The sequence below is a fragment of the Helianthus annuus genome, chromosome 2 (assembly GCF_002127325.2).
Source record: "Helianthus annuus cultivar XRQ/B chromosome 2, HanXRQr2.0-SUNRISE, whole genome shotgun sequence".
Taxonomy (NCBI): domain Eukaryota; kingdom Viridiplantae; phylum Streptophyta; class Magnoliopsida; order Asterales; family Asteraceae; genus Helianthus; species Helianthus annuus.
This window is the reverse complement of record NC_035434.2, coordinates 79458449-79530537: the sequence shown is the minus strand read 5'-3', so window position 1 is coordinate 79530537 and position 72089 is coordinate 79458449. Positions and strand designations below refer to the sequence as shown.

General features: G+C 38.9%; 1 protein-coding gene across 2 annotated transcripts; it reads left to right on the top strand.

The window, feature by feature from the left end:
* Positions 1-55266: 55266 nt before the first annotated feature.
* LOC110914394 (probable arabinosyltransferase ARAD1) lies at positions 55267-58255 on the top strand. 2 transcript variants are annotated; one of them, XM_022159195.2, is made up of 3 exons: positions 55267-55351; positions 56440-57443; positions 57563-58255. In XM_022159195.2, exons 2-3 carry the CDS (start codon positions 56517-56519, stop codon positions 58085-58087), a joined length of 1452 nt encoding a protein of 483 aa, XP_022014887.1. In that variant the 5' UTR covers positions 55267-55351; positions 56440-56516; the 3' UTR covers positions 58088-58255. The 2 variants fall into 2 exon arrangements, with proteins under 2 accessions (XP_022014887.1, XP_022014883.1); XM_022159191.2 differs by lacking the exon at positions 55267-55351 and adding an exon at positions 55358-55665.
* Positions 58256-72089: the final 13834 nt, after the last annotated feature.

The window sequence follows — 72089 nt, the reverse complement described above, 5'->3', positions numbered from 1 at the left end:
TTGGAACCGCTAAACACCCCAAATTTTTTCAAAAACTTTTTCATTTTTTTTTCATTTACTTGTCTTAGTTTAAGTTGGGAATAACAAGTTCTAAAAAAGTTATATTTTTACAAGTTTACAACCGATAGCGTCGTGATAACAAAGAACCAACATAAGAAAATTATGAAACGGCATAACAAGTCTAGTTAAAAATTCGATTATATATACTCGATCACATTAAAAACCCATTCCCACAAAAGTGAGTTTTGAGCCTTTATTGAGCACAAAAATATACATATTTATATTAAATGCTCATTGTTCGTTTCTTGTGTGAATAGCCGCCTGGTTCTTACAAATCTAGAACTTGCCACGACAATACATTCCCGGTCCTTACCAACTTAAACCCAAGTAAGTAAATGATGGAGGCATTAGGACTAACCATTTTTCTTTCAACACCATTATTTTTAATTTTTTTTTATCACCTACCCAAAATCCCCCTAGATAGCCCCTTTGAGCCTAAACCTTTCATTTCATTACCCCAATAACCCTTTTACCCACCAAAAACCTTTTTTTATTTTTCACCCTTTATTTTAGTAACAAGCTCGGTTTTTCGTAAAACTCGCCTTTTTATGTGATGAAAAAAAAAATTTGATGAAGTCAAAAACAAACAAAAGCTATATAAAAACTTGTTTGGAGAAATACTTCAAAATAAAAAGTCACTAAAAACGAGGTATTTCACAAAAACCGACGCTTTTTACGATTTTTCACCCTTTTTACTAACCACTAACCCAACCACCCACCTTTAACCCAAGCCTAACCCTTCACCCAAAAGTCCTCTTGATATTTACAAAGGTAAAAAGTTAAAAAGGAGGAGGATTGATTGCTTGGCAAGCCTATGGAAGGCGTAAGTTCCATGCCGCTCTCGAGTGATTCACTAAAAATATACACCTTCGGCCGAGTGTTGAGTGATCCCCTGTGAGGTATGTGAACTTGTATATAAATGGAATTTTAATAAGGCATGCTATGCCCAAATAAGTAATTTATCTTATGAAACGTTCAAAATAAATCATAACGAATAGGATTGTAAATAAATAAAAATAAAACTTACAAAGACCTTGGATTCCCGACACTCTAGGACAAGCTAAAAAACTTCTCTTCTACCTATTCCATTTGGGAGTGTAAGCCACATTTAAAGAGTTTTGCTTGAGGACAAGCAAAAGTTCATGTGTGGGGGTATTTGATGTGTGTAAAATGCAACATATAAATCACATCAATTAAGGCATAAAACTAACTCTTTTTAAGTACTAATGTTGGAAAAAGAGTGTTTTTGTCTTCCTTTTGTATTTTCAGGATGAAATGAGCTCAAAATCACAAAAGAAGCAAAAAGACAACTAATTCTACCATAAATACAAGAAAAGGAACAAAAGTAGACTGCCCGGACCCTCAACGGCACCTCCCAAGGCAAAGAAGAGAAAACAGAGTCTGAACACGCCCGTGTCCAGCGAACATGTGGGCGTGCCCAGGAAGCAGCAGAAAAGACAAACCAGTAGAAGCTTCCATTGCCCACCACGGGGCCGTGTCCAGCGGGCACGGGGGCGTGGTGAAAGTACAGCAGGCGCATTAATTGTAATTGCGAATTACAATTAATGAAGAGAGAGAATGTCAGACGGGCACGGGGGCGTGTCCAGCGGACACGGGGCCGTGCCCAGCCTTCTGTTCAGCCTATAAATAGGGGAGCTTGGTTTCATTCTCTTTCATCCCTTGGCACACCACCTCTCTCACACTTCATCCACCACCCACCACCACCATAATACCATCATCCACCACCATCATCCATTGTCCATCGTAGAGTGTGTGAGTCGTCTCGGGATCCAAGATTGATCGTAAGAGTTCTTGACAATCAAGGCCATGTTTGCCTAAGTCTCTTACATCACTTGGTGAAGACAAGTGTTTAGTATAATACTTTTTATTTTTAATCTTTTGCACTTTTTATTTGGTTTTGTATTAATGACTTTAATAACTAGTTACTTATGTTGAAGGTGATCTTTCCTTATCGTTTGTCCGTGGTGTCTTGGCGTTATTTTACTGTCTATATAAAATAAAAGATTTTCACCATTCATATCTCCACGGTCTATATGGAGGTATGTTGGCTACCTGGTCGGGGGTTAAGGGAACGGTTTGGTAAGGGTCTTGCCCTTGTTCAGCGTTTAGAGGTCCTGCTTGGGACCTGGGTCAAATTTAGTAGGATCTCCTTCAATGCCCATATGTATTGGATGGCGGGGATCCAAACTCTTTGACCCCCTCATAAGTTAACTACTATTAATACTATAACCCGGTTATTTAGGACTGTATCCCTGCTGACTCAGACTACTTAGCCGAGGGTAACGTCACCGCCAAAAGCGGGGCCTACCACAATTTGCATTAATAACTTAATTCATTATCTTTCAATAATCCGACCCTTTAGGATTGTATCCTTGCTGACTCAAACTACTGGGTTGAGGGTAACGTCGCCTTCAAAAGAGGGGCCTACTACAATAACTAAGATAATCTCTTAAACAAGTGCAAAAGTGCGAAAATAATCAAAGGTTATACTAACACATGTGTCGGATCCAAGTGATTCATCTTGTCTATCTGTTTTTATTTTATTTTATTTTTCAGCATTTAGTTAGTTTTTATTTTTCTTAGTTTAAAACATTTTTTCTCACTTTTTGATTTGGTTAGACGTTGAGGATAAACCGGTATTAAAAGCTCTTGTGTCCTTGGATGACCTCGGTATCTTACCAACACTATACTACGTCCACGATGGGTGCACTTGCCCATATGTGTGTTTAGTGTTAGTAAATATCGTGTTTTATAAATTTAAAACTTGGCTAAAAGTGTAAAAGGGGCTTAAATACTCATCAAAAATATAACACACTTCACGCACATCAGGGATAGAGTTTAGTCTACTGATAAGCCTAATAATCTAATGCACACGAATTAGGTAAATAATCAATACAGCAGTTAAGAAATTCACGAGATTAAACCCTCACAACGATTAACAAAGTGCAATACTTAACAATTCAGCGGATTCACAACGAATAATAGAGCATAGTCCGAATTCGAACAGCACTCAAATATTCAAGTCGAAATCACGACGAATCAATAAAGTATCAGCTCAATTTGAGCAGCACTTAATCATACGTTGGATAGTTTCAATCGATCGGACGTTGAATCGTAATAGCGATCGAATTAATACCCTGAATCGTAGCAGCACTTCGTGAATCGTGTGTGTTAATTGTACTGCTATTGCTCTAATTCGACATACACAGTGAGTTTGGACGTCGTTCTAAAGACATAATTCAAGTGCCAATGTCTGCTATTTATACTGATTTTTGGACATGCTTACGGACCGTATGCCTTATCCCTTACGGTCCGTAAGGGACACCTATTTACTATAGGGTAGCCACGTTTGGGACTAGGCCTGCTGAGTTGACAGAATTGGCAAATGAAATTTAAACAACGATTTATTTAGATAATCGTTAGCTAGGGTTTACCCCCCTTGAGTTTTAGGGGCCCTGATCCTGATTCTGATTGTTCTGAAACTTTCAGGGTTTGTGTAGAATCACCTGGGGATCTTAATTAGGGTTTCCTTAATAGCTAATTAACATCCTAAGTGTTGATTTTAGTGAGAGTTGTTACAATTAGCACATCCATTGTGGGTTGGCTTTTATGCTTTGTTTCCTCACGATGTGCCCTAGAAACGAGCACTTAACTAGATTAAGCTTCATGTTGAACTTTCTCGAGTTTTGGAAGGTTTCTTGTATATCATCGAGCATTTAGTATTCCGTTTTGCTCTTGATCACCAAATCGTCAACATAAGCTTTAATGTTCTTGCCGATTTGTCCGGCAAATGCTCAGACGTTGATAAGTGGCACCTGCATTTCTTAAACCAAAAGGCATTTTTTGATAGCAAGTTATAACTTTATCAGTGTGGAATGTGGTTTTTTCTTAATCTTCTTTTTTCATTAGGATCTGATGGTAACCCTTTTAGGCGTCAAGAAAACACTTGAACGGAAAGCCTGTGAGCGAGTTATTCTTGAGGTCTATCTGGGGCAGCGGGTAGCAATCCTTTGGGCATGCTTTGTTCAAGTCTTTAAAATCGATATACATTCTCCAATACTTGTCGGGTTTTCGAACCATTACGGGATCGGCCACCCATGATTGATACTTGACCTCTCGAAGGATTCCGGCTAGAACAAGTTTTTCCATCTCTTGGCACTCTACAAGGCTTCTTTCAGGGGCTTGACTCCGTTTCTTTGTATAATGGGCTTAACATCAGGTGGGATCCATAACTCATATTCAACAATGCTACGAGGGATGCCGGTCATATATTCCGGGCATCAAGCAAAGACATAGTGCAAGAGCAGCTTTTCAAGGTATAAGAGGGTTTCCTTGGAAAGGTTAGTGTTTACCCTTATCCCATGTTGAGGATATTTTGGGTTTATGTCCAACCCTTGTTCATCGTCTTCGTCCTTTCTTAAGCTTTCCCCTTCAACCACAAAAGCTTCTTGGGTAGGTTGAAGGGTTGCTATCCCTTTTTCAGTGGGAAACTTCACAGTGCCTTGACCAACTGAAACTGCCATTCCGAACACACTTTTCCCTGGCCTTCCTATGATGATATCATAGTTGGAAGGGATACTGATCACCGCAAAAGTGAGTTGTTCGGTTCGTCCCTTTGTTCTCTCGTTGAACAAACATTATGGGTTATTTGGCCTAAAGGTTTGATAGGTATGTCTGCGATACCTTCGATGGAGGATTCAGACTGTTGAAGCTTTGAACGTTTATCGTCGCTGAGAGGGTTAAAGCATTTCTCAAACATGATTTTGGTGGTTGCACCAGTGTCAATGTAAGCCTTTTGTGTCTTGATGGTTCCTACGTTGGATTCCATCACCAGAGGGTTTGAAAGCAACTCTCCTTTCGGTGGTGAGAAGCAAACATATTGACGTTCCTATGCGTTGGAATGATGGCGTTTGTGGGAAGCTTTTTTTTCAAGGTCGACCATGTTCACTTCCTACTTTTTTTTCAACCATCTTGTCCTTGACCCCTTTAACCAAGTGAGCTAAGTTCGGACTTGACGGCTTCTTCCATCCTCTTTTTGGGTTGGAAGCAATCATTGGTATGGTGACCTTTCTGTTCGTGAAACTCACAATACTAGCTTAATTTTTCCAATCTTTTGTTTTTTTGCAAAGGTTGAGGAGGGCGGTAGCTGTGTTTACCTATTCGGTTGCCAAGATCTCTGGCGGAGTCTTGGTTAAGGCTGTAAAGTTTACGGTTTTTTCTTGGCTTGGAGGGTTCCGGCCTTTAGGCCTTCTGGAATCCAAACCTTTGAACCGTTTGTCATAAGAGCCATACTGGAAGCTGTAGTTAAGATATATACAACTTATTCTCCTCGAATGTGGGCTTCAACCCTTTTGAGTGCTTCTTCAAGGGTTTTGGGCAGGCATTTATTGAAGTCTCTTGTGAGATATTTGGAATTTAGCGTTCAAGAACCCTGCAACCCTAATCTTTTCATCGGCGTAAGTTAAATCTTCCTTCTTGTACCTTTCAATGGAGTCCCTGAGACTTTCATCATCACGTTGTTTGATCTGAAAGATTATCGTGGCGTCCTTGACATACTTCCGTTGTTATGGGAAACCTTTGCTAAGATCGTCAAAGGTCTGAATGCTTCGTTCAGGAAGGTCATTGAACCACATACGTGAAGACCCTTCAAGGGTTTACATGAACATGAGATAACATTCGGGGCTGGGCAATTTTTCAATTCTTGTTGCCTCGACTAAGATTTGGAGGTGGTTTTCAGCACCATGATAGCATCTTTATCTGGGTTTGAAACTCGTAATCAACGATTTGTTGGGAGAAGCAAGACAAGTTATTGGGCTTATAGGGTTTTGAGAGGTCTTCTACTACCCTTGAAGCTGGGTTACCGCTTGAGGTACCCTGGTGAGTGGTTGGTACTTGGTTGATGAAGTTAAGGTTAAAGCCTTGTAGGCTTTCTGTGTTATCATCCAGCTTTCACGTGCTGCAAATGAAATTGTGTCATCATCTGTGTCATCAGCTGGGGCTTAAGGTTAAAGACTTAAAGGCTTTCTGATGGTACTTATAAAAGATGCCATAATCTGTGTCATCAGCTGGGGCATAAGGTTAAAGCCTTGAAGGCTTTCTGATGGTACTGTATAAGGCATTCCCATGGATGTGCTCATGACCGTACCTCGAGCCAAAGGCAGGGTGGCCATGGCTTGTTACCACGAAGTAGCAATGGGAGGAGGAACACTTGAAGCTGGTGACTGCCATAATTGATTAAAAGTGGTTTCATGCCCAATAGGTGCACCGTTTGTAATGGGTTGGGAGGTAAATAAGGGAAAAGCGGTTGGACTTGGCCTCCCAAAAAGCTCAAGGGCTTGAGTGGTTGGTCTGTCACACTAGGACCAGCTTCAATGTAAGATGTGGCTGAACGTGAGCTGCTAAAAGGAAGAGTTGGAGGGCAAGGTGATAATGAGGGTTCAGACTCCTTATATTTTAGTCTTATTCTCATCTCTTTTTCCCTTTCTAGGCTCACATGTTAGTTGAAAAAAGATCTCAGTTGTAAGAAATTTCTAGCTACTCCCTCGGATGTTAGAACTATGCGTTCCGGTATACGCATTGCACTGTGAGGAGATACAACCACTGATCGAGATGGGGTTGGGGTTTGAAAAGAAGTGAACTCTGAGAACATAGTTCCCGTTGGAGTATTTCCGAGAGTAGAAAGAGGTGTAGATCTGACCGGTGAGATCCGACCAGAATTTGGTGTTAAATCGGTGTTGTTAGGCACCTGATTTACCTCGCCAGGAGACTCATTTTCAGACATGATGTAAAGAGAAAATGGAGCTACACAACTGGTCTTTAAGATAAAGTAAGCAACGTAGCCCCACGGCAGGCGCCAACTTGTTGTTACAACAAATACAAGACCAAGGCCTGTAGCGACATCTCTGGGGTAAAAGGGTTCAAGGTTTCAGTTAGCCTAACGCAGGTCGTGGGGTCCCCCCATGTTTGCAAGACATGGAGAGAGGTTCACTAGTATTGTTGTTATTCTCCTTAGATGCTGAACTGATTAGAAATCAGCCCAGAAAGCGTTCGTTGGAGAAGATGAATTATTTAGTGTGAAGAAAAGAAGCAAGCATGAAGCTAGTTCTCATGGGAGAAGAAGAAGAGAAGCAAACATGAAGCTAGTTCTCAAGATGGAGAGGAAGAATCAGAGAGTTAGGATGATTCCTACTGATTCTGGAGTGGTCTGCATGTCTATCATGGCCTGCATTTTATAGTGGAAGAGATTTCTCAAAGGAGAAACCTTTGACTAGTGAACCTGGCTTGCAGTGAGGGACTTACCCTTTTAGGGGTTGAAGGGTTTAGACCTGCGGACAAAAGGGTGTGCTCTCCCACATGTTCTTGTTGCGGCTGGGCAGGAGGTTTCACACGCAAAGGGTGATGTGACAAGGCCTTGACTTGTCCTTTTTACTGTTCACGACAACTGACGATTTCTGAACCTTTTAACGTTTTAACCTTTTAAGCTGTTGTGTCTCTAATCAGTTTATTAAGGTTTGAGCTACCCCCGTCATAAATACCTCTAAGGAAATCATGTATAGATATCTGTAGGTCCCTCGGAGGTTGAGGATAAACCTATTCCTTGTTATGTTCAACACTCTAGCAAGTGCGGAATCCAAGCTAGAGTGCAAACCGTAGTTTAGATGAAAGCAAAGATTACAAAGAGAAAGAGTAGACAAGCAAAGTATCAAAGTTTTCTCTTGTATTTCAGTGGACACGGTTACAGACCTTGACCAAACTGAAATGCTCTCTTACAAGACTTGGGTTCACACACAAAAGCTCTCAACACTTTGAACAAAACTTACAGGAACTGTGTGAAGTGAAACCCTCATGGGATATATATACCCATTACAGATAACCATGCACGAAGGATCATGCATTCTGGTCGAAGGATCATCTATCGACCAGAAATGCCATCGAAAGATCTCGAAGGATCCTAACATACCTCGAAGGATGGTATATCCTTCGAGGTCCATCAGTATCATCGAAACATCATCTTTCGAGGTCATCGAAGGATACAATCCATCCTTCGATGACATCCTTCGAAGCATATTAACTTTCAAACACTAAGTGTTGATGTTTGGCCAAGTCAAACCAGGAGGATGGTTGACTTGGTCAAACACACATACCAACACATAAACAACACAACAAAGACGTAAACACAACAGACAAAAGACATCGTTTTATACATTACAAAATACAGACAAAGTACAGACACAAAGTGCACCAACAAACTCCCCCTTGGCTGTAGCTTTGTCTCGTTCTTCGTGTCTTAAGTCTCTGACGTCCTTTCCACGGTGAGATGATGTGATGACCATGCACTGCCTGCGTTGACTAGCAGATTAAAGCAGTATCGGGCCATCCTTTGAAACTTCATAGCTTGATCTCGATCCTGAACTAAGTAGTTGATTTCATGATCCTTCAAAACAATGATATCCAATCTAGACATATTTGTAATCCACATCGGATCGATCATCCTGAAGTTCTCTGAATTATCTCTGAATAAGATCACAGCCTCACCAGTATCCGCATCATAAACCCAGCAGCGGAAATTTCCAAGAAAGTCGGTCTTCATCTTTAACAGCGGTATCTTCTTCATCACCTTAGGAGGATCGTATACCAAACGATAACGAGCGGTGTTAGTCTCTGGATCAAGAGTGAACTTGATCTGCTCGTATCTTGGAAATTGAGGCTTGTACAGAGGATCCTTCCAACCCAATCTTCTCTCTAACCTGATTTTCTTCGCGAATAAATCCACCATATGTTCTTTAGCTCGATTGATTACATCTAACTGAGCTAACACTGCCACATCATAATATGGAAGTGTGAGAATACTAAGGAGAGTTCTGAAATATTGAAGACCCGTTTCTCTTTTAACAACCATGCAGTGCAGATCTTTGACAAACATCCAGCTAATAATCCGACCCCGAGCCTGATTTTTCTCCAGCATCATATAGTTAGCCTGTTCCAACGGAGCGAGCGGAGGAGGATTCCTAGCAAGGAAATCCGCTCGCCATTCATTAACTGTTTTCTCACGGCTTTCCTGAGCTGATGGCGAACCAGAAGAAAGATTGTCGAACTCAGCAGTCTTTTCAGCAACCAAGTTATCGTCAAGGGCATTCACCTCCGCATTATCCTCTCCAACATATACAGGACGTTCAGGATCAGAACTGATGAAGATTTCTTCAATTGTGGAGAAATCAGTTTGATCCTGTACCAGCGGAGTAGCATCTATCATACACACAGCAACTTCATCCAAATCGGTCAAGATCGAAATCTGTTCATCAGTCATCTCAGAAATAAACTCTCCCTCTTCCAGTAGTTCACCCGTGACAGGATGAAACTTTTGAACACTTGAAGATTCAGGAGGATCTGTTGTAAATGTTTCCGGTTCCAGGCTGATCTGTGCAGGGTCTACAGACATTTCCAGTGTTTCAGTCTGTTCAGTTGGGCCGGTAGTAGCTGTAGGAGGAGCAGACGGAGTATCTTGAGGAGTACCAGATCCGCCTGCAGCACCGGATGCAGTTGCACCGGAGCCTGAGGCAGTTGTTTGATCTGGATTAGCAGCATCATCATCCTGATCATCCTCACGCCTTTCGGGAACTATTCCTAAGGTTTTGCACCTTTCGTTCCACAATGTACCAACCCTCGAATAAACCCTATTGAAGTTGCTGTGCATGGGCTTGAAAGCCTGCATCAGTCTATCATCACGATTACTTACCATCTCCCTCAACGCTTTCGCCTGAGTCTCCAAATTGGTACTATGTCTTTTCATAATTTCCACCTCCCTATCTCGTGCCCTATTTGCCTCTTTTAACCTTTCGATTTCCTCAGCCTGTTCCTTGATCTTAACATTCTGAGCTTCAACAATTTTACATAGCTGGTTGTGTGCCACTGCATCTTGTTTTCGCAGGACACGATATTCTTCAATAGTTCTTGTGTGTCTACCAACTATATCACCCAATTCACTGATTTGTTCAATCAGGAATTGTACCTTGTCAGCTTCAGAAAATCCAGACAAGGTTTCTGCCAGAGATGGCCTTAAAGGCTCAGGTCTTGACGAACCAGACTGACCAGCCTGACCCGAGGCACCTGTAGGACCAGTAATAGTGAGAGGGGGTCGAGCATGTGTACCTGAGGTGGGAGTTGCAGACGGCTGTTGATCAACAGTCGCCGTGCGTGTCCCAGAAGACCTCTGAGGAGACGCCATTAGCTCCAGCGTCTCTTTTTCAGTAAATTGATCACCAGAAGAAGGAACCTGCTGCTCAGGAGCAGATGAAGGCTGAACAGAAACAGGAACAGAGGTGTCATCAGCAGTTTTCTTCGATGAACGAACACCCTGTCGTTTTGCCTTCCTCTTCTTACGAAAACCTGGAGAAGTAAGCGTATAATCTTCATCATCCTTATCGGAGTCTCCAGTATCACCCGTCTTCTTAATATGTATCAACCGAGGGTTCCCGCATCTATCAAACACTTTCATCATCCCAGGGGGAGGAGGATTATCATCCTCAGACGAAGAATCACCATCACCTGAACCTCCTTCCTCTTCGGAAGATGAACTGCTTTCATCAATAAGCTTTCTCGACTCATCTATCTTGCCCTTTCCTTTGTTAGTCGCAACCGAACCAGACTGACCAGCAACATTACCAGCACCACCATCACCACCAGAAACAATATGAACATCAGGATCAACAGACATATCCTGAACCTCTTCAGCAGCCACATTTATATCAACCTCAGTACTAGCTGCTGCACCAGAACTGCCAGCAGACCTTCTAGTTGCCTTGATTCCATGTTTAGCTGTGAGTTGCTCATCAGCCATAGCAATTAACGCTGATTCTTCATTATCAGAAACACTTCCTTCACGACGCCATCTGTGATTCTGTGGAGCCTCATAGTCAGGAGCATTAAGATGACCAATCAGTTTCCTATCCGGATTCGATCCCTTGTAAACTCCCATAGACTTGAAGATTAGCAGTGTGCGTTCGTTCATCGGATTCACAGGAAGCACATCTGCCTCTGCTTTAGCAAGATCAGGAATCTGATCATCTATCATCATTTGCAGAAATCGAGGGTATAACCAAAACTTGGTGTTAGTTCGCTGTGAATCTGACGGAAGTGGCCTCCGAGAGTTCTCCTTCAGATTATTGAAGATATACCGAGAAATGTTGAACGGCTTGTTCAGAATCAGCGCTGTAAACAATCCCGTCAAATCGATTGGAGACAAATCATACCCAGAGCGCTTGTTGCTTAGGCAATGAATGAGAATGTGCAGAAGGAGCTTATATCGAAGTGGCAGGTACTTCTTGTTGATTTGATTGGTAAGAACGTTCTCGCTGTACTTAATCCTCAACAATAACCCACGCTGACACTGTAGCTCTATAGACGTTGGGTCTTCAGATTTATCACCAAGCCGCAGGCGTTCTCTGATAGAGTTTTCAGTAATAACTACTGGCTTTTCAGCGACTACTGCCCTGATTACTTCCTGATTATCCACCGTTTCAACCCCAGCTGTATTCCAGAAAGCCTTAATGTGAGACTGATATGCGACATGCTGAGTTGTGATAGCGTAATTAATGCGTGCCCTGTGAAGATATTCCATGATCCTAGAGAATTCCGGACTGATGCTTCCTACCGGTTGTAAATATGCCACCATATTATGTCTAGATTCAGACATAGCTTCCAGCTCTGATTTCACTTTCTTGGTTGGTTTGGCCTGTTCCTTTTTCGCTGCCTTTGGTGCCATTTCTGCACATCACATTGACACATAATAAGCACGGGTCAAACAGTCAACAGAGAATTCTACACTTAGAAAATTTCCAATTTCCTGAAAATATTCTAAGTGTTGAACTCCTTCGAAGGATCCAATTGTCCATCGAAAGATTGAATTTGAGCCCGAAAGATGACAATCTGTTTGAAAGATGACACAGGGTTCGAAGGATGTCACTTTTCCCGAAGGATAACAAACATATCGAAAGATCATCTTTCGAAGAATCAAGAAAATTTGAAAGATGTCTTGATCCTTCGAAGGTTGATCACATCGAAGGATGATCCTTCGTGAAATCTAACATCTTTCGAGATTCACCTCGAAGGATGCTGTTTAGCACATCTATCGAGGTGATGATTCATCATCATCCTTCGTTCCGGCTACTGTTCAACGGTGCATTTTTCCGGTGATGTTTCAAGTGTTTTCCGGTATGATTTCCGGTGATGTTTTAAATTTGTTCAAGTGTGTTTTTATATCAAACAAAAAAACAACATTACAAGCCATTTAAAACACCATTAACATTTTAAACTCAAACCGAATCATGAACACAAACCCAAACATTTAACTTTATCGAAAACCCTAACATCCCCTGTTTTAACCCAAACCAAACACCCTGTTATCAAGATTCAAAAGCACACATTCTAAATGTAAACAAGCACCTAAAAGAACATCAAAGGATCATCAACAACTAATATTGACTCATTTGCAAACTATTTCAGTTTCACATAATCTCAAATAAGAACATTAGTGTATAAAAACCATGATCAAATGAGATGTTCATTATGTTTTTGTTTAATGTTTGTTTAAATGATTAAATCATGATCATCCTACCAAGTGATGTTGATTAAATCCTGATACTGAATAAGTTTGAGAAAAATTTCGGCAGAGGTTCGAGAGGGTTTTAAGATGAATTTTGAAACTGATAATGAACAATTGAAGAAGAAGACCTTTTTATACCAAGACCTCGAAAGTCTAACCGTCTCGAAAGACTCAAACCCATTCGAAAGATGAACAGTTGTCTCGAAGGATAACTTTTGGTTCGAAGGATCCATATCTGGTTCGAAGGATCCAGATATTTTGGAATCTTTCGAAAGATATCCTTCGATCTAATACCATCTTTCAAGGGGTCTGGTCAACTCGAAGGATCATTTGGTCAAATCCTTCGTTGACCAAGCATCTTTCGACAAAGACTGTTGACTTTCATTGACTTTCTTGACCATCTGATCTTTCGAGGGCCATTGCTTCCTCGAAGGATCAGATTTCCCACCAACACTTTGGATTTTTAGGGAATTTCCAATTTACACTTTTCAAATTTTGAGGTTTTTCAAAAATGACCATTTTGAAAATTGTCCGTTATGAAGTTCAGCAAGGTTAATTTTATGAAGTATTTCGGCTTGTCAGGTATCGGATCGAGCACCAACATCAATCAATCAAAAATAAAGTTAAATTGAAAATCTTTTTGGATTTTGAAGTTTGATAAAAATAAAAAGGCAACAATTTTAAAATCCTTTGAATGTTATCAAACGACATCACCGCTAATGTCGTGCTGATATGCACCAAACGAACAAAAACTGTTTAAAAATAAGGCAGTAAATAAACATATACAAACACAACAATATTTTTGCGAGTTTCTGGCGAAGAGAATCATATCAGCTTGCGGTCTTTTGTCAAAACACACTTCCTTTTAAAATTCTTTTACAGAAGCGGATAAGTATTCTACCACAATTACCGATATTGTTGTCCACTTAAACTCAACGATCAGGTGTAATCATAATACAATGAGATACGTTTAAGGTATGATTTATACTTACCGACCGGTGTTCATCCACTCACGACACATTCCCGTATCAAGGTATGCACGAGAGTTCATCTTACTGGGGAGTATACCGTTTATCATCCGTTTTTAACGTATATATATTTACAATGTGAACAAGTCACTTATTTGAGTTTGAAAACAAGCCCTATGTGATAGAATCACTTATTGATGAGGAACTTGATTTTCAATGCATGAGGGCACAGGAGCAAGTCCGTGAACAGGTCAGTACTTCCGTACAGCAGAGAGACGAACTTGACTCCCGGATAAATGTGATATTTTATCACTTATTTGATGGACATGTGATTGTTTATCACTTATTGAGGTCGAATGCAGTATGAATTATGTACACGTATGTATGGTATCATGGAAGAACTTAGACTTTGTCTTTTATAGAAACAACCATGATACCCAGATGATAAACAACATAAACCCCGAATATCTCAGAACCTCGGCAATCTATCAAACGAAATTTCGGTACCAAGACCATATGCCAATGAACGGTTCCCACGCGGTTTTCAGTCTGTTATGTTTATATCTCCTGCATATTTTAAAATGATCGTGAGTCTACCGGTACATCATTAGTAGAGCTACTTATCATTTTCTTTTTCTTTTGATTTCTGGAAACATGTTTCAACCGACCTCTGATGTAATATCACTTTCTCTTATATTGCCAAGAAACTCATTTTTGTTTTTCTATTGTTTTTGTGTTTTTCTGAATTTTCTCCCCCTTAAATGCAGAAAGTAAATAAAATAAAGGCATATTTTTGTATTTTTGTGGTTTTTCAATGTTTTTGTATTTTTCTTGAAACTTTCTCCCCCCTAAAATTCAAAATAAAGTGAAGTAAAAATATTTTTGGATTTTTGGTTTTTAGAAAAATATTTACAAAAACGATTTCCTGATGTTAGTTACTCTTGCTTCACCTTAATGCCGTTTACCAAAAGTAAATAATCAAATCTTGATTTATCAAATGCTTTGGTAAAAAGGTCGGCACGTTGGTGGTCGGTATGAATATGAACCACATCGATAAGTCTCTTTTCAAAGCAATCACGTATGAAGTGATATTTAATATCGATGTGCTTCGTTTTCGAGTGCTGTACAGGATTTCTAGTGATCTGTAAGGCAGCCTCATTATCAACATAAATAGGAGTAGTTAGGAATTCAAAAACGTAGTCCCGCATCTGTTGTTGGATCCATAGAACCTGGGAGCAGCAACTAGACGCAGCAATGTATTCTGCTTCACATGTAGACGTAGCCACACATGTCTGCTTCTTGCATTGCCAAGTGACTAGGCGATTGCCTAAGAACTGACATCCTGCTGTAGTTGATTTTCCATCTTTCTTGCAGCCGCCGAAATCAGAATCACTGAAAGCTTTGAGATCGAAGTTATCATCCTTAGGGTACCATAACCCGGTGTCAGGGTAACTCTTCAGATAACGAAAAATCCTTTTGACAGCAGCATAGTGAGAGACCTTCGGATTCGCTTGATACCTAGCGAGAAGACAAGTTGGATACATAATGTCGGGTCTTGATGCGGTGAGATACATTAAGGATCCAATCATAGCACGATAAAGTGAAGAATCCACCGCATCCCCGTCTTCATCCGGAGTAATCCCGTGATTCTGCGGAAGAGGAGTAGAAATTGGCTTCGTATCGGACATCTGGAACCGGCTCAAGATGTCTCCGACGTACTTGGTTTGATGGATAAAAATTCCAGATTCGGACTGATTAACTTGCAAACCCAAGAAGAACGTCATTTCACCCATCGCACTCATCTCGAATCGATCTTGCATCACCTTTTCAAATTCCTTGCACAACTTATCATCGGTAGAACCAAAGATAATATCATCGACATACACTTGTACCAACAGAAGATCTTCACCTTTTTCTTTGATGAAGAGGGTACAGTCGATCAAACCTCGTCGAAAACCATTGCTGAGCAGATAGGTAGACAACGTTTCATACCAAGCCCGAGGTGCTTGATGAAGACCATATAACGCCTTGTTAAGTAGTAAAACCCTGTCAGGATGTAATGGATCTTCAAACCCCGGTGGTTGCTCGACATATACTTCCTCTTCGACTACTCCGTGTAGAAAAGCACTTTTAACATCCATCTGGTACACCTTGAATTTCTTGAAGGATGCGTAGGCTAGAAAGATTCTAATAGCCTCCAGACGAGCAACAGGTGCATACACTTCATTGTAGTCAATACCTTCGATCTGACTGAAGCCTTGAACCACTAACCTTGCTTTGTTTCGGACAACAATCCCACGGTCGTCCTTTTTGCACTTAAACACCCAGCGAGTTCCGATCTTTTTGTAGTTGTCGGGCCTATCAACCAATTTCCATACGCCCAACTTCTCAAACTGCTGAAGTTCTTCTTGCATGGCTTCCACCCAGGAATCATCTTTCAATGCCTCCTTCCAAGATTTAGGCTCTTCTTGGCTAACATAGCAGGAGAAAGACCAATCATTTTGTTGTCCCGATTCTCGTATCTCAGCATACAAGCCAGCGTTTTCGTTGTTTCTGATTTGATTTCTTGTCCTTACACCACTGAGAACATCACCTATTATATTCTGCTGAGGATGAATGTTATGAATTCGGGTTTCAGTAACTTGAGGAACTTCAACATTTGACCTCAAGTTAGTGATATTTAAATTCCCGATATCATTCTGAAGCTGGTGAGTTGTAGAAGATGATGCATTTTCTTCTTGGATAATTGGCGCAGACACTGGATCCGTTGCTTCTGAAGTACCTTGAACTGGACGCAGTGCTTCACCATCATTTGCATCAACATACTCCTCATCTTCCGATGACAAATTGTAATCGACAGCATCATTAAACACCTCATTTGAAGCGAGATTGTTGACAGAAGAAGACGCTTGTGAGTCAACAATGATTGGACGAGCTAACTGAGAGCCAGTCGCATTCTCGCTTTCAGACAACATTTGAGCAATTGCATTATCATCATCAAATGTCGGCAGATTGAATGAGTCGAAAAGACCATCATAATCAAACATCCATGGATCTCCAGAAGGCTTCGGAGTATTAGAATATCTTTGAACTCTTACTTCACCCCATTCTTCAATCCTTTTGGTAGTCAGGTTCCATACTCGCAGATTAGGAGTAGCATACCCAAGGAAGTAACCTTCGATAGCTTTTGCACCAAACTTCCCATCAGGCTCAATCATGGTACATGGTGCACCAAAAGGTTCTAGATATTCCAAGTCAGGAGTCTTCTTGTGTAGGAGTTCGAAGCACGTTTTTCCACGTCTTTTCACTGTGAGAACCCTGTTTAACGTGTAGCAAGCCGAGGCAACAGCTTCAGTCCAGAATCGAACTGGAAGCTGAGACTCAACCAACATGGTTCTTGCAGTCTCAATTAAGGTTCTGTTCTTTCTTTCAGCGACTCCATTTTGTTGTGGCGTGTACCGAGAGCTGTATTCATGAAGGATTCCTTTTGCAGTGCAAAACTCATCCATAACCCTGTTTTTGAACTCGGTACCGATGTCACTTCGAATTCGCCTCACCTTTAGATTATACAGATTTTCCAACAAGGTGATCAAATTCTTCAGAATTTCTGGAGTCTCGCTCTTGTGGACCATGAAGTCAACCCATGAAAATCTTGAGTAGTCATCAGTAACTACCAAGCAGAAAACTTCTCCGTGCACACTCTTGTGTTTGACTGGGCCGAAAAGATCCATATGCAAACGCTCGAGTGGCATGTTGACGGTGTTAACCTTCTTCAATGGATGAGATTTCTTGGTCTGCTTTCCCTTTTGACATGGCACACAGACATCTTGAAGTTGAAAGTTCTTCACATTGACACCTCTCACCAAGTTGTTTTTGACAAGGTGATTCATTTTTCTGAGGTGAATATGACCCATCCGTCTGTGCCAAGAGATCGTCTCCTTTTCAGTGGCTTTTGAAATGAAGCAAGTAACTTGTTTTGACTGAGTTATTGCTTGGCTCATATCAAGGACATACAAATCATTAACTCTTGGAGCTGATAAGAGAATCCATTCTGGGGGAATCTTGAAACCCGGCTTCAGCACATAGCAACCGGCATCATCAAAATGCACGGTGAACTTCTTGTCACAGATTTGAGAGACACTCAAGAGATTGTGATCCAATTGCTTCACATAATTGATCTTGTCGAAACTCACAATCCCATTAGAGATCATTCCCTCGCCGGTGATATAACCTCCCTTGTCGCCAGCAAATGCAACATATCCTCCTCTTATACTTCGAACATCAAAGAGAAGACGATAGTCGCCAGTCATGTGCCTGGAAGCCCCACTATCAACGATCCAAAGACTATTGATAGTTCCTCCTGGAGCCGCCTGCACATGCAATTAACACATCAGTTTGAGAGGGGGACCCAAGCCTTTGTGGACTTGGGTCGTCCTTGATCATCAAGGAAAGTGATCTCAATCACTTGATGATTAGGAAATACAACCTCTGGTGCTCCCCCTGACTTAATTACCTGTTTTTGTCTCCAAGCTTGTTGTCCTGTACCAGTATTTGTTTTAATTGTTTTTGTATTTACTGGTTTTACATTTGTAGGTTTAGCTTGTACAGGTTTTTCATCCTTGACCTCTGATTTTAAGGCCTTCTCAATTACCTTTTTGTTCTTTTGTTTTACCTTCTTTTCCCTTTCTTTCAAGACACGTGGGTCTTGTTTCGGGGAAACCGGTTGTTTTTGGTAATTGGTTTCTTGGGGAGCACTTGTTTTTCCTTTCAATTTTTGCAAGTATGGGCAGTATCTTACAATGTGCCCAACTGTTCCACATTCAAAACACATTCTCCGCTCTACAAACCTCGGAGAAACGTGTTGATGACCAGACGAAGAACCAGATACTGAACTTTGTGATCTAGATGTGCTTGGACCTAAGTCACATCCATTGGTGTGTTGGGTATAATTGTTCTCATCATTTCTCTTTAAAATTCTAACTTGTTTTACAAATTCAATGTTAGATTTATTTTGAAATGTTTCAAGTTTGTCCGTACCCTTTGATCCAACAAAGTTCACTTTCTGTTCTCTTTTCTTAGCCTGAGCTCTTTTGTTTTGCACCATTTGAACCTTAGGTTGCTCAACCTTAGATTGTTGAATTTTAGGTTGTGCAGCCTTAGGTTGAGGAGCCTTAGACTGCTCAACTTTAGGTTGTTGAACCCTTGGTTGTTCAGTCTTAGGCTGCTGAGCCTTTGGTGCTTGAGCATTCTTGTTTTGAGCCCTCTTTTCTTGTACATGGCCCTTACCCTTTCCAGAATTCACTTGTTGTTTTCGCTCAACTGGCAGTTTTTGGTTTCCGTATTGTTTTCTAATTAGCTCACACGGAATTGGTTCACATTGAGTGACCGTCACTTTGTTACCTTTGTTTCCCAAAAACTTATCAGTTCGTCCTTCAAAAATTTTCTCAATTAAATCTTGATTTACATTTTTGATTGGAAAATCTCTGTCAGAATAAATTTTGCTGTCTCCCTTGAGCGTATACAACAAGTTATTCTTTTCACTGCTAGGTACACTGGGCTTCATTGCCTTTGGTGTTTCAGCCTTACTCGGTTTCACTGGTGGATCACACAAGATGTGATTCTCAATTGGAATGCCTGGTGTAACCGAGTTAGGCTGTGGTTTCTCATTTTCTTCAGATTCATCGTCCGAAGACTCAGCATCCTCAATAATCGGAGGACTCTGTTCCTTAACAGACGATGAATTTTTCACATTCTCAGATTCAGATTGCCCCGAGGATGATGTACCAGTTGTGAACCCGAGGCCTGCTGCAAAGTCATCTAGACCGAGTGGCACAGTAGGTTCAAAACGGGGCATATCCTCGTCATTAGGCGACTTGGAGTAATTGTGATTCATCGGGGGAGGACATGATTTGTAACCAATACATTTTGTATCCCCCTTTTTCCTTTGGACATCAATAATGTGATCCAAAACATAGCGGGAATTGGAATAGCTTTCCAATTTCTGCTTAATTGTTTCACATTCACATCTAGCTGTAGCTAACTCTACCATTTGTTTCTCAATTGTATCAATCAAATTATTATTAGCATGTTGTTTTCTCAAAACAGCCTTTTGAAGTTCAGAAACATCATGTTTTAATGACGCAATTGTTGCTTTAAACTCTTTTTCATTTCTTGTTAAAAACAAGTTAGCCTCAGTTGCTTTAGAAAGATCAACAATCAATTCTTGATTGTGTTTGTGTGTGATTTCAAAAAGACTTTCCTTTTCTGCATATTCTAGACATTTAGCACATTCAACAGCAGCATAAATAGAGTCAGATTTAGAATCACATACCTGAGAGGTTTGTCCTTCAACATGAGCCATGAAGGCTGTATGAAAAGAAAAAGATCCATCTTCAGAGAAAAATTGAGAAAGCTTCTCAGAAGTTCCAGCAGCTTTCTGGCAAAGAATAGATCTTCTCTTGCATAATGCTTCAGCATCAGCCAATAGCTCATCAACCTCCAGATCTAAAGCCTCACTTGATAGATCACCAGCATCAAGTGATTCCCCATCCATACTTCCACTATAACCCGAGCTATCTTCATCTTCTGAAGATTCACCAGCAGACACGGGTTCTTCAACCTTTTCAACCACCTTAGCATAACATGCTGTTCCACCATTTCCTCCTTCACCAAGCTGAAGATTCCAGTTGCAAATCTCATCAGCTTGAACAACTAATCCTCTGTGGGGATTAGAGTTTGCGGTTTCAGATGTATTTCCTCCCACGGGAACTATTTGTCTGTCAGAATTGTTCTGTTGTTGCTGAGGCTGTCTTTGATTCCTGAACGGATTCTGATTGCCTTGCTTGGGTGGTTTCTGACATTCCCGCTTGAAATGACCCTTTTCACCACAGTTGAAGCAGGTGACAGCATTCTTATCAAAACCATACTTGGTGTTGTTGTTGCTTTCCAAGCTGGTTCTCCCCGTTCTCTCCATAAACTCTTTAGCTCTACGGATAGCACTAGCAAGAGCCCACTTTATATCCATCATCTCAAACTCTTCTTTATCAACCTGCTGATAATCTTCGTTGGTTAGGTTGATATTTCCAATCTGACCCGCAACCAACCCACAGTAGGCGCTAACCAAGGTGTTCAACATCTCCATATGTTCCTTGGCTATCTCAACACTGACTTTTGAAAAATTGGAAGTATCCAATCTGACAGTGTTCGGATTGGAAGTAGCTTGAAAGCTTGAAGAACTTCCATAAAATCCCTGCTGTTGTGGTTGTTGCTGTTGAGCTCTGTTAGGATCCAAGAAAGGCGGTGGAGTGAATTGTTGAGCTGTCTGCTGTTGTTGTTGTTGAGAAGAAGAATCTGGTCTTGAATACATCATTGTGTATGCTGAAGGATCAAATTGATTTGCTGTTGGAGGTCCGGTGTTGGAGATGAACGCTGTTTGAAGCTTAGCATGTTGAGAAGCTGGCTTTTCTCCAGTAATACCACCTGCAATCCCAAAATACATCTCTGGATTCTGAGGAGTGATTGTTCTTTTCGCCTTGAGCTTTTCTTCAACATCTTTGTTTTCCAATTTCTGTATTAGCTCATAAATGGTAATTGTATCCAGAACACCGTTTTCCTTGAGAATCTCAAGATAACTGCTCCACTTTGCTGGTAAGGCATCAGCAAATCTCTTCACCATGTCTTGTGGAGTGGCAGAAACTTTGAAGGCAAACATTTCACTCAACAGATGGTGAAATCTTGTAGACAACTCTGCTAGACCTTCATTCTCCATGCAGGTAAAACCTTCAAACTCTTTCTTTAGCAGCTCCTGCTTGATCTTCCTTGATTGAGCATTTCCTTCACACCTTAACGTGAGCATATCCCACAAACTTTTGGTAGTCGTACAGTAGACGAATTGGTGGTATATATCTCTGTGAAGAGCCTGCGTGAGAATCATAAATGCTTTCTTTTCCAATTCAAACTTCTTCTTATCTTCGTCAGACAGTGTGCTGTAAGTTTCTGGATTTGATCCTGCAACTTCCAACTCATTTTCAAATGAAGTGAAGAAACACATCCATAAGTCTTGACCTTGCCCCTGAACATAAGTTCTCAGCCTTTCTTTCCACCATCCCCAATCATTGATGTGATTAAGCTTTGGCGGTTTCGTGCTTGTACCAGTTTCACTATCGTTCTGCATCATTGCTTGAATGCTGTTGCTTTGATTAGTGACCAATGCCCATTGATTTGCAGTTATCATTGCAGCTTGAGTTGGGGCAATAGCCTGCATCCATGCAGTTTTGTTGAACTCTGGCGCAGATTGCGTGGTTGATGATTGCGTAGATGATGACTGTGGAGTCAAGGTTGTTGTAGTCCACGCAGAAGGATCCCATTGACCGTTTGTTCCCATTTTATATTTAATATATTAGGTGAAAATTAACTTTAGAAAAATTGATTTTCATAAACTATGGTAAAAATTTCGAAGGATAACAAACAGCCGAAGGATGTAGGATCGAAAGACCTGAAATTCACAACTGTTAAGTCTAAACAAATAAGACTCGAAGGATGCACGAAAGATGACACTTGTTCGAAGGATCAACAGTGTTCGAAGGATCACTGTTGAGATTCGAACAATAACCTCGAAAGATAACTTTGAAAGATTCACCTACACGAAGGATCCTTATCTTTCGAAATGAACAGTAACTCGAAGGATGTATCTTTCGAAAAGATTCCTTGACTCGAAGGATAACTCACTGACTTCGAAGGATGTTCGAAGGATGGTTATCTTTTGAATCTCCTTGATCGAAGGATGATCTTTCGAGCTCGAAAGGTATCTTTCGATGGTCTGACACACTGACAGAAAGGACGACAGGTTGGTGAAAAGGTGATGTGGTTGGTGACCAACTTTCGGCAAAGAGGATGATCTGACAACAACTTTTCACCAAGTCAGATTTGACTTTGAAAATAATACCCAAAAAGGAAGCTTCTTATCCACACCAAGCAACCGGATTTTTGACCGGAATATTGGCCGGAAAACACAAACCTTTAAGGACAAGATTTTAAAGTTACCCAAACCTTCCCGTAACACACCCGGTTAGATTAGAACACGTTTTTATGGTTAAAAATGCAGAAAACACACTAAAAACGGGTGCTAAACCAAGAAACTTTTTGTCCAAACACAACCAAAGTCTTGCACAAAACCCGATTTTAACAAGGAAAAGAGCCACGGCTTTGATACCACTTGTAGGTCCCTCGGAGGTTGAGGATAAACCTATTCCTTGTTATGTTCAACACTCTAGCAAGTGCGGAATCCAAGCTAGAGTGCAAACCGTAGTTTAGATGAAAGCAAAGATTACAAAGAGAAAGAGTAGACAAGCAAAGTATCAAAGTTTTCTCTTGTATTTCAGTGGACACGGTTACAGACCTTGACCAAACTGAAATGCTCTCTTACAAGACTTGGGTTCACACACAAAAGCTCTCAACACTTTGAACAAAACTTACAGGAACTGTGTGAAGTGAAACCCTCATGGGATATATATACCCATTACAGATAACCATGCACGAAGGATCATGCATTCTGGTCGAAGGATCATCTATCGACCAGAAATGCCATCGAAAGATCTCGAAGGATCCTAACATACCTCGAAGGATGGTATATCCTTCGAGGTCCATCAGTATCATCGAAACATCATCTTTCGAGGTCATCGAAGGATACAATCCATCCTTCGATGACATCCTTCGAAGCATATTAACTTTCAAACACTAAGTGTTGATGTTTGGCCAAGTCAAACCAGGAGGATGGTTGACTTGGTCAAACACACATACCAACACATAAACAACACAACAAAGACGTAAACACAACAGACAAAAGACATCGTTTTATACATTACAAAATACAGACAAAGTACAGACACAAAGTGCACCAACAATATCCTTTGAATTATAGACTTTTCTTTCAGTTCATTCATAAATTCATCCCACTCTAAAGGTAAAGAATATGCAAACTTTAATATCTTCTCAATCTCTAACACCCTGATATGATACTTGTCCATCTCATCAGTTAAATCATAGTACCGTTTTATCATCTCATCAACTGTTTCATTTTTCTTACGTATGAAATTTTCAAATCTCTTTTCCAACATAATCTTGTTCTCTTGAAACCGATTCCAATAATCCAGTTTTCTTAAGTACAAATTTATCCAAACAAACTTTGCCAACCCACTAAACTTTGATCTCGTTAAACTTGTAGTCTCTTGAACCCAAGTAGTAAAACCTGAAATTGTAGATTTAAACCCGGTTCAAAATATCTCGTACCCCAAAATCGATCCAAACACTGAATCCAAAAGTTTAACAGCCCAATTACAACTTGATTCAAACAACTTCAGCCCACTATTAATTATAATCAGCCCAAAACATGATTAAGATTTACACCGGTCCAGATATACAATCTTCTATTCAGCCCAAAATTCGATCCAAATCAACTTCAAATGGCAACCCAAATAAAAACAAAGCCCAAAACTAATCTCGTCTTCAACTAGAGATGGGCATAATACCCGGTTTCAAACCCGACCCGGTAGAACCTACCTGGAACCGGTTTCAGTTCCTACCCGATGTATAGAAGAACCGATTCCGGGTTCAAAAAACCCGTAGATTCGTACCCGGTTCCACAATTTGTAAAAAAAAAATAGGGTCCTACCCGGTTCCTACCCGGAACCGGTTCCGCTATAAACACAAAGAACCGGCAGGATCTAAATGAACCTAAATACATTAAAAGTTAAACCCAAACATCAGAAGTTACAACCAAACATTACAACCAATCGTAAACCATTACCTACCTACCATACATTAAAACCAAACATTATACCTAAACACAAAACACATAAACACAACCAAACTAACATGACATAAACACACTAAACCTTCGAAGAACCGGTCCGGATGATTCGCCGCAGCCTTTGTCACTTGACAATGACGGTCGGTGTGTTTTTTGATGGTCGAGTTCGCCGTATCCTTCATGAAATTCCCACAACCTTTGCAACGTGCCATTTCATGGCTATCAGACATCAGGCACAGATCAAAGTGCTTCCAAACTTGGGGGTTTCTTTTGGTTTCCAAAACCATTACCACTTCGTCGTTGCATCCCATAACCGATTTTAGTTGTAACTTGTAGGGTGAAACGGATTTGAGTGGGATTAAGTTTTCGTTAAAGGTGATGTTTTTAGATATAATAGAAACTGATTTCGAAATTTTAATGACAATTAATCGATTCCAACGGATATAAAGCCGTTAGGAATCGATTCCAGCAGGCTTTTTGCAGCTTTTTGTGGAAGATACCCGGAGGAACCGGTTACAAAATACCTGAACCGGTTACGAACAGTTCCGGTAATTGTGGTTTGAAACCGGGTACTAACCGGAACCGGGTCCTAGAAGAATCGGGTCCAGTCAAACTTAGTCAAGAACTGGGTACGGGTTGGAACCGGTTCTGGGTATACAAAAAAAACCCGATTTGCCCATCTCTATCTTCAACTATTTCAGCTCAAACTAACTTTCCGTCCAAATTCACTTAGAAATAACTTGTGATCCAATATCATTTTTCTAATAAAGCCCACGAGAAATAATATTTGCAGCCCAATCTTTGTCAAAACTAATATGACCCAATTTTAAAAGTCCAAAGACACAATAAGTCCAATCTTTGCTTTCATAAGACTTAGAGGCTGATTGGTAGCCTCTTAATGACCATTCAGATGCTACCTCTTAATGGTTTAAAACCTCTGAATGAATAAGAGGTAATCTCAAGTCTGAATGGTTAAGAGGTAACCTATGAATGGTAAATCATCACATGTCACATTCTTCTACCTTCTCATTGGTAAAATTCTTAATGGTTCCATTAAGAGGGAGGTAGCCTCTTAATGACCATTCAGAGGCTACCAAACAGCCCCTTAATTCTGTATGCGAATTTCAAAATTTATAGTATTGATATATGACTTTCGACACTAATCGAGAGCAGAAATCAATCAAACATCCTCTTCTCATCGATGAACAAAAACAACAGAAACAACAATTCAGATCTAGATTCAAGAATCAATAGTTCAAACTTCAGATCTGAAACTCAGAAACGTATGAACAGATTCAGCAATTCGCATGTATGAAGAAACTTATGATTAGCCGCTGTATGAATATCGATGATATGTTCTACTTGTTTTTCTCAACAAATTACTTCATCTTTTTCATTATTTTCTCAGATTTGAAAATGTTCTTGTATAAATAGTTTGATGATATTCACAAAATACTCAGTTTTAGTCTGATTTCATGTTTATCGAAACGTATAATATCACACCGAAAAGTTTGAATTTTACACTGAAATGATCCGAAATTTTACAAACTTCATATCTGAAAACTTGTCGAATCATATTTTTTACTTTTTACATGAAAAACTCAACTGATACTTGTTAGTTTTAACTTTATGGACAATATACTCCATTCTAATTCAATTTTGTTGAAATAATATCGTATCTCTTACACTTTTATTATACAAACACATTTTTTATTATATCTTTTTCAACTTTTATTACTGAACGTTATTTCTAAATAATGTTTGTGTTATTGGGCTTGTTTGAGGTACACATATTGGGCAACTTGGGCTTAAAGACTTGGGCTTGAAGATGACTGACTTGGGCTTGAAGATGGCTGAAGACTTGAAGTCTTAACCGTGGCATAACAACTTAACCGTGGTGGGCTGTATATAAAAGCAGTGGCATATCTCTGTTCAGTATTAACAACTTAGAAGTTTTCAGATCTTGCGACTCTTGTTTCGTCTTCTTCTCTCTCTTAGGGTTTGGTAAATCTTGCTGATCTTGTGATCTTGTATTAAAGATCTTTGTTCGTAGTATAGATTTGAGAGTGCAGATCATCATATTGATGATCTGCGTATGAGTTGAGAGAATCTTTTAGTTCTGTTTCTTGTATCAAAGTTTTTCTCAGTTAAATACTAAGTTCTGGTAATGAATCCATGTTATAATTTACATGGTATTAGAGCAATAGAGATTCTTGGTGTTGTCGGTGGCGTTTGATCTTCGCGTTTTGTTCCGCTGTGGTGTCATCAGATCTGGTCAGATCTGTTTGTGAGAGTCGTTCGAAGAATCAGGGGATTCCGGACATCGCTGATTTCAGTTCTTGCCGTTTTCAAGCTCGTGTTGTTCAAGGAGCAGAAACCCTAGATCTAGGGTTTGGTTTTTTGATTTGAGTCTTGGTGGACTTTTCGTTTGCCGGCGTCGGATCTGTCTGCTGTGGTTGCACATTTGGAAGCTGCCGCTCCAGTTAGGGTTCAATCCTTGAAGATTGTAAAACCCTAACTGGATTTGGAGGAACCTTGACTTGGGTTTTTTTACTTGGTGAGATCGTTCTTTGATTTACTCGTTTTTACTGTTTTTTTGCATCTAGTTGTTGTCGATGCCGGGGTAGTTTGGACCGGTTTTGATTGGGACACAGGACGGGTCACATCCTGTTGCATTCATTCTTTGTGCATCTTTGTTGGTGTGTCTTACTTGATTCTCTGTGTCTATTGTTAGCTGTATTGTGCCTTTCTTGATTCTGTTGGTTATCTGGTCTAGGTTTTCTGTCTGTTGTTGTCTCCTGTGTTGTCTTGTTGAGTGGTATTTGTGTAAACTTGTTGTTTGTAATTTGTAACTGTGCTTTAAAATGGGAGATACAGGTGGTCCTAGTGAAACCTTAATTAGCAAGTTAGAACCTGATAGTCCTTTATACTTGCACGCTAGTGATTCCATTGCTTTGACGGTTGTTAATATAAAACTTAAAGGGATGGAAAATTATACAGTTTGGTCTAATGCGATGAGTCTGGCGTTGAGAGTAAAAAATAAAACTGGTTTTGTTGATGGTACGTTTGCTAAACCCGAGGGAAATGCAATTCTTGAAACACAATGGGAAAGATGTAACTCAGTTGTGTTAACTTGGATCTTAAATTCTGTCTCAGAAGAACTATATTTAGGTCATGTTTATTCCAAATCTGCTGCTGAGGTTTGGAAGGAATTAAGGGATACATATGATAAAATAGATGGGTCAGTGGTTTTTGATTTATATCAAACGATTAACTCATTTAATCAATCTGGTTTATCTGTTGCAGAGTATTATCACAAATTAAATATAATGTGGAAAAAAATTAGATCAAATTCTACAGATCCCTACTTGTACATGTGATGCTGCAACCCGGTACAATAATTTTAGTCATTTAGTTAAACTCATGCAGTTTTTAATGGGTCTAGATTCTGTGTATCAACCAGTTAGAACCACTTTGCTTATAAGAGAACCACTTCCTAGTGTAAAGGAAGCTTTTGCTATTATATCCAGGGAAGAATCTCATAGGAATTCAAATTTATCTTTGTCAAAAGAACCAACAGTGGGGTTTTTCTCAAAAGCTAATACTATTCTTGATAATAAGAAAAAATTTAATAGAAGTGTTCATCAAAGTGTAAAGTGTTCAAATTGCAATAAGCTTGGTCACACTGTTGACAAATGTTTTGAATTGGTTGGGTATCCTCCCTGGATGAAGTCAAAGTCTAATCAGGGAAAGAAGCAAGTGATGAGTAATAGTTCTGTGTCTTCTGATCAACAGAAGAGTGATGTGGCTAGTCTTTCTTCTGATCAGGTATCTAGGTTGTTGAGTCTGTTAGATCAGAAACCTGAAGAAGGGAATGTTAGCTCTAATATGTCAGGTAGGGTTTCTAGTTTGTTTTGTTCTACTAGTAGTAGCAAACCTGGTTATTGTTTTGCTAACTTGAAAACTAACTTGAAGGATATGGGATGGATATGTGATTCAGGTGCTAATCAGCACATGGTCATGAGTGACAAGAATTTAATAAATCAAATTGATGTTTCAGAATTTAATATTAGAGTAACTCATCCAAATGGAACTAGTGCATTAGTTACTAAAATAGGAGATATCAGATTAACTAATGATGTCACTCTGTATGATGTGTTTGTTGTACCTGATTATTCTGTCAACTTAATGTCTGTGCATAAGTTAGCTAAAGATAGTAAAATAACTGTTGTGTTTAATGAAAATACTTGTTGTCTTCAGGATTCCTTAACAAAGAAAGTCCCGGTGACTGGTAAACAACATGATGGATTGTATTTTTGTGGTGAGTCTCTTGTGATTGCTTGTCTTAGTCATAGTAGAACTGATGTGAATAATCTTTGGCATGCAAGATTGGGTCACCCATCCGAAGTGGTGTTAAAAGTTTTGAAAGATGAATTAGATTTAAAACAGGTGGATAAAAGTCATCCGTGTGAAGTGTGTCATAAATCCAAACAACATCGTGAACCTTTTCCAATTAGTGATCACAAAACAAAAAATTTGGGTGATGTTGTACATCTAGATGTTTGGGGTCCATATAAAGTAAAAAGTAAAGAAGGTTGTAGGTATTTTTTAACTATAGTTGATGACTTCACTAGGTCTGTTTGGATTTATTTAATGAAACATAAGGATGAGGTGTTTCTAAATGTCTTGCACTTTGTCAAAATGATTCATACCCAATTTGAGAAACCCGTAAAAGTGTTTAGAACTGACAATGGGACTGAGTTTGTAAATAATCAGTTTAAGGATTTTGTGTTAAAAAATGGGATATTACATCAAACAACTTGTGTTTACACGCCACAACAGAATGGTATTGTGGAACGTAAACATAGGCATTTGTTAAATGTGGCTAGGGCATTGCTATTTCAAAGTAATTTACCATTGACTTTCTGGTCTGAGTGTATACTAACTGCTGCATACTTGATTAACAGGACTCCGTCGTCTGTGCTTGGTGGTAAGTCACCTTATGAGTTGGTTCATGGGTTTAAACCAGTTTTAGGTCATCTTAGAGTGTTTGGATGCTTGTGTTTTAGTACAGTTTTGAACAATCATGATAAATTTAGTAGTCATGCCAATAAGTGTGTGCTAATTGGGTATTCAAATGAGAAAAAAAGGGTATAAATTGTGGGATTTAGAACAAAAGGACATTTTCTTTTCACGAGACGTCTGATTTTATGAAACAGTGTTTCCTTTTAAAGAAGCTAAAAATCTAAACGAAACTAACAAAGATGTTAATTCTTTAAATTTTTTTGACCTCTATCATCATATTACATCCAAACAGTCTGAAGGTGCAGGTAGTCCCGATGATGAAGTAGAGGTTAGTCAGAACTTAGAATCTGATGTTCATGAGTCTCAGCAATCAGGTCAGGTGTCTGATGCTGCTATAGGACAGGCTGAGACTCAGCAACCTAGTGGAACGGATCCTAATCTTGATAGGGCTAAGCATGAACAGTTAGATAATGAAGTATATAACCTGTCTGAGGGCATGAATACTTCTAATGTTCCTTCAACTGGTGTTCGTAGGTCAACCAGAATTTCTGTGTTACCTAGAAACTTGGATGATTTTATAATAGAGGGAAAGGTTAAATACGGTTTAGAAAAGGTTGTCAATTACTCACATCTTTCTCATGAAAATTTGTCGTTTGTGTCTGTACTTAATAAATCTGTAGAGCCAAAACATTATTTTGAGGCATGTAATGATCCGAATTGGATAAATGCCATGAATGAAGAAATAGAGGCTTTAAACAGGAATAAAACATGGGATTTGGTTGAATTGCCAGTTGGTAGGAAACCAATTGGGTGTAGATGGATATATAAGATAAAATATAAATCAACAGGAGAGGTTGAAAGAATAAAGCAAGATTAGTTGCTAAGGGTTATAGTCAAAGGGAAGGAATTGATTTTGACGAAACTTTTTCGCCTGTTGTGAAAATGGTAACTGTTAGAACTGTGTTAGCATTAGCTGTTAATAATGATTGGTCAGTTTATCAGTTAGATGTTAATAATGCGTTTCTGTATGGTGAATTAATCGAGGATGTGTACATGAAATTGCCAGAGGGTTACTTTAATAAAAGTGATTCCAGAGTTTGTAAATTGAATAAATCCTTGTATGGCTTGAAACAAGCTCCGCGAATGTGGAATGCTAAACTTGTTAGTGTTCTGATTGAATTAGGATTTACTCAAAGCAAGTGTGATCATTCGATGTTTGTTAAGTCTACAAACTCTGTGTTCATTGTGTTGTTAGTATATGTTGATGACATTCTTGTGACTGGTAATAATGAACAAGAAATTATAAATGTTAAACAGCATATACAAACCAAGTTTAGGATTAAAGATTTAGGCACCTTGAAGTATTTTTTAGGCATTGAAGTATTGAATGTTAATGGTGCTTTGTGTCTTTCGCAAAGAAAGTATTGTTTAGAGTTATTGGCTGATAATGGTATGTCTGGTTGTAAGCCAATGAACAATCCTATAGAACAAAATCATGTTGTGAATGCTTTATTTGAAAAAGAAAGTAATAATTTTGTTAACGTTACTGGTTATCAGCGTTTAGTTGGTAGACTGATTTATCTGTCGCATACACGACCGGACATAGCGTATTCTGTGCACGTTTTGAGTCAGTTTATGCATAAACCAACTCGTGCACATTTTTTGTTAGCCATGAGGGTATTGAGGTACCTTAAAGGTTCGCCTGGTAAAGGTGTTTTGTTGTCAAAATGTTCTGTACCTGAGTTGTCTGTTTTCGCTGATTCCAATTGGGGTAAATGTTTGGTGTCTAGGAAGTCAGTAACTGGGTATTGTGTATTTCTGGGTACATCTTTAATCACTTGGAAAAGTAAAAAGCGGTCAACGATATCTCGGTCCACAGCAGAAGCTGAGTACCGAGCCATGTGTACTGCGACATGTGAGGTTATGTGGCTTATAAACTTGCTAAGTGAGTTGAATATTTCTGTTAAGTTGCCGGTGTCGTTGTTTTGTGATAATAGTGCAGCGATTTCTATTGCAGGAAATCCAGTTTTCCATGACAGAACCAAGCATTTCGAATTGGATCTGTTTTTCTTAAGGGAAAAAATTCAAGCTGGGTGTATAAAACCTCTTGGGGTGAAAACTGATCAACAAGTTGCGGATATTTTTACCAAGGGGTTATTAATAAGAAAATACAATCTAGTTTGCAATTGGTTTAATCTATTTGATGTGTTTAGTAATAAAAGTGAGGGGGGTGTTGAAATAATATCGTATCTCTTACACTTTTATTATACAAACACACTTTTTATTATATCTTTTTCAACTTTTATTACTGAACGTTATTTCTAAATAATGTTTGTGTTATTGGGCTTGTTTGAGGTACACATATTGGGCAACTTGGGCTTAAAGACTTGGGCTTGAAGATGACTGACTTGGGCTTGAAGATGGCTGAAGACTTGAAGTCTTAACCGTGGCATAACAACTTAACCGTGGTGGGTTGTATATAAAAGCAGTGGCATATCTCTGTTCAGTATTAACAACTTAGAAATTTTCAGATCTTGCGACTCTTGTTTCGTCTTCTTCTCTCTCTTAGGGTTTAGTAAATCTTGCTGATCTTGTGATCTTGTATTAAAGATCTTTGTTCGTAGTATAGATTTGAGAGTGCAGATCATCGTATTGATGATCTGCGTGTGAGTTGAGAGAATCTTTTAGTTCTGTTTCTTGTATCAAAGTTGTTCTCAGTTAAATACTAAGTTCTGGTAATGAATCCATGTTATAATTGACAAATTTCAACCGTTAAAAAGATCTAAATCAATGTAAAGCGTCTAAAATGATCAAAACTCAATCCGAAACAAACCGAAATAGTTCAAAGCTCTCAAACAACACATCGAAAGCCACCGAAACTCGTCCTATTCGAACACGATTACTCGCAGAGCTTCCCCAGCTCTGATACCACTTGAAAGTTCAGAACGATTCGTTACGAACACAAGTTCTGCGTTAATTCGGTTTGACGGGCGAAATCCGTTAAACTGAACCGTAATCGTGCACACGAGATGTAAATATAATCGATTCATGTTTATTACGTTACACTCGACAACCGAACAGAGTTTCGTTACAAATGAATTCTTATGTATATGCTCCTCTTAAAGATGGGAATCGGAAGTTGTGAGGAACTCCTTTAAATGCATGATGAGCAATTGGCTATTTATAGATGATGAAGAACTAGCGTATGACTCCCATATGCATGAATGCATGTGCATATGAATGTTGAACGCATGACATCCTTGTATATCCATCAACTTCTCATACAGTATATTGTCGTGTAGTTGTATATTTAGTTTTTCCCATGCACTCTCATGTGATGTTATGACCATCATATTTCATGCATATTATCCACATACTAACACTTTAAAAGATTCTTAATCTTAGCGAAACTTTAACGAACTCTAGTGAAATCTTTAACGAAACTCTAAACGAAAACTCTGTCCGGATATACACACTTACTGTTAGATAATAATTTCTCATTTACATTTATTGTTGTAAATATAATTAGTGTGCATTTATTTATCTGATGTGTATATATTGTTGTATGCCTTTCATTTGAAATCAATAAGAAAAGTCTCTTTACATGGTATTAGCCATTTTCCAATTGATAGTTGGTTTTCCTTGAGCTTTTGGCCTTCTCCTCCTTTCCATCTCCCTTTGTCCTTCATCTTCTAATTCTTTCTTTCTTCTTTGTCTTCTGCCGATTCCTTTCTGTGTCTCCCTTTCTATCATGTCTTCCTCTTCTTCCAATCAAATGCTCAATGGCCTTGCTCCATGATAGCTATAAAACTCACTCCTAATAATTATATTCCTTGGAGGACACAAATGAAACCCATACTCACCTATCAACAATTACTTGCTCATGTAGATGGGTCGTTATCGGCACCGGATCCTACGATCATGTCTGGAGAAAAAACTGTCATCAATCCCCGATTATACTTCTTGGATTAGAGAAGAACAACAAGCTATTATTCTCCTCAATGCATCTCTTTCTGAGGAAGTCTTCTCCCTCACTGTTGGACTCTCTTCGGCCCGTGAAATATGGGTGGCTCTTGAAGCCGCTTTTTGCAATGCATCTGTTGAGAGAGTTCAGAATCTTCGGGATAATCTTCGGGCTCTCAAGAAAGGTGAGAAATCTGTTGTCGATTTTGCTCGGGCTTTCAAAAATATTTGCGATCAATTAACAGCAATCGGACATCCTATTGATGCTATGGATCAAGTACACTGGTTCTTGTGTGGTCTTGGACCATCTTTTGAAAGTTTTTCCACATCTACTCGTTCGGTACGTCCCGTTCCCACTTTTGTTGACCTTGTTGCTGAATTTACTAATAATCGTGTTCGATCCTTATTTGAACAAAATGGTACCTTCCATCGGATGTCTTGTCCGTACACCCCACAACAAAATGGACGGGTTGAACGAAAGCACCGTCATATTGTTGAAACCGGATTGGCTATGTTATTTCATGCCAAATTACCCGCACAATATTGGGTAGATGCGTTTTCTTCAGCGGCTTTTATAATTAATCGCTTGCCGTCCAAACTACTTCAAGGGAAATCTCCATTTGAGATTCTATATCATCAATGGCCAAACTACAGTTTTTTCAAGCCTTTTGGTTGTCGTGTTTTTCCGTATCTTCGGGATTACACTCCTCACAAATTATCTCCACGAAGTATCTCATGTGTTTTTCTTGGTTATTGCTCTAAACACAAAGGCTATAGATGTCTTGATCCCATTACCTCACGGATCTACATTACTAGACATGCCCGATTCGATGAGCACCATTTTCCATTTGATGAAAATACCACCATGGCCACACCCATTTATTTACTTGAGGTTACTACTTTTTTGGACACCTCTCCCACTATTATACATCTTCATCAAATACTGCTCCTACACACACTCAAATACCTATCGGTCCAACTACCATCCCTATTACTATACCTTTTTCACCTGCTGGTACAGCAGCCCACATTCCTGATATGCCTTCTAGCCCACAGTCTTCTAGCGGCCCACATACGAGTACTCCTTTTTCCAGATCTCAGTCTTCTAGCGGCCCAGCAGCCTCTTCTGCTGTTGGCCCTATTCATTCATCGGGTTTTTCTGATATCACATCAGGTGGCCCATCTGCTTCCGTAACTCCTGTGACTCCGCCATCAGCTGACCCATCTTCGGGTTCTGCGGAGCCCAGTTCTTCGTCGGCTGGCCCAACTCCCTTAGGGCCCGACGTTTCTCCAGTGGTTACACCTGTTCCTCCTCCTCCATCTCTACCATCTCATCCCATGATTACTCGTGCCAAAGCTGGTATTTTCAAACCGCGACATCGTGTTGATCTTGCTCATATGGAATTAATTCCTCTTCATCGTGCTCTATTTGCATCAAATGATCCCAACACATTCCATTGTGCATCCAAGGATCCTAAATGGATTCATGCCATGGAAGAGGAATTTAGTGCTCTCACCCGAAACAACACTTGGACCCTTGTTCCGAGACCATCCAATGCCAATGTTGTTGGTTCCAAATGGATTTTTCGTACCAAATACAAATCGGATGGTTCTATTGAACGATACAAAGCTCGCCTTGTAGCTCAAGGTTTCAGTCAAATTCCGGGCCTTGATTATTCTCACACTTTCAGTCATGTGGTTAAAGCTACCACTGTTCGTACGGTTCTTGCTTTAAGTGTGATTCATAATTGGCATCTTCATCAATTAGATGTCAATAATGCCTTTTTACATGGACATTTATCCGAGGATGTTTTTATGGAGCAACCAAAGGGGTTTATCAATGCTCAATTTCCATCTCATGTTTGCAAATTAAAAAAGGCTATTTATGGTCTAAAGCAAGCCTCGCGTGCTTGGTTTCATCGTCTCAACATGTTTCTTGTTAATAATGGTTTCTCTTGTAGCCGTGCTGACCCATCTCTGTTTATTTATAATCATGATTCCCGCATTATGTATTTGCTTGTCTATGTTGATGATCTTATCCTTACTGGTAATCATTCACCCACTATTGCTTCCTTTATCACCACTCTTGATCAGGAGTTTGCCATCAAAGATCTTGGAAAACTCAACTATTTTTTGGGATTGGAGGTTACCTACACTTCAAATGGTCTTTTCTTAAATCAATCAAAATATGCGATGGATATTCTAACTCGGGCTAAGATGTTGGATGCTAAACCAGCACCAACACCTTTAAGCTCCAATGTTTCTCTTGTCTCTGCATGTACACCATTTTCAGACACTACGCTATATCGGTCACTTGTAGGTGCTCTCCAGTATCTAACGATCACGAGACCTGACATTTGTTATGCTGTGAATCAAGTTAGTCAGTTTTTGCATGCTCCGACGGTTGATCATTTTAAAGAAGTAAAACGGATTCTTCGCTATCTCAAAGGAACTGTTGCCTTTGGGCTACACTATAGTCGTCCCACTACTACATCACTGCTTGGATACTCTGATGCTGATTGGGCACGTTGCCTGGAAACACGTCGATCCACTTACGGTTATTCAATATTTTTGGGTGGTAACTTAATCTCTTGGAGTGTTAAGAAACAGCCAACTGTTGCAAGATCTAGTTGTGAATCTGAGTATCGTGCCATGGCTAACACTGCTGCTGAAATTGTTTGGATCACTCATCTCCTTGAAGAACTGCATGCTCTTCCACCAGATCGGCCGACTATCTTATGTGATAATCAAAGTGCCTTGTTCCTCACTCAGAATCCTGTTTCTCACAAGCGGGCTAAACACATTGATTTGGACTATCATTTTCTTCATGAGCTTGTCAATGCCGGCAAATCAGCTACCAAATTTGTTCCTACCAAGCTTCAGGTGGCTGACATTTTCACAAAAATCTTCCCACATCTCAGTTCCACATTTTTCGTAAGATGCTGCGTATTGGTCCTCCACCGTTCAGCTTGCGGGGGGATGTTAGATAATAATTTCTCATTTACATTTATTGTTGTAAATATAATTAGTGTGCATTTATTTATTTGATGTGTATATATTGTTGTATGCCTTTCATTTGAAATCAATAAGAAAAGTCTCTTTACACTTACATACTCAAGATTCTTTACACGTTCTATATATTTAGGTTTCTAACTATGGCCACACACAAAAGTGCACTAACAGAGAGTTTTTGGAATGAAGAAATGAAGAACAACGAAGACAAGACTGCGGCATCATCCAAGGGGGAGTTTGTTGATATACAATGTCTAATGCCTGTCTTTAGTTGTGTCTATATTAATGTATAGGTAGCATAACATAGTGTTTTGAGTAATGAAATGAAATGTAAATACTCATACGCACGTATGAGTCATATGTGCGTATGAGGCATGAAATATCCATGTGCATGAGCCTCATGCTCATGAGATGCTTATAAATACTAGGCTCATGCGTTTAGATCATAACTTTTTACACTTGGAGATTTTGATAGAATTTCATTTTGTACTGTTATGCTGCTGGATTTTCTAATGAAACAGTGAAATTATGAAACAAGTGTTATACGTGATCAACTTATGGAATCCGCACTTATTTTGATCTGTTAGATATCTTGGAATGTAGTTTTTCTCGATTCTACTCATTTCTAACCACACAAACCAATCCTACAATAACCATACACAAAGCTTCCACAACCACCATCAAAAACACCAACACTTTAAACCAGATCCAGGAGAACTAAAATCTTTGTCCAAGATGATGATGAAGAAACTCCTGATGCATCACCTATCAAAACCACTACCACCATAACATTATCCATCATATCTCAACCGTCTACTACCTATACCACAACACTAACCATTACGTCTCCACCAACAAAACCACCATCAACCAAACCATCTATCAGTTTACTAGATCCATTAGAGTTAGAAAATGTATCAAAAGAAATACAATCCTTCTACACTACAACTGACACCAGCCAACTTACCTTTCCATCCCTTAAAAGATATTCAAAGCCATCCAATGTGAAAGAGTACTTGGATATACATACCAAACAGGCTGAAAGAATTGCTACTGAAAGAAGCAATGGAAAAAGTGATAAGGAGGCACAACAAAATCTATCAGAAGAATTCACAAAAGTTAATAGATTAGAAGATTTTGCAAAAGATGTCAGTCAAAAGGCTTCACAAGGATCAGTAAACAACCCTAAGCTCAGAAAAGCATTAAGGGGAGATTACCTGGATTTTATCATGAAAAATAAGCCTTACATAGCCACAAGAGCTCAATCCATTGGTTGGACTATAGAAGCTATTCTAGATGAAATCATAAGGATTGAGAAGATAAAACTTAATCCAGATATCAAACCTACTCCTCCCAATTGGAGAGCAGGCGAAAAGCTTGTTGGCCAAAAGGCTCTTAAACTCAAAAGAATGAAGGAGGATATGGCAGCAGGCACGTTTGGCTCAATGCAATCAATGGCTAGATGTGATGTGCCAACTATCAAAGAGAGTTACAAGAAACTCGAAGCCTTAAGAGCTAAAGATCCCCCAGTCCCAAAAAGGTCCAATTATGAAGACTTGAATGTGCCCATCAGTTCTCTATTGACCCTTCAGAGCTTCCCACTATAAATAATGTCTCCTTGGCTATTAGAAGCAACCTCAAAAGGCAAATAAAGATATTTGCAGAAGATTTAAAGAAATATGAAGATGAGATAAGAAAAGAAGGGATTAAAAATGAACTAATGTATGGGCATCCAGATGCTAAACCAGAAGAACTGCTTGGGCAAGTCTTGGGAAAGCAATTTCCCTCACCTCATCCAATAATATATACCCTAAGAAATCCATCTAGCTTAAAAATTCTAAAGTGGTCATCCAACTGGACAAGCCATGAATTGACTATAGTCAGAGCTAATGGAGAAGTGATGTTATGGTTGACAACAAAGGCTAAGTGTTGGACGTACAAAAGAACATATGACATTCAAAAGCCAAAACATGACCAAAGGATTAAGAAATAAACAGCAAATTGAATCAAACTTCTCCCAAAGATCGTGAATCTTAAACACCTAGACCAGAATATTTTTTGAAGACATGATATCCACTGTTTGAAGCCTTGGAAATTCTTTTGATGAAGAAACAAAGTTTGTTCATGGCCAAAGTTCTGTTCAGGTAAAAGGTCTGCTCATGAAAACCAAACATCTGTTGTGGCCAAACAAATTCTTGGAACAAAGCAAAAGAGGTTGAAGAACAAATGTTTCCTAATGTAACATTATTAGCTTATAAATAGTGTTTAGCTTAGTTAGATAAGAGGTTTTATTCCCACAAATGTTTGCAACATCTGTGGACTCTTTTCGGTTATGAATGTTAGATGTCACTATCAAGGTGATTTTAGCCAATCACGAACAAACCTTTTGTACTTAGTATAAATAGATCTCACATATTAGAGATTTATTCATCACACACATCACCATTTCTTTTGTATGAACAGATTTGTATATGATCAGGCTGAGGGGGAGTTTGTAGAGTTAGTCATACTGTAACTTTTAATCTTTTGATTCAATGAAAAATGGTTGTTGATGATAATTCCTTGCTTGTGATTATTTATTTGTAAAGTCATACAATACAAAATTGTTTGTTCTTATTAAGTGTTAATCACACCCCTTGAAAAGTATGATAGCTTCTAACCTTGCTACTAGGGAAAAGGTTTCATCATAGCCAGTGCCTTCTTCTTGTTTGTACCCTTGAACCACAAGCATGGCTTTTGTTATTGACAATTATACCCCTTTCATCAGTTTTGTTTTTTGAAGACCCATTTTGTGCCAATTGGACATGTGTCCTTTGGAAATGGAACACGTTCCCAAACTTGTTGTCTTTTGAACTGAAGGAGTTCTTCTTGCATGGCTTCTACTCAACTATTATTTCTCAAATATTCTTGGTACTTGACAGGTTGGGTTAACGACAGAAAACCAGCAAAGTGGCAAATATTGGAAGTTTGACCTCTTACGAGCACACCATTATTAATGTTTCCAATGATTTGTTTTGGTGGATGAAATCTGAGAAATTGATGGTTGCCAGTGTATGGAATGATGGAATTTTGAGGTGAGAGGCAAAAACGAAAATTAACTGGTGAAACCTATGTTGCCATTGTATTATGGTCAACAGTGATTTGAAATGGAAGTGGTAGAATTGGTCCAAGTGGGTCACTAGAAATAGTGAAATGATTAGTGGATTGATAGGATATTTGACTAGTGGTTGGACCACATGTTTGATCAGTGGTTTGACCACATGTGTGATCAGTGGTTTGTTGTTGACTTTGAGCAACAGTGGTTATAGTTATTAGACAGGTGCTCTGTGCAGATGAACTTTCTGGTGCAGATGAGACTTTGCAGTGAGAAGGAATCACAATATCAAATCTGTAATCTTGTTGAACATCCTTTGATGCACCCACATCAACAGATTTTGCAGTGATATCTTCAAATTTGAATTTATCTTGGTCAAACAATTCTGCAGGATTTACATGGATTTTTTCAATGAGATTTTAATCTTGTTGAACATCCTTAACCGTGGATCGATTACGAGATTGATAAAAAATCAAGGGTGTAGAATCCCCTTAGTAGTTCAAACGAATACATAAACAAGTTTGTGCGATGAAGAACACAAACATTCACTTTAAACCAGTATACTATTGATTATCAAACATTGTTGTTTACAACCAATTCAATACCACAAGAAATCTCTCAGCCACTCTCTGTAGATTTCTCACACAAAACTCTCTCTTAAAATCTCTCACAATGTCTAACCTAAACCCTAATGCAATATATTGTTTATATTCACACAACCATGCATACTGGCCAGGCCCACATTATAATTAAACATAAACTCGGAACAACATTAAAGACCATAACTCAGAACTCCTAAACTCGGACTGAATCTTCTTATCTTCATAAATTCGGACCACAAGATATATTCGGAACTACTTGAATAAACTCGGAGCTTTATGTTGTGACATATAATTCAGACCACCATATGGAACTCCCAATAAACTCGGACCACATTTATCTTCTGAATTACTTGTATAAACTCAGAAGTCTCTTGTTTCTTATGAACTATCATTCCTCTGAATCCAACTTGTCAACATCCAAGTCTTCAAAATATCCAAAGACCAACACAAAGTTGTTGTCACAAAAAATGCACCAACAAACTCCCCCTTGACAATAGCTTGAAAAGGTGAACTTAGTCTTCAGAAAATCTCACAGTCTTTGGTCTTTGGATAGCTTCAGCTTCAATAAGAATTATGTTAGCAACAGACTCCCACTAAGCTGATGCATCCAATCACCAAGTCTCCCAAGCTCTGGGTCAGCATTCCAGATATGTCTTCAAATCTCCCGTTCTGCATTGTAGAATGAGGATTCTACCAATCAACAACAAACTCCTCATCCCTTCACATCAACATCTCAACAACATCTTTTGCTTGTTTAATAACTTGCCACGTGGTATTTTAACTTCTTTTCAGATTCATCTTTTACATTGTAAATAATATATAATTTTAACCTATTTAATTTTTATTTAATTTATATATTTTCTAATAATTTGCTATCGATAAATTTAATGAAGAAAAATTAAATACGCAACGACGTTTAATTATTTTCCTAACATTTTGATTTAAATTTATTGAAAATGGAGTTGTATACAATATAAAGTAATTTTGGTACCGTTTATTATAGGTTTTTTTTTTTGCATAAATATGGGCTTTGAACAAGGAAAAAGTGTCTTTAGGTGGGCTTGGAAAATGTTTTCACATCTAATTTCTCATCAAAATCTCCACTGTCATCAGCCTCTTCTACTTTAACCTTTTTGGCATTTTGAACCTGTTTTGAATACCTTATCTAGATCCTTATTTTCCTACATAATGCCCGTCTTTAGAAGATGCTTATTTTTAGTGGCATCTTGTATTGTGGTTTGATATATACTTGTTTGGTGACATGTTGAAGATCAACGCCTGCTCGAATGTATTGATCCATTCATGCCATCCATATATCCATCAAGAACAAAGTGACATGATGACATATCAGTGTCATCAGTCTCTTTTTCATTAATATTTGTCCATCTCATTCAGCAAAAGCTTCTAGAGGTACCCACCTCAGAGAAGAATCCATTCAGTGAAACTTCATTCAGAACAATACTCAATATAGAAGAAACGAGGTTTCCCATCTGTGGTTTTTTCAACTATTTTTTTGGCGTTTTAAAGTGAGTGGTTTCTAGGAAACATGGCGTTGTTTTTGGGTGTGACCAATTGATTGTGCAGAGACATCTCTCTTATAGGATGTTTTTGACGCGTAGTTTAGGCGGGATTTTATTTATAATAAATGATATTAATAAAGTAGCCGTCTTTTCAGTTACTGTGTGTATTTTTACTGTTTTTGTTCAGCTTTTTATGAGTTTTTAGGGTGATAGACGTGCTATCTTACAAGTTTGGCATTTTTAATGGCTTTAAGTAGTTTTTTGGCGTTTTTTTTATTTTTAGCTTTTATTAATACTTGTCCAAATTACTTTTATTATAGTTTGGAAGTTTTTTGCGTTTTATGGCATGATGGCGTTTCACAATCATTATGTATGTTTGGCGTTTTTATTAAAATAATGTATTTTTTGTTCTTGGCTGAAAAATACATAACAAACAACAGAAAAAGAAAATTAAAAAAATAAAAATAGAAACAATTCATCTTCCAAAATCTTCACTGTCATCAGTCTCTTTCTTCTTTGAAACATGTTCACTGGCGGTTTGACTTTGGCATGCTTCATTTTGTGTTTTTTGTTGTTGAAGTAGCTTTTTTGTGGCCGTTTAGAAAGACAAAATGACGTGAGTTTTTTGTTTGAAGTTCATCTTTATCTTCATGTTTATCTTCAAACCACTCATCAGTGTCATTCGTCTCTTCATGCCATTATAATATTCATCAAGAACAAAACACAAAAAATGACATAAATCTGACACCAGCATCTCTTTGTTGAAGATTTGTCCATCTCATGCAGCAAAATGTTATTGAGTCACAGCACCTCAGGCAAGAATGCATTCTGCGAAACTTCGCGTAGAACAATATTGAATATACAAGAAACGATGTTTGCCATTTTGGCGTTTTACTGAGGAAATAGTGTATCTAAAAGAAATGTTGATTTTTGGAATCTTTGATGTTTGAGTTTTTTGGCGTTTTCTAAGATAATTGGTATATAGTAAAATATGGCGTTTTGAGTTGGTGTGTTTGATGTTTTGGGTTTTTTTGGCGTTTCTAAGATGAATGGTATATAGTAGTTGATGTGTGTAAAATGCAACATATAAATTACATCAAATGAGCCATAAAACTAACCCTTTTTAAGTACTAATGTTGGAAAAAGAGTGTTTTTGTCTTCCTTTTGTATTTTCAGGATTAAATGAGCTCAAATTAACAAAAGAAGCAAAAAGACAGCTAAATCTAACATAAATACAAGAAAAGGAACATAAGTGGATTGCCCGACCCCTCGACAGCATCCTCCTAATCAAAACAGAGAAGGCAGAAGACTGAACACGCCCCGTGCTCAGCCAGCACGGGGCCGTGCCCAAGAAGCAGCAGATAAGACAAACCTAAAGAAGCTTCTATTGCCCACCACGGGGCCGTGCCCAGTGAACACGGGGGCGTGGCGAAAGTACTGCATGCGCATTAATTGTAATTGTGAATTACAATTAATGAGGAGAGAGATTGTCAGACAGGCATGGGGCCATGCCCAGCGGACACGGGGCCGTGCCCAGGCTTCTGTTCAGCCTATAAATAGGAGTGCTTGGTTTCATTGCAACTCATCCCTTGGCACACCACCTCTCTCACACTTCATCCACCATCCACCACCATCATCCATTGTCCATCATAGAGTGTGTGAGTCGTCTCGGGATCCAAGATTGATCGTAAGAGTTCTTGATAATCAAGGCCATGTTTGCCTAAGTCTCTTACATCACTTGGTGAAGACAAGTGTTTAGTATAATACTTTTTATTTTTAATCTTTTGCACTTTTTATTTGGTTTTGTATTAATGACTTTAATAACTAGTTGCTTATGTTGAAGGTGACTTTTCCTTATCGTTTGTTCGTGGTGTCTTGGCATTATTTTACTGTCTATATAAAATAAAAGATTTTCACCATTCATATCTCCACGGTCTATATGGAGGTATGTTGGCTACCTGGTCGGGGGTTAAGGGAACAGTTTGGTAAGGGTCTTGCCCTTGTTCAGCGTTTAGAGGTCCTGCAAGGGACCTGGTCAAATTTAGTAGGATCTCCTTCAATACCCAAAGGTATTGGATGGCGGGGATCCAAACTCTTTGACCCCCTCATAAGTTAACTACTATTAATACTATAACCCGGCTATTTAGGACTGTATCCCTACTGACTCAGACTACTTAGTCGAGGGTAACGTCACCTCCAAAAGAGGGGCCTACCATAATGTAGGACCGGTTTTGACGCCGTTCGATTGCGTAACGAACGTTCGACGTGCGGAATCCGTGAACGTGCGTGACCGAACACACAATAACGTACTAGAAACGTGAATCCATTGCAAGATATGACAAGTTCGGTACAAGAAACACGTATACAAAGACTTTCTCTCTCTAGACTTTCTCTCTCTAAACTTGAATCACCAAATCCTCAAATGAGATCTAAAGTCCTCAAAAGTCTTCAAAGCCTTCCAAAAGTTTTTAACTCTAATCCTAACTCTCCTATTTATAGGCCAAGGTTTTAATGAAACTTTACATTAATTACAAGATTGCCACCTTGCCTTTACTAACTAATGACATCATCAAGTCTAGATTTCTTCGGTTTCGTGCTACTGCTCGGATTGACGAAGGCGATAGACATTCGTGCACTAACAATCTCCCCCTTGGATATTGCCATAGTCAATCTGTAGTGAAACTCGTAGCGACTTTTCTTTCTCTTTCTTGAACAGAATCCCCGTGGATCTGTCTTCAAGCTTCCGTTGCTCTCCCTTTTGATCAGACTTCTTTTCTTCAGGCTCCCCCTTTCGTCAAGCTTCCGTGCTTTTAGGATCGTCGCCTGGCTTTCCCGTAGCGGCGGATTCAGAAACCTGCACATCTCAAACTCTCTATTACAAACCAATAAAGTTGTGATTCAACTTAATGAATCAACTAAACTTTTGAGAATCTTTCACATTTAAAATTTAATAAAATTTGAAACATTCCAAATTCTGATTCAACTCAATGAATCATTTTAAACATTTCAAACCATTTAACCAATCCAACTGTTCATCTTATTTAGCCTTTGAGATTTTAAATATCAGCTTTTCACCATCAGTTGTCGAAAATATTTTTGGATTTTTCATACTATGAAACATAAATGTAATAGCAGAAATTAAATGCAGAAATGAAATATGTACAAACATATTTTTGTGAGTTTGTGCAAGAGGATCATATCAGTTTTTGAGACATATCACCAACACCGTTAAGCTTTTAAACATTTCAAGTTTTAAACGCTTCACGTTGATTGACGATATTGTTGTCCACTTAAGCTCAATCTAAAAACTTTCGAAATGCTTACCGATACATTAAGGTATATTAATTTTTCACTAAGTTCTTATGGACCCCACGATATCAGCATATCCCCTCATCATGCAATACCCTAACTCAAGTAATGCCTTTAAACTTTCATCAACTGTGATATGTGCGAAAATAAAGCAGAATGTTTAAACATTAACAATCAGGTCGATACTTCCGTATACGCAGAGAAAGTCCAATGTTTAAACAAAATAAGAAAATAAAACAAGTTGAAGTTGTTTAGGCTTTAACCACCAGGTCGATACTCCCGTATACGCAGAGGAGGTCCAAAGCTTAAACGAAACACCAAAGAAAATAAAGCAGAACGTTTAGGCAACAACATCCAGGTCGATACTCACGTATACGCAGAGGATGTCCGATGCTTAAACAAAATAAAGAAATCAAACAAGTTTAAATCTTTGCAAAATGAAATGCACAATCACAACGATTTTTCAGCAAAGTTGTGAAAGTTCACAAACTTAACCAGTTTTATGTCTTTCAACAATCAGCGATTACTGAACAGGCACCCAATCAAGAAGGACAAAACTAAGTACTATGCTTTCAACCATGTTTCCCACTAGAACTAGGCTTTTACATTTAAGTTTGTATCGTTATCGCAAATCTACTAGTCTAGTTGAGCCTATCGTCACATCTTTAATGAGACCGTTTATCACATTTGACAATTCATATCTTTAGCATGCTGTGATAGTCCACTGATTTACTATCATTTCCTCTTTTTCGCAACGAAACTCGTTTTTGATTTTTTCGATGTTTTTGACATTTTCAAATTTTCTAATTTTTTTAAAATTTTTCTCCCCCTAAAATCAAAATATGTTTCAATTTTGATTTTCTGGGAAAATTTGAAAACAAACTGTACAAACTTGACAACTTGATGAGAATCACTTCAATTCTCCATCCACCTGGCATAAACAATCAGAACTCCCCCTCACAACAAACTATTTTCCCATTATGATTTCAAAACACTTAAGTTTGTTTTAATCAAAGTGGTTTTTCCGGAAAATTAGTTTTGTGTGACATTTCATAAACACGGGGTTTCATCACTTTGTTTTTCAAATTACCACTTGTAGGAAAGATGAATCAAGTACAACTTAATGTCCCTGATTTATCTTTTGAAAGACGAAAAATCACCAGAGTGAAATTTCTCAAGAAAGATGCCGATTCATGTTCCACGCTTACCAACCTGGGAACTCCGGCAAGTCAGGTTTTTCATTTAAACAGTTTCACCCAAGCCTGACTTTCCTTGGGTGATTTAGAATTCTTGTTCAACAATGGTGGAAAGTTTGCATCATCCATTGTTAAACCTGAATTCTCAGATTTTACCTCAATAACTGGCTCTTCTGGTTTTGACGAACCAGCTGAATGTGGCTTGTATGACTTTAATGAGCCAGATTCATCGCCGACATGTGGCTCCTTTGTTTCTGATGAAACAGATTCATTGCCACCAAATTTTACCTTCTTCTTTATCTCCTCTTTTGTCCTCAGATTTGCATCTGACGAATTCGGTTTACTTGACTTTGCAGTCGAGGAAGTTGATTCATCAGAACTCTTATTCGATCTGTCCGGTGAACCCGAGGACAAAATCTTCTCCAGATATTCTCTGGCCTTCTTCCTCTTCTTTCGCAGTTTGTCTTTTTGCCCTTGAGAAAGCTTCACTTTCTTTTCTTGAACCTTAGGTTCTTGGACCTTCTGTTCTTTGACTTTCTGTTCTGAAACCTTCAGTTCCTTGGGCTTGACAGTGACTGGTTTCTTTGCCAATTTCTGAGAATTAACCCTCAATCTTTCATTTGATCTTCTTGGGCAATCTCTGGCAATGTGACCTTTGATTTGACAATTATAGCATCTCCTCGTCTCATAGCTCCAATTCTGGCAGTTAACAGCAATGTGTCCTTGATAGCCGCATCTGTAACACACTCTGTTATCGTACCAATCACCATTGTCATACCAAACGCTCAGATCAAACCACTGTTTGGCTTGGTGATACTCTTTCCTCCTCTTGATTGTTGGATTTGACTTTTGAGCACTATGGTTAAACCTGCACCACTTATTACCAACAATTTTTGAGTTTTCATTTTTCAATTTTTGTGCTTTTTGAATGCGATTGGATGATCGATCTGATGAGCTTTTATTATCTTTTTGAACAATTTTCAAACTTTTACCTTTTTGTTTTTGTTCTACACTCTTCTTAACAGGTTTCTGCTTTAAGCATTCACCTATTTCAGTAGATTGCAAAACAGTATTTTTGAATTTTTCTTTTAATTCTAAAAACAATTTTTGTTTTTCAATTTTTTCATTTTCATCATCAGATTTCTCATCACAATCTTCAACTTTGACATTGTCAAAGTTTGTGACATTGTCACTTATTGGAATAGAATTGATCGGTTTTGGGCATGAAATATTCACATACGCTGAAGAAGTCACAAAACCTTTCAATTTATTTTCAAGCTCACTGATTTTCTTTCGAGCTTGCTCACTTTCCTTTTCAAGTTGGATAATCTTTTGAAGATGAGAATTTATCATTTTTTGCTTTTCGATGTTATTTTTACTAAACACATCTCTCCCATCTTCTAGAATTTTTATTTGACTTTGAAATTCTTTTTCCATTTTTAATTTTTCATTTTCTAAATTTTGTTTTTGATTTTTCAAAACATTTTCTGAATTTTTAAGATTTTTGTTTTCTAATGTCAAACTCTCTAAATCCCTCAAGAGTTTGGCATTTTCAGATTTCAGATCTTCACAATTTGAGCACTTCTCTATCATCTTTTCAGCTTCAGCTTTCTTCTCCACCTTGATAGATGAAATTTCTTTAACCTGCTCCTCTTCCTCTCGAACATTTTCCTCATATTTGAATTCTACTTTATCAGTTGCTGCTTTATTCTTTCGGAGTTCAAGTTCTAGTTCTTTAATCTTCTCAATAAACAAGCCCAAAGTCACATCTAAATATATCTTCTTCAAATCTGACAAATACGTTTTCCACATATCACCCGGTAAAGCATTTGCCAACTTGTCAACCCATTCCTCATTGGTCTTGGTTATCTTCAATCGCTCCATCTCCCAATACAACTCGACATACCTTTTGATCAATTCTTCAATTGATTCTCCCTTGATACCTGTAAAATTTTCAAACTTGTTCAGTGTAAGATAAATTTCAGAATCCATGTTTTGGTATTAAAAGATTCACAATGACGAATTTTCAATCAAAGATTAGGCGACAGTGGATCGAGTGAGGATTCGCTCAGGCAAATATCCAATACTTGACAAATCACCTCGGATCACCTTCAAACACACAAACAAACGATCAGTAAAAATATCAACCAACTGAATCGGAAGGAAGGTTGATCGAACGGATAGTATGCTGGCCGGACAAAAACGCTATTCGATCGAATGAATCAACAAAAAGTCAACTTGTTGTACGATCGGCCGACAACACTCTTAATGATGGCTGACAACACTTATTTAACAGTGGGCTGTGATCTCTGATTGGGCCTTTAGTATCAATGGCAGTGCAATATAGACCAACCAATGACTAACAAACATACAACTAAATGATATTAAAAACGTGCCACTTAGCCGACAAACACAATTAATATACCTTAACAATCAAACTGCGAATTTTTGGTTATCAATAATTGGGCCGACTTGAGTTAATGGTTGTATAGTGGGGCGGTGTATTATGGCCTACAATAATCACTAAACAGTCTTTGATTGGGCCTCATCTTACACTAAGTGGGCGGCACCTCCAGGTTATGACTAATCAACGATTGGCCGACAAATCACACAACCACTCAAACGATAATTGGGCCTTTGTATATAGTGGCAGTGAACATGGGCTAAACCATTAACACAGAAGACAAATGGGGCGGTGCAATTATGGAGACTTAAACTATGATTGGGCCACAAAAGATAATGGGTCGGTGTAACTTTTGATAACTGCAAGTGTTATTAAACCGATGATTAGCCGATTGGACCTTTGTATAAGTGGGACGGTGCCTTGAGTTACTAAATCACACCTCGTGCAAACAATGAAAACAACCTGCCGACAACCTGATTGATCAGACAATCACGTGAAGAAGATGACAAAAGAGCGAACCACTAGCGAAGCTTTGGAGCGAATCTCTTTGTCAAATAAGCGGACCAGCATACAATAAAACCTATGAGCGGATCTACTTACTTCCACATAAGCGAATCTTCTCAAAATCAATAAGCGAACCTCCTTTTTTAACCTATGAGCGAACCTATTATGTTAAAAAAACGAACCACAAGTAATTTGAACCGAATGAGCGAACCACAATAGTAACTTGGAGCGGATCTGTATTATGTGACGCGAATTCGGACCGAAAAACCTTGATTTCTCCTAAACGGCTAGGAGATTTGATCTGAAACTTCGTAGGGTTGCAATTCAATGATTTTCGCACAATATATCAAAAATTCAGACGAATCGGACTGTGAAATCACGTTCAATTTGACAAATTTCCGTAAAATCCGTTAGAAATAGGTAGAAGATGAAGAAATAGATGAAATCGGATCTGAATCGGCTGAAATCTTGTACGAAAACGATGTGTTTGATCGTGCAATCGAGCTCCTAGCTCTGATACCATTTGTTAGGACCGGTTTTGACGCCGTTCGATTGCGTAACGAACGTTCGACGTGCGGAATCCGTGAACGTGCGTGACCGAACACACAATAACGTACTAGAAATGTGAATCCATTGCAAGATATGACAAGTTCGGTACAAGAAACACGTATACAAAGACTTTCTCTCTCTAAACTTGAATCACCAAATCCTCAAATGAGATCTAAAGTCCTCAAAAATCTTCAAAGCCTTCCAAAAGTTTTTAACTCTAATCCTAACTCTCCTATTTATAGGCCAAGGTTTTAATGAAACTTTACATTAATTACAAGATTGCCACATTGCCTTTACTAACTAATGACATCATCAAGTCTAGATTTCTTCGGTTTCGTGCTACTGCTCGGATTGACGAAGGCGATAGACATTCGTGCACTAACACATAATTTGCATTAATAACTTAATTCATTATCTTTCAATAATCCGACCCTTTAGGATTGTATCCTTGCTGACTCAAACTACTAGGTTGAGGGTAACGTCGCCTTCAAAATAGGGGCCTACTACAATAACTAAGATAATCTCTTAAATAAGTGCAAAAGTGCGAAAATAATCAAAGGTTATACTAATACACGAGTCGGATCCAAGTGATTCATCTTGTCTATCTGTTTTTATTTTTATTTTTATTTTTCAGCATTTAGTTAGTTTTATTTTCTTAGTTTAAAAAATCTTTTTCCTAACATTTTGATTTGATTAGACGTTGAGGATAAACCGGTACTAAAAGCTCTTGTGTCCTTGGACGACTTCGGTATCTTACCAACACTATACTACGTCCACGATGGGTGCACTTGCCCATATGTGTGTTTAGTGTTAGTAAATATCGTGTTTTATAAATTTAAAACTTGGCTAAAAGTGTAAAAAGGGCTTAAAATATACATTTAAAACATATACACACTTGCACGCATCAGTAGTAAATATGGCGTTTCCGGTTCAGGGGGTGTGTTTAATGAATGTCTAAGATGTTTTGTTTATATAGGATGTGTTTTGGCCCGTAATGGCATTTTATTCATTAGTTTGACGTTTTTGGTAGAGAAGTTTAAAGACCCTTTACCCTTAATGAAGCACGTCCACTTAATAGAATTCGTGTTATTTACGAAAATGTCACCGCGCCAATCTAGTCCATAGATTGTTTTGATCGGACGATCCATAAGCGTTCTCACCATTCTCACACTTTCCACCGTTTTCTCTAAATCCCGATCATATATATATATATATATAGGGTCGGGATTTAGAGAAAATGGTAGAAAGCGTGAGAACGGTGAGAACGCTTATCGATCGTCCGATCAAAATAATCTATGGACTAGATTGGCGCGGTGGCATTTTCGTAAATAACATCAATTTTATTACGTGGACGCACTTCATTAAGGGTAAAAGGGTCTTTTGACTTCTCCATAAAAAACGCAATCTCATGAAATAAAATGCCAAAAACAAAAATCACAGACCATTCTAAGTAAAACGCCATTAGATATAAAACGCCAAACTTAATTATAGTAAAATCCTGCCTAAAAAAACCGCCAAAAAATTCCTATATATACAACATCTCAGACCTTCAATTAAAAACACACACAAAAACCCAAACGCCATATTTGATATATCTCATTCGCCTTAGAAACGCCAAAAAACCCAAACATCAAATATCTTCTAACCCAAAACGTTTTTTTGAAATTCAGTTTGGTTGTCAGTAAAATTTCGCTCAATGAAATAGACAAAATCCTTAAGTGAGGATATTGTCCATTTCATTGAGTAAAAACTTATTGACTTATCCTCAACTTCCATCCAATTTATAACACCAAAACATACAAAAACATTATTGAGGTTTGTTGTCAATAAAGTTTAGCTGTATGGGGTGGACAAGATTGTCAGTTATCTTTCTTAACCGAGGATTAACAATGTTGTCCATCTCATACAGCAAAACGTTATTGATTTTAGCATGATCAAAATTTGAGGTTTAAGGTGCTCTTATTTCGTGGCGTTCTTTTTATCGGTAAAACGCCAAAAAAGTTAAAAAATCAAACATCGTTGATTGTAAAAATTCAAGATTGTTGGCTGAAGAGTCTAAACTCAATAACATTTTGCTACATGAGATGGACAAATCTTCAAGAAAAAGATGCTGATGTCAAACTGTGTGCTTCCAAACAGCCACACAAAAAACTACTTGAAAAACAAAAAAACAAAATGAATCATACGAAAGTCGGATCAGCCAGTTAAGATGATTCAAAAAAGAAGAAAGAGACTGGTGACACTGAAGATTTGGAAGATCAATTGTTTATGTATTCTTTTTTTTTCCTTTTCAGTTAATTGTTATATAATAAAAACGCCATATATAATAAAAACGCCAAAACAGCCAAAATGTTTGTTTAAACGATATCATCCCGTTAAAAGCAAACTTGAAAATGTAACTAGAAACAGTAAATGCAAATCAATAATACTAAAGATAGGGAAAATTTATTATATTAGAATCTAAAACGCCAAACTTGAAAGATGGGACGTGTTACAGACTTCAGAGATAAAACTTATCAAAAATAATAATTACAAAACAGTAACTGCAAAGACGAATACTTTATTATAATAATGCACCGCCTAGTTTAGGCGCCAAAAAAAGACATCCTATAAAATGATACGTCTCAGCAACTTCCATTTAATCAAACCAAAAAAACAAACGCCAATACTACTAAATACCACTCAATGTAAAACGCCAAAAAATAAAAAAATCAAAGATGGCTAATATGCTTTCTTGGATATTCAGAATTGTTCTTCGTGAAGTTTCACTGAATGAATTGTTATCAGAGGGGAGTAACTCAGAAAGATTTTGCTGCATGAGATGGACAAAAATTCAAGAAAAAGATACTGATGGCAGTCATATGGCATTTTGTATTTTTTGTTCTTGAAGAAGGTTTGGATGAGGAGAAGAGATCAATGACACTGAAGAGTGGGTTGATTATAAAGATGAAGATCCAGATAAAGAAAAAGCGAAAAACCTACTCACACGTCATAGATCTATGTCCCCAAACATCCACAAAAAAAAGCCAGTTCAACAGACGAGCAGGCAAAAAAATCAAACCGATGGGTTTGTTAAGTTTTACATAAAACGTCATATATTTGGTGACAGTTCTTGTACTATTAAAGAAGAGAGAGACTGATGACCATGAAGATTGTGAAAAGAGATCCGATTAGGATTTTTAATTTATTTTCTTCGCTTGTATTTTTTTTCCTGTGGTTGAAATATAATTTAATAATAGTAAAACGCCAAGATACCACAAACGCCAAAATGTTTATAAAAAATAATAGAACAATGGGCCATCTTGTTTAAAACCCCTTGAAAAACGCCATTCAAATAGATTTCCTGCCCCCTGTGTTCCAATGGCATACGATTTGAATAAACGCCATAAACGCCAAAATGTTGATACAACGAAACCATTAAAACGCCATTAATTATTGAATTTGGTTAACGCCAAAAATCTTAAAAACCAAAAATTAAGACAAAATAAAACTAGAAATGAAATCAAAAAAAAATAATTGTGTGAAAGCATTATATATATATTATATATATATATTATATATATATATTATATTATATATATATATTATATATATATATTGTTAGTGAAGCTTGATGAATAGTAATTTTAATTTTATAATAATATATAGTTTTTTATTATTTTTTACTTTTAATAACATGTTTTTAATTATTTTTGTTTTTTCAAAACCATATATTTCCTATACCGTTTTTATAATGATTCTCTTTTCTTTTTTAGAACATATATTATCGATTAGTTTGATATTTCTTTAATATTATACGTTCATAACTTTTTCTTAAAACTTAAGTACGTAATTATGATTGATATTTTCCTGAACATTCAGTTATAACCAGGGGCGAAGGATTTAAGGGGCGGGGAGGGGCGCCCGACCCCCCGAACTTTTCGGTCAGTAGTGTTATATATGTACGTTCCGTATGGGATTTTGTAGGTATATACGTTTTCGACCCCCCGGTTTTATAAAAAAAATAGGTATACGTTTTTGACCCCCCGGTTTTAATTTTTTTTTATTTATATAGCCCAAATAAAATATTTAAGTAGCCCAAATATTATAGTCCAAATCATTATATTTGGTAGAATACTAGAATATATATTATATAACCCAAATCAAATCATTATATAGCCCAATTTAAAAGTCCACCCTATAAAAAAAAAACCCAAATTCGTTTACTTTGGGACGTCGACCAGAAGAACAGAAGCCACAAGCCAGAACTGCATAAGGGGGGAAAACGCATGAATTGTTCGACTTCAGCTTCTTGTTCGAGAACAGAAGCCAAAACGCTGCTCATTGTTGTGGCCTTGTACTCTTGTTCGACTTCTTCAATCTTCATAAGGTTAGAAGTATGTGTTTTTTTATCTTTAGATTTAATTTAGGGCTGCAATTTATGTGATTTAGGTTGAAATTAGGGGTGAAGTTGGTCCGAATTTTTGTCCTAAACTTATTGAATCTTTCTGTAACTATGTCTAATTTTCTTTGATTAATCTTATTGTGATTTGATTTAGATAGAAATTAGAATTTGAAATTTTGGGTGATTTGTTAACTTGTTTTGTTATTAGATTATGCTATGGGGAAGAATAAAATGATAACTTTTTTTAATGTTTGAGAATGTTTTTTATTTTATATTAATGTTTGACCCGACCTGACCCGAATCGAATCACCGACGTCCGACCCGAACATACACTTCGAAACTACGCGATAGAAAATTTTTTTTAGGTCCATTACCTTCCGAACCCCCGAACTTTTTTTTCAAGCTTCGCCACTGGTTATAACTTTTTCTTATAACTTTTTAATAACATGTTTTTAATTATTTTTGTTTTTCTTTTTAAACCATATATTTCCTATACCGTTTTTATAATAATTCTCTTTTCTTTTTTAGAACATATATTATCGATTAATTTGATATTTCTTTAATATTATACGTTTATAACTTTTTCTTAAAACTTAAGTACGTAGTTATGATTGATATTTTCCTGAACATTCAGTTATAAGTTTTGTTAAAAACAAAATTGTACTTATAGTAAAGTATTTATTTTGTATCATAAAACAGTACGATGGCAAACTAAACCGTTCTAATGGTTTAGCTTTCTAAACAACATGTTTTATTTTTAAATCATGTTTGTTTTACATTATCATGTGCTCGGTTTCGTCGCAACGCACAACAACAAAAAAACTAGTTAACATTAGAGTAGGAGTTTTAGTTTCTTGATAGTAAAATAAAATAAACGATTATTAAGTACGGAGTAATAAATACTTCAAAAAGAATTCAGTAACATACTACTACACGAATTTTGTTGAGGAAGTGATAATATTACATTTTTAGACTATTATATCCTTTCGGGGAAAAAAACAAGTTATTATATACTCTTGTAATAAAAGCTTATGATGTTGAAAAAGAAAAGTAAACCTTTTAATTAGAAAACTATTAATGTTTAAATTAATTACATTTTTAAGATGTTGAAAAAGAAAAGTAAACCTTTTAATTAGATAACTATTAATGTTTAAATTAATTACATTTTTAATATGTAAATTAAACATTGATTTCTAGGAGGGAACAATTAAATATTAATTCTCACTCCACATGACAACATTCATGACATGTCTTCTTCCTAAATTACAAAAACATAAAAAGAACTCTTAAAACAAATTCTTGGATGGTTGCTCATCACTTTGCTGTTACAGAGTAAGATTCACACCCTCGTACTCTTCTCCCAATACCATTTTTTTAATATGTGTTTTGACTCTTCATTTTATTCTTGCCATTTCTTTTTCTTGAAATTGTCGGTCAAAATGAAACCATTTTCCATAACCAAAGTCGCCTCTGTTTTTGGTGATTTTCCACTCTGTTCAAATCGTAAGAATTTGAGGGTTGGAAGCTCAATCGGTTGTTGATTATCGGCTTAATTTTTTTTTCAACCTTGAAGACAACAAATTTCTTCATCTGATTCTTGAAATTTGAGCTGTTCTTGTTCTTCACCATCAATTTTCTTTTGCAGAGTAAGATTTACATATTTTTTTTTCCAATCTTTGTTCTTAAAATATCATTATATCTATTGGTTTGGCTGTTAATTTGTGATCTTTTTCATATGATTCATGCCCATTTTTCTTGATATTGTTGGTTAAAATATAATTATTTTCGATAGGTAGGTAATAAGGGTGTAAAGGAATCGAGCCGAGCCCAGTGTAGACTTGAGCTCCGCTAGTTTAATTTAGAGAGCTTGAGGGGATTTCGTGCTTTATTTTATTTCTAAAGTTAAGCTCGTTAATAGTTGTATATATGTTTAATTTACAACTTTTATATACAATAACAATTATGAATTAGGTTCAAGAGTGAACATTAGTGTAGCTTGCGAACTGAGTGAACTAATCCTGGCCATACACGTGTGTAGATCAATGGGCAGGATTTGATGTTGAAATACACTAGTGTATAGATGATGTGATTCTGGCCATACACGTGTGTAGATCAATAGCCAGGATTTGTTTACTCGGTTCGCAAATACACTAGTGTTCACTCTAGAACCCCACCCATTATAACAATTATTATATAAATACATTTTTAATATATTAATAAAAGTTGTAACAATAACAGCTCGAGCTTGGTAAATGCAGCATCCGCTAGCTAATGCTCGCTAATTAAACATGCTTATTAATTTTTTTTTTTTTTACTCGAGTTCGTTTAAGCTCAACTTGAATCACGAAAAGCGCACATGCGGCTGGCTCAATTTGCACCTGTATCAAGAATCTTGACTATGTTTTTGAAATTTTTAACAGATTCTTGCTTCCAACCATTGGAATTGGAGGGTTAGAAGTTCAATCAGTAGATTTTTTCGTACATAATCGCATTACAAATGGCGTCGATTCCTGAGAAGGGAGTGTTTCTGTCGCGATCACTCGCATACATATTCGCTATCTCAGTGCTGTTCTTGATCCTATCTTCATCACTCTTATTTCAATTTGGTGATAATTCCTTAGTACCCAGATCAATTTATAATCTAATTATTGTAAACAACACACCAGATTACATCCAAATTGATGAAATCAGTGATCAGTTCGAACCCGAATCCCCCCCTTTTGTGTTATCACCATATAACGAATCATACATTCGCTCCCCTGCTTCTTGTGATCGAAATCAAGCTCTTGTTAAAGTGTTTATGTACGATTTACCCCCTTCGTTTCACTTCGGGTTACTAGGATGGAAAGGAGATCAAAACCCGAATCAAATTTGGCCCAATGTGAGTAACTTAAGTGAAATCCCCAAATACCCGGGCGGGTTGAACTTACAACATAGTGTAGAATATTGGCTCACTCTTGATCTCCTATCCTCTGTTTCTCCACACGCGTCTAGACCCTGTACTGCGATTCGTGTGCAAAATGCGAGTCAAGCGGATGTCATATTCGTGCCGTTTTTCTCATCTTTGAGTTACAATCGGCGTTCCAAGGTTCATGGAAGCGAAACGGAGAGTATGGATAAGAGTTTGCAAGAGAGTTTGGTGAAGTATTTGGAAAGTAGAGACGAGTGGAGAAGATTAGGAGGGAAAGATCATTTGATCATGGCTCATCATCCAAATAGTATGCTTTTAGCAAGAAAACACTTTGGTTCTTCTATGTTGCTTCTTGCTGATTTTGGTAGGTACCCTGTTCAAATCGCCAATGTTGATAAAGATGTTATTGCGCCTTATAAACATGTTGTAAGGCGTCTTGACGCCAATGACTCCCCTTCGTTTGAAGAACGACGTTTGTTGGTGTATTTCCAAGGAGCGATTTTTAGAAAAGACGTGAGTTTTTTCCTTCTCGTGTTATTTGATTTCTGTTTTAGGTAACCGACTATGTTACATATTGCTATATATCAAAGGTTTTATACAGCCTGCGGTTAACAAGTTTTTCATATGAACAGGGTGGAATCATACGTCGAAAACTATATCACCTAATAAAAGACGAAAAAGATGTACACTTCACCTACGGAAGCGCGTCATCCGCTGGGATCCGCACAGCGTCCCGAGGGATGATCTCGTCCAAATTCTGCCTAACCATCGCCGGAGACACTCCATCATCTAACCGGTTGTTCGATGCCATTGCGAGTCATTGTGTTCCCGTAATAATCAGCGATGACATTGAGCTGCCATTTGAAGATGTCCTTGATTACTCAAAGTTTGCCATATTTGTTCAATCATCGGATGCTGTTAAAAAAGCGTACCTTATGAAACTTCTTAGAGGGATTAAAAGACAAAAATGGATTCAAATGTGGGAAAGGTTGAAGAAAATCGCACCGCATTTCGAGTACCAGTATCCGTCGCAGGCCGGGGATGCGGTCAACATGATCTGGCAGGCGGTTCATCGGAAAATATGTTGGGCACATGAGAATGGTGTTCGTAGGAGGAGAAATAGATACCGGATGTCACAAAGGACTTTAAATTCGTAGACTATGTATGGCTAACAGAAGATTAAGGAGCCAAGTTATGTAGGATCTTTCAAGTCAGGCATCAAATGTTGTTGTACCTTGCTATGGTATTGAGATTTTTAGCACTGACACAGTTTATTGAAAAAAAAAAACAAAAAACTAATAAGAGATTTTGTTTCTTTTTTTTAATCGGTAGGGTACCATTTCAGTACCAATACCAAAATGGCCATCCCTAGGCTAGAGGGAAAAGTTCAATAATAGGGTACTCTCAACTTGTTTTTAGTTAACGCATAAAAAATTATTTTGTAATCAGCTCATGCCAATTTGACTTGACTTAGTTGACTCGTGTAAACATGCTAGCCGAGGTCGAGCTGAATGTAACTCCTTTGTTGGACTGCTCGGATAGTTTATATTTTTCAAACGACACAACATCTTTGTATAAATATAGAGCCCAGCAAGAGCAAGAGACTAGAAAAGTACAAAACGAAACGAAACGAAATTACAACTAGGACATCAGATTCGACCCACTTCTCCCACGTAGAGGAGATCTGTGACAACCAAACGAAAGCATGTTCTTTGCTAGGATAGTTTATGTCTTTTATTTCTTTATATAATTCAAAATTGTTATTGGGACTTGTTATTTGAGAATAAAATTGTTACCGGACTTATAATAACAACATTCAAGATCATCAAAAAACGAAAAAGAAGTCAACTCACCGAGCTCATTCGGCTCATCTAGTTAAACAACCCTATCCTGTGTCACTTAGGTGTTGTTTGTTTTTTTCTGAAAAGCTCTGCGCAGGCTCTTCTGTCTGCGTCGCGCAGACCACGCGCAGACTGTTTGTTTTTTAGAACACGTTTCATTAAAAAATGTCTGCGCGAGCTCTTCTTGGTGCAGACTTGGCCCAACTACTTCTAAGATTTTCTAAAGTCTGCAGATGGTTAAACACCACCACCACAGTTCACCACCGTCCACCACCCACTACCGTTCACCACCACCCACCACTGTCCACCACCCACTACCGTCCATCACCACCACCACCCACCCCCACCGTCTACCACCATCACCGTCCAGCACCACCACCATCTGTACACCACCACTAATTTATTTTAGAAGTCTGCGTACGTTAAAAAACAAGCAACTATCTTCTTGCAGACTGCAGAGGTTTGGTCCACCTCTTCTTCTACAGATGTCTGCAGATATGATCCGCAAACTGCAGACATTTTACCTCTTAAAAAACAAACAACACCTTAATTCATACTGATCATCTTTAACATTACAAAATAGTTTTATAATAACAAGTTTTTGTAGACGTGTACGAAACATTATTGTTTATAGTTTGACATATATAAATTGGCGGATCATGAACTCAGCTTTCTTTAAAATCAGGTGGATGAACTCTCAAAATCCAATATTTTACATTACATAAACAATTTTCGGAAATTATCGGTAAAATTTACACTACAGAGCGAAAAAACAGGTGGTGTTTTGGTTTTATTTAACCACATGCTACAGAATAAAATCTAACATCTTTGGGTGAAGCTATTACATGATCATGAATCCGAGTCTTTATATTTTTAAGCACATCGTGCGTCTATGGTTATGTTTAGATTACAACTTATAAGGGGTGTTTTGGTTTTATTTTAGGTGCATATGACGTAATATTCATCTTCATGGGCCAGTAATCGCCGGTCAGTTTTTCCTACTAATTTATATTTTCTTTCGTCATTCAAAAAGAAAAGCAAATGGTGGATTGAGATGATTTTTGAAACACTGGTAGTGGTCGGAGCTAAACAAGGGTTTTTTTGGACACGAGTCAAAGTCACGGTCAACTAATCAACTGAGTCCACTCAGTCAACCGCATCAAGGCTGGTTAACTGTGATCGACACTCAATAGAGGTTTGGAATGGTTTAGTTTGCAACCCAACTAAGTCATATGTGGGACTTAAGATTTAATATGTCTGTTGCAACGCACGGATCGTAAATACTAGTTATTAAAAATTAAAATAGTATTAATATTATTGTTGGCTTAAAAAATCTAGGTGTCATATCACACTTGGATTTTGTACTATTCACCTTGTTATCTATGCCACCGACAAAAGACCAACCTGCCCCTAGATTTTCTTACTTGAAACAAAGGCCGTTAAACATTCTAAGTTGACATTTGCACCCATACACTTTCTAAAAACTTCATAAAATGTCATTTTCACCCCATTGAATTATAACTTTTCAAATCTCCTCCCGTATATTCATTCTTTAGTTTAAAAGAATAAAACTATTTCTCACGTGGTTATTTTTATGTATATACCGTTACAAATTCACGTTTCTACGTAAAAACTTTTCGGAAATGAGGCAGGTAAAATATAATGTGTTTTTTGATGTTTATTTTTATGTGTGTTTTCACTTTGTCTAAGTTTTGACATTTTAATATACGTGTCGGTATAAATTCACGTTTCAACTTAATTTTTTAAGAAACGAGTCTGGTTAAATATAATCTGTTTTCATGCTTACTTTTGCATATATTTTCGATTGGTCTACGTTTTGACGTAAACTGTGTTTGGAAATAGGGTTGTTCACCAGCCGAACCAAACCGATCAGACCTTTGCTCGTGCTCGGTTCGTTTATAAAACAAACTGAGCATTTCTTCAACCAAGCCAAAGTCAAGCGAGCGTCTTTCGATCCGAGCGTTTTTCGAACGAGTGGCGAGCGAGTATTGAGCGTAGCAGAACAAAAAAGGAAAGTGACGATGGAGGTTCTCGTTATCAGAATAAAGTGCAGTTTTCGTCCAATTAGAACACAAGTAAACATTTAACAAATAACAAGGAACACAAAAAAACTCAACTAATTCTATCGAGATTAAATGGGCGAAAAGATAAATCGTCGACCGATTGAAGTATACCCTTGTTATATTGGAAATCTGAAAGTGAATGAACGGATTGAAGTAGAAACCATGGCGAGTGGGCGTCTTGGCGAGTGGCGATTGAGATATCGAATAATGATGGCCAATGGGGGGTTTGATTAAGATCTTGTATTTCTGAATCGAATGGCGGGTTGAGACTTAAGTATTGATCGGCGCTTCATATTTCAGTATTTGAAATTTTGACCCAATTACTCAAATGGACATAAGTATTGGACGATGGATTATTGGTATTGAACTTCAATTCTAATTACTTAAATTAGCTCTATTTGGATCTTGGACTAAACATTGTTAATGTGGACCTCTAGTCATTTCATTAAAAATCAAGGGCGGACCCAAGGCATGCCTTGGGTGGGCGGGCGCCCCCCTTAAAATTAATTTTTTTGTATATTTTATAGGCAAAAATATCGAATGCACCCCTTGATAGTTTGGCTAAACCCTTGATTCACACCCCCAGAAAATAATTCCTGGGTCCGTCACTGTTAAAAATGACACACACACACACATGCACGCACATATACATATTAAAATGTAAATCGAGCCAACTGATCCGAACTGAACTGAGCGGACCTTTGCTTATGCTCGGTTCGTTTACAAACCGAACCGATCTGAATCGGGCGTTTTTTCAACCGAGCTGAATCAAACAAGCAAATTTCAAGCATTTTTCGAACGAACGTCGAGCAATTTGAACAGCCCTATTTGGAAATGAGTTAGGTCAAATATAATACGTTTTCATTCGATGATATAAATTCAAGTTATTGTACGTTATGACTTCGCTTAGTCTTGATGCAAAGGTAAGGGTGTTGTAGTGGTTAAGTGGAACGCTCACTAAATGAACCAACTTGGGTTCGATTCCGTTTCTTTTGTAACTATAATGCTTTAGATCGGATACGTAGAAACACGTGTTTTCATATGATTAACACATCACATAATGTGTCACCAACTACAAAACAACTAAGCCGTCGCCGCCGCAACACGTGTGCTATGACAACAATCTAGTTGCTACTATAAAGGTTTTGGTCGATGATAGATGACATTTCATTTTTAGATAATAGAAACTAATAGACGGTAACCGTTAGTTTCTAATGGTAGTAGGGCTGGCATATCGTGTATACCCGTACACGATAAGACACGACACGATAAGACACGATACACGAAATCCCATACACGAACACGACACGATAACTTATCGTGTCCTTTTTTCAAACACGAACACGACACGATATACACGAAAATTACCTGTTAATACCTGTTAACACGATTGTTCGACTGTTATACACGAAAATTACCTGTTAATACCTGTTAACAGGAAAAAAAACACGAACACGGCATGCTATTTTAGAGTTACAGAGGGAGTTTAGGGTTTAATTTTTTTAGTTGAATGAGGAATGAAAATAGAAAGGAATTAAGGAACCCACACGCACATGGCTGATGAGTTTTATTTAATTTAATTTCTTATCGTATACTAACGGGTTTAACAGGTAAACAGGTATTTAACCTGTTTATACACGAAAATTAACATGGAATCTCGTGTCTACCTGTTTGGTACACGATACCTGTTAAGGTCATACACGATACCTGTTAACTTCGTATAAGTTCGTGTCGTGTATTCGTGTAAAATTGCCAGCCCTAAATGGTAGGTATGCTAGAGCACATAAGTCGGATTGATCATGGATTCAAGTCCAAAATAAATAAATAAATTTTGTGTTACAAAGAAAAGAGGCCCAACTTCTCCAGCATAATGGGAGCAATTCAACAATCTGGTGGCGCAACTAAACATGCACAAATGACGTTAGATTGAGTATCATTGGTAATCCCGCAGTGGAAAAGTTCTAACAAAAAAATCTAGAAGAGATCATCAATTCTAGGCAAGGGGTAGCGATTCTTGAAATAATTGGGTCCCCCGCTATTTCGTTTGTAGAGCTACTCAGAATCAGATCGTGACCAAACATATGGGGTTATGCTACCTAAGTTGTTATGTTACAGGTGTGGGAGAATAGAGGAATCGGCGAAACACGTTCTTGTTGGTTGTTTGACTGCTAAATCAACATGGTGGCTCGTGTTCTTGTGGCTTAAATTACCGGCGCCAAAGGGGAATTAACGATGAAGGATTTAGTGGATGATGAAACAATGGTTAACCGGGCAGGGTTAACACACTAGTCTCGCCAAGAAGGGTTAATCCCTTCCTCTCGAGGATCGCTGGCTGGATCGCCTGCCGGTTGATCTACTGCACAAGAAAACAACCGTGACTCGTAACAAGGAGGATGGGGTGGGGGGTGCTCCTTGTTACCACTCTTCGGCGTGAGAATCAGTAGTCTGCTTGGGAAGCAAAGTATGATAGTAGTAGTAGTGAGAGAGTTGTGAAGAGATACCTCAAACCTGGTTTGTGGTTGGTATTTATAGCCGAGGAGTGAAGGAGGAGGTGGATGGATAGACTGACGGCATGCTAAACCTTTGCAGGTGTGTCAGACATGTCGGCCGGGGGTACGACGCTACGTCAGTCTGTCGTTTACGTAGACCTGACAGGCGGCTGCCATTGGTGCTACTTACTCTGTGGTGTCAGTCCCACTTGATGATTAGACAGGATGCGGTGCAGGCCGCATCGCTGTTCGCGATAACTATAGATGTTCTCGCGTCTCACTCTTTGATCAAGAAATACGCGAGATGCGGTGCTAGGCCGCATCGTCGTCTGTGGTGACTGTTGCTGTTATCCAGCTTCCCTGTATTGATAGTAGTGTTTACTGGATGCGGTGCTAGGCCGCATCGCTGTGAATACTTCCATTTTCATACACCAGATGCGGTGCCAGCCGCATCACTATACCGTCCTCATATTCCAGGTAAGTCTTCCTCCTTCATTGGGCAGATTGGATTCAACCACTGTGTCGGCGCGTTCCCGCACAGACACAGGTAGGTTGTTAGCTAGTGGGGGTTTTGATAAGGGTAATGGTCACTCGCGAACGATGTTGACGCGAGATCTTGGACCATACCCCTTCAAGTCCCCCCCAGTCTAGTGTTGCTGCCATATGCAAGTTGCCTGTGGGAGGAGTACTGGACTATGGTGTCTAGAAGGCAGTTTGGAGTCTGGAGAAGATCCTAGGCCATGTAGATGGTCTTTGCTTTTTGTAAATCAAGCTGGAGATCTGGAAGGGTCATTTGATGCCTCTTCCGTACCGGTGAGAATGTTTCGTCTGATGCGCAATTCTCAGCATTGGGTGCCACCTGTTGGTGTGTCGAAGCAACCTTGAGACCTTGCTGGAAGTGTGCACAAACTTCGAACCAATCTCTGAGATGGTGGTTGAAGATGTGCACAAACTTCGAACCAACCTTTGAGGTGGTGAATGAAGAAGAGAGTGTTCTTCTGCAACAATTAGACATCTAATGATGATCCCTTTTGTGGGGTGTTCATGTTCTTCCAATTAGCTCTCTAGTAACCGTACGTCCTTTGCGGTTACCTCGTTGCTTGACATTGTTGGCCACGGTTGGGTGAACAATGTTGGATACTTGCGTCATTGTTGGCCATGTTTGGTCGAACAATGTGAATCTGGATAATGGTCAAATAAACATGGTCATAGGCATGGTAATGCCCACCATTGTTTATTCTATCCGTCTTACAAGTAGGGTAACAAAGTCATAAGCAGACTTGTTACCGCTGTTCGGCCGCTTGTTGTTCGACGAGATCTCGTATGAGCATTGGGGATCTCGTCCGCATCTCTTCCTTAGCCACTTTCCTTCACGCTCCAATACCAAGGAGTTTTCCTTGAAGTGGCTTCGTTCATCTATGTGATGACTTAGTTGTGGCTCTTCCGTAGCAACCATTTGCGGAGCTATGGGTGTGTCCGCAGCGACTCATGAGTGTCTGCGGTCTTGTCACCCATACTCACTTGGAACGGGTGTGTTGCTCGGATGTGGCTCTTGAAGGATCAGGAGTCAGGGTTGCTGATGTGCGTGCGCATACATTCCCCTCCTTCTTTTTGTTGAAGAAGTTGTTTATGCACCCTCTGTGGTTGTGAACCGGATAGGAGGGATTTGAAGCTTGAAGAGAATGAAGGCAATGCGGTTTACCTGTTTCTGAGATGCGGTTCAGTTCAAAGAACAATGCTGGTTCTGAATATCTGACACACCTGTACGGGCTCGTGTGTGTCATCTCCGCATATTCCACGTGTGCTCGTGGGTATGTGCGGACATGTTTATACCCCCTTAACCATGGAAATATATAATTTTTTGGCTATTTTATGGGGTATGTAAAAAACGACATGCGATATGGGTTATGGTGCGGTATACCAGAGAAACCGCATGCCGCTTGTGTTTGGATAATGTTGTCGCTTTTGTTGTATACGTGGGCACACGTGTGAGTTGGTGGAAGTTGGTGAGATTTTCTGGCATATGCTGAAATGAAAGGACATTTGCACTGCCCGAGGTCATTAAATGCACTGTAGCAGGAGTGTAAACGTCTCTTTTGTCAGGCGCGTGTGCGGCCACGCGCGTGTGGTAACCGTCAGCGGAAGCGTCGCTTGACACGTGGTGCCGCATAATTCGCTCTTTTTTGAACGTGATGATTCAGTTACCATGGTGCATTAATTGCGATCGGTATAAGGGGAAACCGTTCGCGGTTTCCCCTCACTTGTTCAAAATTTCAAAAATTTCCCGGTGAGAGAAAGAAATTACATTGTCTTCTCCGATCAATTGTTTGAAGTTTCCGGTGAGGTTGTTTGAGTTTTCGAACTCAGTTTGTTTCTCTGTCTTCTTTATTACATTCTGTTAATGGCTGAACCATCGAATGTTCACCATGCTGAGGGTGGAAACCCTGAGAAATAGCCGCTGGCGGCCGATGAAGAGGAAGAGGATGATGGTGGGGCAGTCAGTGGTGGTCTACCGGTGTTGAAGTGGTCAAAAGGTTATTTTGATAACCTGATGACCAGCATTCAAATGCCCAAAGAGTATGGGGCTATCTATCCCCAAGAGGGAGATACCGGTGCTGATGCTCCGGCGGGGTGTATTACCCTATGGGCGGAGTTTGTTTATGATGGCAACCTCCGACTGCCATTGACGGTGTTTGTTGCCGAAATTTTGGAGTTCTATTAGATACACATCTCCCAACTGAGCCCGTTTGGGATGTTTCGGATCAGAAATTTTGAGTACACCTTCCGTGCTCATGGTTTAGAGGTGTCTGTTGAAAACTTCCGGCGGTTCTACCATCTGACGGTGAACACCGGGTTCTTTTCGTTTAATCAACGACACGGAAGTAAGAAGCTGATGACCCCTCCCAAGGGTGTCACAAAGTGGAAGACGAAGTTTTTCTACGTTAGGGCTTGTGCGGTAGCCGCAAAGATGACTTTGCGGAATGTGAATGTGGACCTCCCTGTGGAGGATATTGCTGTAGCTACTGACAAGACAGTTGGTTGGTTTTCAAGGCTGAAACCTATTGAACTCAAAAGACTAAGGTGGTGTTTGTTTTTTCAGATGCAAAAGGTCTGCAGTCTGCGGACCACATCTGCAGGCATCTGCAGGAGAAGAGGTGGACCAAAGGTCTGCAGTCTGCAAGGAGAAGAGGGTTTGTTTTTTTACCTCTACAAAAAACACTTCACAATACACATCCTTTCTCTCTGCCTTCATCTACCACCACCACCACAATCATCCGCCACAACCTCCTCCACTGTCCACCTGTCGCCACCACCTCCTCCACCGTTCACCACCACCACCGCCCCATGTCTCCTGCCGCGAAGCCAAGCACCACCGCAAACCCTAGCCACCACTCCAAAGCCCCCACAGAACCACCACTATCACCGTCTCTCCAAAGCCTCATCACAATAAATTGGAGCCATGCATTTTCTGATTATAAGAATTGACTGTGGGTTTAAGATCTTAACCTTAAAATGAACAAGGTGCACATAATGGTACCTGTGATTGACGCTGAAAGGTGGAAAACGAAGTAGCCAGAACCCTTGTAATTCCGACGGAGATCCAGGGGGCGTTGTTTCCACTGCCGCCGGAAACGTTGCCGGAACAGACGAGAGGAGAAGAGAAGGAGAGTAACCGACTGGGGGGGCTCCGTCGCCGTGTGCCACTACCGGAGGGTGGTGGCCGGTTGTTTTTCTCCGTCGAAACTGAGAGAGACGAGAGGGTGAGAGGAAAACTTGATCAGGCAGTTTGTGTGGTGATGGGTGAGAAGAGGTGGGTTTATGTCTGTGTGGGGAAGAGGTGGGGAAGAGGTAAAAGGTGAGAAGTACTTCTGGAAAACAAACAAACTGCAGGACCCAAAGGTCTGCGCGTGTCTGCGCGGCGCAGACATAAGTGGCCAGAAGTGCTTCTGGCCAAAAAACAAACAGCACCTAAATAATAACCAGTTGTGGGTGCTGCGGATGATGCTGACCAGGCCTGATAGGAGGGCTAGGCCTGTTCTGCGGGAAAAGAGTGGTGGTAAGCATGTTTATTCTTGTGCGCTTTCCTTGCTTCGTTATACTCATATTAATTTGCGTGTGTTTTAATAGAGGACGCGGTCGGCCTGTGGAGGATGTTTGATCCACTTTTTGAAGGCAAGGTTGAGTTGCTTCCGTGCGCGGAATATGAAGGCTTCAACCTGAAGATTGTTGGGAATTTCCGCGTTCCTGATCGCGCGGTGCTGAAGGCACCACTGCCGCAAGGCAAAGGTATAAACGAAGGTTTTTTTCTTTTCTTGTGTAAAGTATATCTTTGTAATATGCTTCCTTGTTTACATGCAGGTGATCTTGGGATCTTGGGGAAGTTTGAGGTAAAAACTGTCCCTAAGAAGCATGCAGAGAAAAAGCATGCAGAGAAAACCGCGCGGGGGCGCGGTAAGAAAAATCCTGAGGGTTCTGTTGCCCCTCCTTTTGTGTCCCAAGCCGCAGGTACCTATCGTTCTTGTTACCGCAGATATACAGATTACGTGGTAGTATTTGATACCCTTGAGGGTTTGGGTGTTCCAGGTGGTGGTGTGGCTGTAGGTGGGACTGCTGCGGCTTCCACCCTTGCGGGTGAGAAGAGGAAACCGGAGCAGACAGTTGCTGGTGCTGGTTAGGTGAAACGTCAAAGGTTGCAGGCGAAGAGGTCTACTGGACCGACGCAAAAGAAGCCTGCGGTCACTGCTGGTAAGTGATTTATAACTTTTTCCAAGTGTTTTGTATGCACAACTTGTTTTCTAATAGTTATTGCTTTCCTTGTTTTGCAGAACCTCAAGATAAAGATTCTTCTATCTTTGAGGCTCCTTTGTCTCCCTCGCATACCACAGCTGCGGATGCGGGGGTACCGAAGGAACCTGCGGCACCTTTTGTTAAGGTGGTTCCTGATTTGACCGTGCAGCCGGAGAGGACTGCGGAGAAGGTTGCGACCCAGATTTTCGATACCGTTGATTCCTCCAACAATCTGATCTCTCCAAATGATGCTGATAATTTGGATCTACGGTTTTCTGATGCTGGGAAGCAAAAATCTGATGCTGAGCCGCAGAAATCTCCTGCTGGTGAGAAGGTTACTGGTTCTTCTTTCGGTGGAGCGGGTTATGATGGGCCTCCGATTCAGCCTGGGGAGTCTGAATTGGAGTATTATTACCGCACTTACACACATGGTCGAATTACAGTTTACCACCGACCCCCCTGGACTGTTATGCAGGGGGATGATATTTCCAACGATCCTTCCGCTTGCAAGGAGATTCTGGGTGGCCTGGGCACCCCATTTGAAGTTAATCGCGCTCGTGTCGCATCCCCTGAACTTCGCATCAACCAACTCTCCACCATGCTTGTGGGAAGTTCCATAGTGGCGAATGCCATTATGGAAGACTATAAGTTGCTGAGTCGGAGGGAGGAAGAAGCTGCATGGATGCGGGCTGAGGCGGAGAAGTTGGTGAGGGCTGCTCGTGCGGGTGTAGAGCAGCTTGAAAAGGATAGGGCTGCTTTTGAGAAGCAGAAACAGACCGCGGAGTGGGCTGCGACTGCTGAGCTGAAACAGGTTCGTACTCTTGCTAAGTTACTTTCTGATGAACGCAAGAGTTGGAATGAAAAACTTTCCAATGAGCGCAAGACATGGAAAGAATCTTGGGCTAAACAGAATGAAAATTTGTTTCGTGCTCGCCAGGAGTTGACGAATGTTAAGGCAGCGAATGCTGCTTTGGGCAAAGAGAAAGTTGCGGCTGAGGTGATTGCTGTTAAAGCCCAGCAGGCGGAGGCTCGGGCTGTAAAGGCGCTTGAAGAGGCCAAAGAAGCGGGGGCCCGTGCTGCAAAGGCCCTTGAAGAGGCCAAAGAGAGGGAGAGCCGTGCTTCTAAGGCTCTTGAAGAGGCGAATGCTGAGCGCACCCGTTTGAATCAGGTTGTTGGCAGCCTTCATGTAACAACTCTCATTAAAATCCATAATTAGAATGATAATTAGTCAATAAGAAAACCCTAATTGAGACACCCAAGTAATTCTACACTAACCCTAAAATTTTCAGAACAATCGGAATTAGGATCAGGGCCCTAAAACTCAGGGGGGGTTAAACCCTAGTGATAATTATCCATAATATTCGTTGTCCAGATTGAAACTCGATTTAAAAGTGAGTCAGCAAGGCTAGTCCCGAACCCAGCTAGCCTATGTATTTAGACTGCACCCCTTACGGACCGTAAGGGGAAATGGCATACGGTCCGTAAGCGTGTCCGAAAAATCACTACAAATAGCAGACATTGGCACTTGCTATCAGAAGTTGAAACGACGCTCATAAGTTCTGTGTACGTCGAATTATTTCAAATACAGTCCAAAAACACACACTAAAATCACGAAGTGCTGCCGCAAAACAGGGTAATCACTCGATCGCTATTACGATTCATTTTCCGACTGATCAATATATCCAATGGATGTTTAAGTGCCGCCCACATAGGGTTATACTTTGCCGTTCGTCGTTAAATCGATGGATGTTTAAGTATTGCACTTTGTCGTTCGTTGTGAGAATTTGATCTCGTGAGTTATCGTAAATGCTGTATTGATCATGAACCCGGTTTTGTGTGCATTATTATTTAAATTAGGTTAACAAGGCTAAACCATATTCTGTCCGTATTAAACCTGCAATGTGAGTCATTCTTTTTTTATTAACTGTTTTACAATACTCCAAATTATTTTCAGAATTATAAATTACAGTGATTAAGTTTATGTAATCACCAAATTACAGCCAGTATGTGGGGTATTGTGCACATTACTACCGTTTTAATCACATTAGGTGGGCGAACCTAAAATTTAGTGATATACGTCATTCATTGGGGCAGCCAATGGTGATATGACCACAGTCACAGATCCGGTCGAGTGACAAATACTGTGGGTAGTTGGTAGATATCAGAAACATATGTAAAAACTCTTAATACTGTAAATTATAATAAACGAGTCATTTTAGTAAACTGAATGACTCACTCAGTATTTCCCGCTGACAAAACCTTTTTCAAACATGTTTCAGGTGATCTACTGTAATTCAGGAAAAGTGCTGAGGAGCATTTCAAGCTTAAGATAGTGGCTCATTATAAATAGAGAAATATGTTTTCTAAAAATAAAGATTTCTCAGTAAAATCATGTTATTGTAAATTATCGGGGTTTTATCCCGAATTGTGAAATAAAATAATCGGGAAAAGTTTTTAGCTTTAAAACGATCCTGATGGAAAAATTCCGCTGCTAAAATCACATAAATAAATATCACGGGGTTTCTGTCCCGCGGCTCCGGAAACGGGTCAAACCGGGTCGGGGGCCGTGACAGAAATGAGGTGGTATCAGAGCCACTGAGTTAAGCTAATTAAGTATTTAGAGATACTTAATTTTTCCTGATTACTATTATGTGATTATGTGTTATATTAAACTGATTATTTGTTAGTTACAGTATGGGTAAGCAAAAGCTTCAAGATATCTATCTTAAATTAGATAGGTCAGTCTATGAAGAGGGAAGTTCATCCCAAAACAAATCTTCAAAACTCCCTACAATTCCTGAAGAAGGAATATTTGTGCGAAAAGCACAATATGAAAAACCGATTTCTCCTAGAAAAAGGAGTATGATTATTAAGAAAAATAAAGAGCAAATCCGAGAAAAGAGGATTAAAAAGGAAACCCAGGAATTAATCAATAACTCACCTTGGGAAGACAAGCTAGATGAGAAATGGGCAAATTTGTATATGTTAGCCACTGTAGCAGAACATGCAGATCTTTAAAAACCCTAAGTCTAGTAATAGCACTTCCCAGTAAATAAATAAATAAATCCGAGTGTGTTCTTTCCTGTTATTTTGTACAAATAGTGTGCAATAAAACTTCAATGTTTATTTGTTAAACTTTGTTCCAAAGTTTTAACTTAGTATTTTGTGCATTTTGCATATATGCTACACAGCATGAATGAGATATCTGAAGCCTTTCAGAACCTCGATCTTTACCCGGTGAATGTAGAAGTTTCCAAAGATTTCACTAGATACTTTGCTGATGTGGAACAACCTGTAGAATTCAATGCTCCACCTTTGACAAAGCCAAAACGAAAGAAAAGAAAGAATTATGTATGGGGTAGTCGTATCCGTAGGAAAAAGCCAGCCACGAAACTTCCTAAAATAAACAACCCTTTAGAAAAAGGAAAAGAAATTGTAATCAAAGAAAGTACTAAACAGCAAGAGATGGAAACTGAAGTCAAGAAAGATTCTAGGCAAATGGAAATACAGTTTGAGGAATATTCTAAAGATATAGAAATGGAAGTAGGACAAGGTTCTAGACCAACTCAGATAGAAATTGGAGAGAGCTCAAACCAAAACCAGGGAATAACTTTTCAGGAGGAAATAGATTTTCTATTGGCAAGCTGTGAGACTATTCAACCTGTCAATACGAATGTTTTTACCTATCCTAGTGAAAATCCACTCCCTATGAATTTTGAACCAGCAATCCCGGAACCAATAGTCCACTCCCAACCTGTAGGAATGGACGAATGGTGGACGAATGATTGGCAATTTCAAAATATTGTCAACGACCCTTATTCCTTTCTTCCACAATTCGATCCAGAACCCCTACCTAATCCACCAATGAGTAACGAAAATATGGCTGAACTTCGCCATTATGGTGAGGAATTGATGGATGCAGGAAATAGAATCAGGGAGATAGGGGGACAAATTGCC

Coding starts and splice junctions, on each gene's coding strand:
- LOC110914394 (XM_022159195.2), top strand. CDS start 56,517: ATGGCGTCGATTCCTGAGAAGGGAGTGTTTCTGTCGCGATCACTCGCA. Junction 57,444..57,562: donor GAGCGATTTTTAGAAAAGAC/GTGAGTTTTTTC, acceptor TCATATGAACAG/GGTGGAATCATACGTCGAAA.